The 71,785-nt window shown below is 39.1% G+C and overlaps 4 protein-coding genes and 1 pseudogene across 5 annotated transcripts; 3 read left to right on the top strand and 2 right to left on the bottom strand.

The window, feature by feature from the left end:
- Window positions 1–11,611: 11,611 nt before the first annotated feature.
- Window positions 11,612–16,997, top strand: LOC143852980 (large ribosomal subunit protein uL6-like). The gene is made up of 3 exons (XM_077362671.1): window positions 11,612–12,040; window positions 16,510–16,632; window positions 16,719–16,997. The coding sequence occupies exons 1-3, from the start codon at window positions 11,678–11,680 to the stop codon at window positions 16,803–16,805; spliced, it is 573 nt and encodes a 190-aa protein (XP_077218786.1). The 5' UTR covers window positions 11,612–11,677; the 3' UTR covers window positions 16,806–16,997.
- A 4,056-nt stretch (window positions 16,998–21,053) lies between these two features.
- LOC143853399 (serine/threonine-protein kinase PBL27-like) lies at window positions 21,054–25,538 on the top strand. Of its 2 annotated transcripts, none has more exons than XM_077363156.1 (8): window positions 21,054–21,253; window positions 21,438–21,535; window positions 21,729–22,795; window positions 22,910–23,076; window positions 23,183–23,250; window positions 23,956–24,094; window positions 24,758–24,904; window positions 25,281–25,538. In XM_077363156.1, the coding sequence occupies exons 2-8, from the start codon at window positions 21,528–21,530 to the stop codon at window positions 25,353–25,355; spliced, it is 1,671 nt and encodes a 556-aa protein (XP_077219271.1). In that variant the 5' UTR covers window positions 21,054–21,253; window positions 21,438–21,527; the 3' UTR covers window positions 25,356–25,538. The 2 variants fall into 2 exon arrangements, with proteins under 2 accessions (XP_077219271.1, XP_077219270.1); XM_077363155.1 differs by having other exon boundaries at window positions 22,907–23,076.
- On the top strand, window positions 25,041–25,157 carry LOC143853560 (5S ribosomal RNA; annotated as a pseudogene).
- An 8,852-nt stretch (window positions 25,539–34,390) lies between the features above and the next one.
- On the bottom strand, window positions 34,391–52,818 carry LOC143852819 (peroxisomal adenine nucleotide carrier 1-like). Its single transcript, XM_077362432.1, has 5 exons — window positions 52,572–52,818; window positions 38,469–38,700; window positions 38,175–38,321; window positions 35,096–35,265; window positions 34,391–34,857 (listed from the first exon to the last, which is right to left on the bottom strand). Exons 1-5 carry the CDS (start codon window positions 52,712–52,714, stop codon window positions 34,581–34,583), a joined length of 969 nt encoding a protein of 322 aa, XP_077218547.1. The 5' UTR covers window positions 52,715–52,818; the 3' UTR covers window positions 34,391–34,580.
- Window positions 52,819–60,586: 7,768 nt separating this feature from the next.
- LOC143853067 (exopolygalacturonase-like) lies at window positions 60,587–64,056 on the bottom strand. Its single transcript, XM_077362788.1, has 5 exons — window positions 63,625–64,056; window positions 62,487–62,807; window positions 61,612–61,901; window positions 61,208–61,433; window positions 60,587–61,091 (listed from the first exon to the last, which is right to left on the bottom strand). Exons 1-5 carry the CDS (start codon window positions 63,940–63,942, stop codon window positions 60,867–60,869), a joined length of 1,380 nt encoding a protein of 459 aa, XP_077218903.1. The 5' UTR covers window positions 63,943–64,056; the 3' UTR covers window positions 60,587–60,866.
- Between the last annotated feature and the right edge of the window lie 7,729 nt (window positions 64,057–71,785).

Here is a 71,785-nt window from a genome sequence, read left to right as displayed (position 1 = left end):
ACCAGCAGCGAACCTGGGTGCAACCAGGGTCTAACCAGAGGCTAACCAGGGGGAAAACAGACCCTACATGCTTCCTAACATGGTTTTTCTTTTAAAGTAAAAGATATGTATGAAAACAGACCCTACATAGAATTGAAATAAATGCCTACCTCTTTGGAAACCCACTTTGTGTTTGATTTTTCTTTGATGTTAATTCTTTGAAGATGATTCCTTGCTTGATAATGACTGCTTTTGATATATATCACCCAACGTATAAAATCACCCGATCCGGCAAGGATGGCCGAACCCTTGAAGAGATGAGGGAGAGGGATGAATTTTCTAAGAGAGGGGTTCTTTTTCTTCTCCTCTTGGATGGTGGGATGAGAGGGTATTTATAGGAGAATGGGATAGGAGGTTAGGTGAGGTTAGGTGGTTTTGGATGGTTAGGATGAGAGGATGAGGTTAGGTAAGGTTAGGTGGGGTTAGGTAAGGTTAGGTGAGGTTAGGTGAGGTTAGGTGAGGTTTGGATGGTTAGGATGAGAGGAGAGGTTAGGTGAGGTTAGGTGAGGTTTGGATGGTTAGGATGAGAGGAGAGGTTAGGTGGTTTTGGATGGTTAGACCCAGGTCAAGATCTGCCATTGATCTAACGATTTACGGAAATCGGGTCTCGGAATGGAATCAGGGTCCGGGCTATGAAGTGACCCTAGCTTATTTTGTCCCGATTGATGATCCGTAAAGTCAGATCAAGATATTAATGACCTAAAACATATAAATCAATGATAGAGGGGGTTCTCACATGGATTTAACACACTAATTTATTTGTTGATTAAAACAAAACAAAATGGGGTGTCTACAGATGCCCCTCTTTGGTAGAGATGACGTAGTCATTGAATACCAAAGTTAAAAATGACAGAACCATTTTGCGTAGCTTTAATCGACAAAGGACTCTCTAGACACAACGCACCTTAACATAATGCAAAACCTTAGATGAAACCCTAGAACTTGAATAATAAAAAAAACTCGATGCGGCGCCGTTCACAAACGGGCAATTAGAGAATGAGATATCATTTTCGAATGGATTCTGAAGGGAAAGGACAAAGATCGCTCTCAAACAGTTTTTAGAAGGAGATGAGACGCCGCTCACAAGCGGGTTCAACGAGGATAAGAAGCATTCCCAAATGGACTTGGATAATGAGGCACCGTTCACAAACGGCCTCAAGGAGGATAGAAAACCATTCACAGATGGACTCGAGAAATGAGGCACCGTTCACAAACGGGCTCAAGGAGAAGACAAGACCATTCACAAATGGACTCGAGAAATGAGGCACCGTTCACAAACGGGTTCAAGGAGAAGACAAGACCATTCACAAATGGATTCGAGAAATGAGGCACCGTTCACAAACGGGCTCAAGGAGAAGACAAGACCATTCACAAATGGACTCGAGAAATGAGGCACCGTTCACAAACGGGCTCAAAGAGGACACGAGACCATTCACAAATGGACTCAGAAAATGAGGCACCGTTCACAAACGGGCTCAAGGAGAAGATGAGACCATTCACAAATGGACTCAGAGAATGAGACACCTGTTCACAAACGGGTTCGAAGAGAAGACGAGACCATTCACAAATGGACTCGAGAAATGAGGCACCGTTCACAAACGGGCTCGAAGAATTTAGGGATTTTTTTATGAACTTGAATTTGACGTAGGAATGGATTTTTATTTTTATTTTTTAATTAAGGATTTGGATTTGATAAATTTTTTTATTTTTGGAAAATGAGGTACCGTCCGCAAACGGGTTCAAGGAGAAGATGAGACCATTCACAAATGGCCTCGAGAAAAGAGGCACCGTTCACAAACGGGCTCAAAGAGGACATGAGACCATTCACAAATGGACTCAGAGAATGAGAAACCTGTTCACAAACGGGTTCAAGGAGAAGACGAGACCATCCCCAAATGGCCTCGAGAAAAGAGGCACCGTTCACAAACGGGCTCAAAGAGGGCATGAGATTTTTCATGAACTTGAATTTGACGTAAGATTGGATTTGTTTGAATCGGGGATTGGTTTTGATGAATTTTTTATTTTTGGGAAATGAGGTACCGTCCGCAAACGGGCTCAAGGAGAAGACGAGACCATTCACAAACGGCCTCGAGAAATGAGGCACCTTTCACAGAAGGGCTCAAAGAGGACATGAGATTTTTCATGAACTTGAATTTGACGTAAGATTGGATTTGTTTGAATCGGGGATTGGATTTGATGAATTTTTATTTTTGGGAAATGAGGTACCGTCCGCAAACGGGCTCAAGGAGAAGACGAGACCATTCACAAATGGGCTCGAGAAATGAGGCACCGTTCACAAACGGGCTCGACGACACAAGATAGCTTTGATTGATGAATTCAACAATGAAAAATTTAGAGATTTTTATGAATTTGAATTTGACGTAGGATTGGATTTTTTGAATTGGGGATTGGATTTGATGAATTTTTGATTTTTTGAGAAATGAGGCACCGTCCACAAACGGGCTCAAGGAGGACATGAGACCATTCATAAATGAACTCAGAAAATGAGGCACCGTTCACAAATGGGCTCAAGGAGAAGACGAAACCATTCACAAATGGACTCGAGAGATGAGGCACCGTTCACAAACGGGCTCAAGGAGAAGACGAGGCCATTTGCAAATGGGCTCGAGAAAAGAGGTACCGTTCACAAACGGACTCGAAGAATTTAGAGATTTTCCATGAACTTGAATTTGACGTAAGATTGGATTTGATGAATTTTTTATTTTTTTTTTGAACTCAATGAAATCGGGGATATTATGGATCGTGCCCGACAAAGATGTTGGAAACTAGGACTTTGACGAATGATGAAACGGCAAACCTTTGGAACGAAGAACCATTACTAGCAAGAATGGATTAGGAACATTTTTATGAAACTTCAACAAGATTTTTCTCCAAGAGACTGCTGGTCTTGTCTTCTGGGGATTTTGATAACTGAAACCTTGAACAAGACATTTGAGATTAGTAATTTAGAACAACGACTCTTTTGGATATTAACATGGAAAAGCGGGATCTGCTTCTTGACAGGTGTTTAGATAAACATTTCTTGACCAGGATAACTAACCGGAAGGGAATTATGAATTTGAATGGTTCATCTTTCTGAGGAATTGGCTCAACCACCATTGCATCTGAGGTTCTTCCAAGCTTAAGGTGCCTTCCTGGGGTATGATCTTTTTACGGAAGCTGGGCTTTCTGATGTTTCTACTTCTGAATTTTTCTGAGCTGATCTTCTTTGAAATGAAGTTGTTTGACTAAATTCTCGAGCTCTTTCAAGTATAATTGCAGGGAGCTGCCTAGGCCTGGCCTCCTTCACCAAGACAGTTACATCATTTGGACATAGGAACGACAATTGACTCTTTCTAAAGAGAAAACTTAGATGAAAGGCACTACTCAAAGGATTGAGCAGCCCTGAAGGAGTGAACTTAGAATAATAAAGATTGACTGACTATACTGACAAACATAGTGATGTTTCTGACTTAGTTAATGTTTTGTTTGGTAGGTCTATCCTTTCAAGGAATAGTTTTTCAATTGGTAAACACCGGACTTCTTCCTCGAAACAGTAATGCCTCAAGAATTTAATTACGACCCCTAAGATTGCTTAGCTTCAATGCCCCCAGTTTTGAGGATATCACTTGAATTTGCTTGAACTTCAGTTGATCTTCAGTCTTGATACCGGCTGTTGCCTTCTTATACTGATTCTCTTACCGTGACCAAGTCACCTCTTCAGGGTTTTTAACTTGGCGGACCGCGCTAGCCTTAACTTTTGCCTGAACCACCTTTCTAGGTTTTCGATCCAGCAGGCTATCCCCTTAGCTTTTGCCTAAGCCGCCCTTTCGGGTTTTCAACTTAGCAGGGGAATGATCTTAAATTTTGCCTAGACCGCCCTTTCAGGTTTTCAGTCTAGCAGATCTTCAAACTCCGTTATTTTTCTTATTCATCATCATTTCATTTTTTTATTGTATCTCAGGACCTAGCTCATTAGTTCTGAACACCAGAAGGACTTTTATAGGTAGGATAGGGCTTTTCAAAGAATGGCTTAAGGCTCAACAAAGATTTCGACCGAACCTGTGAACAGGTCGCCTACATATCCCAAGGTAGGAATCAGGTCGTGTGTAGTTCAGGGCGAATGCCCCTAGTTTGAAGATAAATTGTTTGATTTTTTTTTTCCTTTTTTCTTTTCTTTCTGGAACAATTAACTTCTCTTCTTTTGGAACTTGTCCCTCTCTTTTTTTTTTTGAAAGGATTGAATTTCTTTTCCTTTTTGAATCGACCGAACTCGGTTCAACCGAGTTGCCTACGTACCCCAGTATAGGGATCAGGTCTCGCGTAGTTCGGGGGAATGCCCCAAGTTTGATGGGTTTTCAAGAAAATTTGATTTAGGCTCGAAGGGTTTGCAAATCGGTATTCTTTTGACATTGGGTTTTGATTTTGGGATTTAATCGGCCAAAGGAGGCCTTTCGATGTTCAGATTGGGAATCGATCTAGGTTACTAGAGTCTGTCTGGTACTGATTATTTATTTCTTTTTTTTCTCTTTTTTTTTTCACGGAGTTTGACGGCATTTCCAGGTAAGATAATGGATTTTCTTCTTTCAAGATTCTAATGCGTGCTTTCGGCTTTCATAGAGCGAAACTTGTTCCTTGACATCCTCCATCTATGGATTTGTAACTCTTGATATCTGATGACCACTTTTCAATACTTGCTCTTGAACTTCTTATCTTGAATTTGTTGGCTTCATGTTATGAATTTGAGAACCAAGGTCATTGATTGGAAATATGAAAGTTATTTCCACTCTATGCCCCTTGCATAGCATATGATATTCACTTCATTCTTTCTTGAACCTTCTATCTGGGTCTTTCTCTTGACATTAATGGTAACGCTTACGGGACCATCTTTTTATCCTCAAAACGGGTTTACCAATTCTTCACACTCTTCAGAGGGTAATGTATTTTCAATCGGCATTTATTGGATCAAGGTTTCAGTGCCAGTGTTTACCACTTCAATTTCATCTTTGAAAGGCTGAGATTGGCGCTCCTCCTCTTGTTCAAGTAATCGTTGTGACTCAAGTGGAGTTTCGTCAATTTTGTTCTCATTTGAGGAGGGAGTCTTATTTTAAGATCAGAAGCACACTTAAGAACAGACACAAGTGAACTTTTTGGAACTGACCGAAATTTTATTTAAAGAAAAGCTATTACATAGACGACCTATCCTGAACATGCTCAGGATTCACAACTCTAAATAAGAAAGGGAAACAGAAGATAACTTGCCTGGACTAGGCATTGACCTTTAACTGTAAGACCGGACTCAACAATTATACTGACCATGATGACTGACTCAACATAAAATAGTAAGTGACTAAAACTTTAACTGCTGCAACTGTTTGGCGTTGAAGGCTCGACGAAGGCTTGTTCGTTCTGAACATCATCATGGCTGATACTTTCAATTTTGGACAATGATGACTGATTCGCATAGGGAAATGCCCCTAGCTCAAGGATTCTGAGAGTAAACTCTGAAGGATTTAGCAGAAATATTCTTGAAAAAGGTAGCCCCTAGAGGAGGAAGAGATCAAGGGTACAGGCAAGATTGGATCATCAAGATTGCACGATCAAATGATTGAGACACAATTTCCGCCAATGAAGACACAATCGAATCCCACAAAAGACGAATGATAGACACATGATCAAAAGATGAGATTGCATAGGATTACTTTCAACGGATAGATCATGATTGACTAATCCTATGAGATCTTTGGAAATGATGGGATTTATATCCTAACCCCAAAGGGAAAGTTTTTATTCTTCACACATTTTATCAGTGTTACCTGAAGGCATCAACCCTAATCCTAATCTAGCGGAGTGGAGATAGGATCTCAACTCATGACTTTGTTTGTGTACCTAGGACCGATCGTAGCCATTGGAAGATGGACTACGGTCTAATCTAGACACAAATGGGTAGGATATCCTAAACTAGGCTCACACATGTGATGCACATGTGTTCGTATACTACATGCATGTGTGGGTTAATCTAGGGGTAAGGCCAAGAGTTCCCTTAGCGCGAATCCATGTTCGATATACTGTACCAGTGTCCGGCGTATCAGTACGTGAACAATAGATCCGTTTACGCACCATAAAGGTACTAGGCTAAGGGTGGAATGCTTCTCTAGCACAGAGGCACCAGGTGATGAAATCCCAGTCAACCATGCTAGATAACACTCCGGGTTCCTAAAATAGGACGTGTGTGCACGTGAGAAGCAAGGGTTTAGATGCAAGTGATGTAAGTGTGTGCAATAAGTTCGCGCGATCTATGATGCCTTCAGGTTTTGTTAGATTAAGTTTGAGTAAAATGTGATGAGAAAATAAAACAAGACAAACTTATCTGACAAGTATACAAGAGATAGAGTTCTTATGAGCCAGTTAAATTAAATTCAAATGAATTATCTTTTGGAATTTTAATGAAGTTAGGTGATCCCCAGCAGAGTCGCCAGACTGTGGTACCCGATCCCCAGCAGAGTCGCCAGACTGTGGTACCCTGATCCCGCGAGAGGGGTGTGGGGCGCGAGCCGCCGCGCTCTCTCTCTTGGTCTCCCGTACCCACGCGATTGGCGTGTGCATTTAATTATTGATTTGAATTCGTCTTTCATGTGAACTTGGGATCACTAAGGCAATCCGAATTCCACACGAAAGAGACTGACAGAGTCGCCACCTAGATGTGGGATCTAGGACCCGAAATTAACCAGAAATCTAGACTCGCTACCTGGTTACGAGAATGGAAGGTATGGGGAGTTATCCGCCACATGCACCATTCCTGCCCGATAATCGGTCTTCGATTCCAAAAGCTAACTCTTTTAAATTTATTTTAAATGGCTCATTCAACTCTATGTTAATGTGCGAACTAAGTGACATGCATCCTATGATCTAATTTCAATGAGAATCCTAAATGTGTATCTTGATTTATTAATTTGTCTGGATTCAATCTAAGTGAAAGTTCTCCTAGAATTCTAATTTCATGGAAAGTCCTAAGTGATTTGATTAAGTATTTACAAGAAAATTAATATACAAAACACCACAATTTGTTGTGGTGCCGACTCGCGGGTGGTATGCCATCAGACATCCAAGCTGCCTACGTACCCAAGCCTCACTGGGATCAGAGTCGACGTAGTTCGGTGCACCTAAGCTAAGCTACTTATGCCTAACTCAACTAGGACACCGACCTAGACGGGATTGACTGTTTCAACAGTTTTAGGAGAAGTTATTTAATTCAAGTTGAAGATTTTATTATCTTAGGATTTCATCTAAGATGCTATATGATTCTCATCTAAATGCAAATGGTCCCTTAGACTAATGCAGGTTTGCCTTACATCCTAGTTTACTAGGCTTGTCCTAGGGAAAGATTGGGTGACTAGTGTAACTAGACCTATGGCACGGTTGCTATACATAGCAAGCGTCCGTGATGAGGCTGGACTCCTAACTCTAGGACTCCCTAAAACCCAAGACTCCCTAAAACTTAGGACACGACACGACACCGGTGTTCCTAAATTGGGCTCTAAGGGTCCTTACGACGGAAACCGTAATCCAACGGTTCCGAGAGACACGAGGTGAATCGATTTCAGTTCTTGAGGTTAGTGAAAAAAGGGATGGAAGAGATGATGAAATAGTGTGAGGGAATGAGAAAGATAGAGAAAGGTGCGACTGAACTTGGGAGTGCCAAATTGCCTACGTACCCCGCGATGGGGATCAAGCCACACGTAGTTCCGCTGGGGAGGTTGCTTGGATTTTGGAAAACAGGATTGGTATTTGGATCAGGAATCGGGTTTGTATTTGAGCATTGGACTTGAGATTCAGAAACATTGATTTAGCAATGGGATTTTGGAATTGGGAATTTGCATCAAAGAATTGAGCATACAGGAATCATCAAGGGTTTGAATTTTGGGAATTCAAAATGGGCGGGCTTATGAGATTCGGCCAAATGGATTCAAACATGCGACTCAGATTGTGTTGGGATATGACTTGGTTAGGCAAAAGGGAGGAAGTTCTATTAGGTGTAAAAGGGCATTAGTAGAATAGGGGAATGACTCGGTTGTGACATGGAAGGCCGCAACTTGGTCGAATGCGACTCGGTTGCATTGGGATGGGTTGATTAAGGAATTGGATTGAGTCAACTAAGGGGAGAGTCCAATTAGTTAAAGAGGTTGAGCATACTCGACTAGAGAGTTGGGTCAACTCGACTAGGGAGGTTGGCTAGAGTTGACTCAGTTGAGCTGGGTTGGGATCCCACTTGGTTGGATTGTATTGGGGCGATTTGACTTAAGCTGCAGGTGGCCTGGCTGGGTTAGATTTAATGTAACCAAATTTATGGATAAATGGTGTGCCTCAGTGAGTGGACAAAGGTATGGCTTGGGTTGATGTGTGGCTATGGTTATAGGGTTTAAGGCTTATGGGTATGGGGTTTAGTGAGTCGGGTCTAAGTTAGGAGCAAACCCGAGACTAGCCATGGTCTAACCAGGAGGAAGCAGGGTACAAACCAGGGTGCGGACCAGGGTGCACCAGGGTGCGAACCAGCAGGGAACCAGGGTGCGAACCAGCAGGGGAACCAGGGTGCAACCAGCAGGGAACCTGGGTGCAACCAGCAGCGAACCTGGGTGCAACCAGGGTCTAACCAGAGTGCGAACCAGCAGGGAACCAGGGTGCGAACCAGTATCGAACCTGGGTGCAACCAGCAACGAACCTGGGTGCAACCAGGGTCTAACCAGAGGCTAACCAGGGGGAACCAGGGTGTGAACCAGGGTACGAACCAGAGTACAACCAGGGGCTGGCCAGGGTGCGAACCAGGGTGCGAATTAGTAGGGAACCAGAGTGCGAACCAGCAGGGAACCAGGGTGCGAATCAGTAGGGAACCAGGGTGCAACCAGCATCGAACCTGGGTGCAACCAGCAGCGAACCTGGGTGCAACCAGGGTCTAACCAGAGGCTAACCAGGGGGAAAACAGACCCTACATGCTTCCTAACATGGTTTTTCTTTTAAAGTAAAAGATATGTATGAAAACAGACCCTACATAGAATTGAAATAAATGCCTACCTCTTTGGAAACCCACTTTGTGTTTGATTTTTCTTTGATGTTAATTCTTTGAAGATGATTCCTTGCTTGATAATGACTGCTTTTGATATATATCACCCAACGTATAAAATCACCCGATCCGGCAAGGATGGCCGAACCCTTGAAGAGATGAGGGAGAGGGATGAATTTTCTAAGAGAGGGGTTCTTTTTCTTCTCCTCTTGGATGGTGGGATGAGAGGGTATTTATAGGAGAATGGGATAGGAGGTTAGGTGAGGTTAGGTGGTTTTGGATGGTTAGGATGAGAGGATGAGGTTAGGTAAGGTTAGGTGGGGTTAGGTAAGGTTAGGTGAGGTTAGGTGAGGTTAGGTGAGGTTTGGATGGTTAGGATGAGAGGAGAGGTTAGGTGAGGTTAGGTGAGGTTTGGATGGTTAGGATGAGAGGAGAGGTTAGGTGGTTTTGGATGGTTAGACCCAGGTCAAGATCTGCCATTGATCTAACGATTTACGGAAATCGGGTCTCGGAATGGAATCAGGGTCCGGGCTATGAAGTGACCCTAGCTTATTTTGTCCCGATTGATGATCCGTAAAGTCAGATCAAGATATTAATGACCTAAAACATATAAATCAATGATAGAGGGGGTTCTCACATGGATTTAACACACTAATTTATTTGTTGATTAAAACAAAACAAAATGGGGTGTCTACAGAATCTAAACAATTAATTTGTTTAACCTTTCATCCAGTGGCGGAGCCAAGATTTATACATAAACGGGGCATGCTTCAAATTTTAAAGGGGACGGGGCCCAATTGAGTTGGGCCTATTAAAAAGTTTGGCCCAATTCAACAGCCCCCCTCATGCTACATGTAGCTCTCCCCCTGCTTTTATTTTAGGCCCAAATTGGATTGCATGAAAAGCATTTATGTGGTAAACATTTCTTAAAAAAGAAATTTAACCTTCTCACTTCTTAAAGGAAAATTACATGGTTATAGTTTATTTGGCAGGGTGTTATCATAAATTGCAGGCCCCTCTAAATAAAACTTGAACCAGGATGGTTAAGTTATCTTTTTTTTTTTTTTCATTTGTAACCAAAAGGTTGAAAATCAAGAAATTTTGGAAAAAGTCTTACTGCCATGAGAATAGAGTTCCTAAGGTGTTACCTCATATAGCTTATATGAGGTGGCGCTCACAAAACATAAGGGGCCCACATTTTTGGGGTGATCGAAACCACTCATTTGAAAGGCCCTTAGATGGATATGGTGCCTACAAAAAATCAGGTCCATAGGATCATCCCAACCCTTCCATTTATGGAGGTTAAAAATGGGCAGATTTATGGAGGTTTATACCCATCCATTTCAACCTCCACAAATGGAAGGGTTAGGATGATCCTATGAAGTTGATTTTTTGGGCACACCCTATCTATGTGAGGGCCTATCAAATGAATGCTTTGGATCATCCAAACAAAGTGGGCCCCTTATGTTTTTAAGCGCCACCTCATATAAGCTATATGAGGTGACACCTTAGGAACTCTATTCTCTACTGCCATACCTGTCCTAAAAAATCATTCAAACAAAAAAGGGCTTAGGATCCCTTGTTTTCAGGAAAATCCTAAAATCTCTAACAAGACCATTGATTTTTAATAAGCCTAAATTCCACTCCACCGCGGGTTGCAACCAGTCTGAGCCTTGGGCTCTGTTCGGATTGCATGAAAAACATTTCAGTTATGATTTTTTTTCCTTTCCACAACTACGAGGGTAATGATAAGATTATGGTTAATTGTGAGGGATATTATCACATATTGAAAGTCCCTCTACAAAAAGGTTTAATATTGATGGTTTAAGTTAATTTTTTTTTTGCCGTATTAAAAAAAAAGTACTAACTTTTAGAAATATTTTTCCTTTCCAAACTTTTCCAAAAAATTCCAGCAATCCAAAGAGGGCATTATGATGGCCTACATGGGCCCGATGATGGCCTACGTGATCAACAGTTCATTTAAACAGGTGCATACCATGGTAGGACCCACAAAACTAACCCCTAGCCTTAATAGTGCAACTCAGGTCAGGTTGGACCGGGTTAAGGCCAACCCTAATCCAACCCAAGATAGCATTCCTTCAACACAAACCCAACCGAACCCCAGCCTCATGTTGAGGATTGCCAACCCTAATCCAACCAGCTTCTAAATTTCTCAACTCTAACCCAACCCATCTAACTCGAAATCAGGTCAAGTTGGTTTAGTTTGACCATGGACCAAACAGAAGAATACAATAACCCAAAGGAAATCAAGATAAAATTAGATGACGGTACGGTTCGGCCGAGTCGGGTTGCCAGGTCTCAACCCTAACAACCCGAAATTATCAAGTTGGCTTTTCACAGACCCAATCCAACCCGAGAAAATGCCAATCCAACCCCACCCAAAATCGGGTTGAACCAGCCGGGTTCGGATTGAGCCCGACCCAAGTTGCACCCAGACCTCTCAACCCTAAAAATTTCTCTCACACTATATATAAACCAAAGTTTAGGGTTTCTGGGTTTCATTTTCTTCGTTTCCTCTCCCTAATTCACTCTTCCTCCGCCCTCACCCAGAGAGAAAAAATGAAGACGATCTTAGCCTCCCAGACCATGGACATAGCAGAGGGAGTAAAAGTAAAGGTGAAAGCCAAGATCATCGAGGTAGAGGGTCCAAGAGGCAAACTCACAAGAAACTTCAAGCACCTAAACCTCGATTTTCAGCTAATCGAGGGCGGGAAAAAACTCAAGGTTGATGCCTGGTTCGGCTCCAGAAAAACCATGGCTGCGATACGCACCGCCATTAGCCACATTGAGAACCTCATCACTGGTGTTACCAAGGGCTATCGCTACAAAATGCGTTTTGTTTATGCTCACTTCCCCATCAATGCAAGCATCACTAATTCCAACAAGAGCATTGAGATCCGTAATTTCCTTGGAGAGAAGAAGGTATACTTTCTAACTTTCATTTTTATTCTATGCTTTGTTTTTTATTTGTTTTTCTGTGTTTATTTTCTTCAAGTTATAACTAAATATTGAGAAATTGTATTTCTGTTAGTGTAAGTTTTGGACTGTGGATCATGTGTAATATTATAACCCAATAAGGGTGTGGGATAAACCCAAGTTTTTGTTTCCTTTTGCTTGGTTGTCTGGAGGCCTTAATCAATTTTTCAGTTTTTCTCTTATTAACGATATCAAATTGTGTGGAAAAATTGATATTCCCCATTATACAGTGTAGTACTTGGAGATTGGCTCGACCCATCTCAGTTCATTTAGGAACTGTGCTTGATTCTTCTTAGTCAACCTTTTGACTGGAAACAACCTTTAGCTGGCATATGCACATGCTATATGCACATCCATGGTCAATCAGAAATGACATACTGATTGTGGTCTTTGACGCCTAGGCTTTCTACTTATGTGTAAATTTTGAAGTAGTTCACCATTGTACTTCCTCTCTTCTTCACATTACATAGGAAGTGACAAACAAAAGCCATTTTGTGTTTCCACATTCTAGTTCTTTCCGATTTAAGGTATTCTTCAGGACATTGTGTCGACAATGGAGTAGAAGTGCAAGTGATGGAGGGCAATGAAAATAATTGTACCAGGTCTGTGGTGGTTGGAGTTAGAGTGGAAGGGCAACTGATGGGGTAGTAGCTAACGTGCTCGGATATATCAGAGCCGAACTTCCATGCTATTATTAGGGTCTTTCTGTGTGCATGGGACGAATGTGAGTCAAGGGCCAATAAAAACTTTGTAGGACCCAATAATAGAGAAGTTTGAGAGGCAGTTGTCGATATGTAAGAGAGGTAGAATTGCACTTCTTACTTTGACGATGGATGCAAAATATGTTCTTTTTTTCTGTACCCAATTAGCATAATAGATCAAATTGGACCGTCTATTCAATGATAAGGATGAATGCCTGAATAACACCTGGTACCTTGCAACTTGGTATGCAAAACAAAGGAGGAATTAAACACATAGTTCTGAGCATGTCAAAATGTATATAATATATGAAAGTACAATATATGAATTATATTATTTATATATTTTCCCTGTTCGGAGGGCGAGCCTTGGCGCAACGGTAAGGTTGCTCCGTGGTAACCTGGTGGTCACAGGTTCGAGTCACGGAAATAGCCTCTCTGCAAAGCGGGGGTAAGGCTGCGTACATCTAGCCCTCCCCAGACCCCGCAATGGAGGGAGCCTCGTGCACTGGGACGCCGTTATATGTTTTCCCTGTTCATTATTTTTGTGTAATTTTAAAAATATATTTATATTTTTGTAATTTTTAATGCAAAAAATTATTTATTTTACTTATTTTTAAATGATTTTCTAAAAAACTAAATGAAATAATTATATTCTGAATGAATTATTTCTTCTTGTTTTAATTATGCCTTGAATTCCATCTCATGTATACTCATATAACACCATACTATTACAATATGGGGCCTAAGGGCCTATGTAAGGGCTGCGGGGTGGAAGGGCTGCCATTTTCTCAGGCTGTGCTTGCAGTCGCCCTCGCCCCTGCCTATGGGTTGGGGATCGGGGGCATCACCCTTGAAGCACATTATAGGGGTATTTTTACAATGCGAAAGCTTAATATTTTTCGTGTTTGATGGAAACTTGTGCATTGGGATTAGGCGTGGGGATAATATAAGCTCTTAGTTTTAGACCTTGGGTGAAACTTTGTAATCGCTGTTTAGTGTGGCATTATATAAGGTCTTGTTTGTAGTGTTAATAGTAGAAAGAATATAAAATAAAATGAAAAAAATCCATACCTGAACTTAAAATGTGAAAACCAAGTTTCTGAGTGTCTAGTCAAAATTTTGAAATATTGAGAGAAATATTGTAATACTTATATTGCGGTATAATGATTTGGTTGACAAGATAGAAATGATACTGACATGGAATCAATATGGCCAAAATTTTGATCGAAATATTGTTGACACTACTTCATGTGTATTTCATATCAGCTTCCAGCAAAAGTGACATATTTCTACTGAAATTTAATTCCATGGTTGGAATTAGCTTCTTAATGAGTACGAGCTAGGTGCCTCTATGGAATTGTTTGTGGAGGTTGGAGAGTTGGTTGACTATTTTTGGAGGGGAGTAATAGCAAGAAAATATGCCGAGGAATAGCATGATTCAAACACAAGGAGAATGACTAGGTATAACGGATCAGGGGTGTGGACTCGTGGAGGATTATCGATAATTTGTAGAGAAATTTGACAAAGGAATGTGATTGAGTAGGAAAGAAAGATAAAATTAGACTTTAGATAGAGCCTTGGTGTACTATTTCAAAAAAAAGATAGAGCCTTGGTGTAGTGAGATGTGATTAAAGGTGACATAACCCTCAAAATTTTGAGTTGCAGCATACAAGGGGCATGTTTATTGGGTTGCTTTGTTAAGGATGTTGCTGATCTGTGATGGGAACTAGTTTGAGAGGGGAATTGGTTCACCTGTGTTTTGATGACTTTCCTATTTTTTATAATGAATATTTGTCATTTGATGCTTGAAACTTTGAGATGAACTTGTCTTTTATTAGTTCTAAGATTATTATCCAATAGCACGAGAGCTACTTTCATCGGGTTGATCCCAACAAGCAAAAGCTGCAAAAGCTGCATATAAGTATCAGACCGTAGACCGATCAGTCTGGTATGGTGCTTTTATAAGGTCTCGGCGAAGGTACTGACGGATAGAATGAAGAAGCTAATGCATAGATTCATATCCAATAACCAATCAGCATTTGTTCAAGGGTGTTAGATTTCGGATAGTGCTTTGATATCCAACGAGGTTGTGGATTTCTACTTCATGTTCAGAAAAAGGCGTGGTGTGCGAACTTAACATGGAAAAGGTGTATGATCGAGTGGAATGTAAGTTCTTGGACTATTATTTGGGACAGATGGGTTTTACAGATAGATGGAGAGCATGGATGATGAGGTGCACCTCTTTAATATGGTTTTCCGTCCCGGTGAATGCCTCCCCCAAAGGATTTTTCAAATTAACTCGTGGATTGAGGGAGGGTGACCCTCTATCCCCGTTTTTGTTTCTGACTGTTGCAGAGACTCCTAGTTGGATGTTGGAAAGAGCAAGGCCGTCTGCAGTGGATTAGATCAATTGGAAGATTGAATTCTGGAGGAACTTATTTGAAAGGGAGATAGAGAGAGTCACCCAGTTTTTAGAGATTTTGGAGTCTTTGTACATCGGAAAGGGTGGCAGCGACAAAAGGGTTTGAATCTGGAACACATCTGGGATTTGCCGAATACATTTTCTAGGAATACACACAGACATATATACATTTTAAATTTTGTTTTTTATTTTATATGATAAAAATTACTGAATCCACGAATCCTACTTTTTGGGGTTTGCCGAATCTGACACCTCGAATCTGTGTCAGATCCCAACACGCGAATCCAAATCCATGCTGTCACGCCTCTGATCCTACTGTAAATATTGTCCGGTTCTGGGCCTTCCACGCTCCCTGGTTTTGTTTTCCAGCAGCACTAACCGTGATCGACCCACTCTGCAGGGGCCCGTCCTTTGGGATGCTGAAAACACGTCTACACAGGGAGAAGGAGAATCCACATATATAGCCCAGGAACTTTCTCTCCCCTTCACATGCAACATAACTTTTCATAGAATATTTGCCATATTTAATATGGGGAAATTATTTCAGCGCCCCAATTTTTTTTAAAAACGTGCGCTCCAGCAACTTTCTCTCCCCTCAAAAAGCTCTTAAATCACTTTAAACACTACACGGCAAACATAAGAGCGCATGTTTATCGAAACATTGGAGCTCTAAAATCATTTCCCTTTCATCCTCGTTTGTCTTTCAAAAAGGAAAAAAAAAATTCTAGTGATCTTATACTCTTATTTTTAAAAAGTACCTAATTTGGCATAATATTGTGGAAGGATTACCAACTGGCCTTTTGTTAAAAATTAAATTCCTTACCAACCAAATTAAAAAAAACACCAATTAGATGGTTGATTTCCGTTGAATATCGCACTAATTGGTGATGAGGCTCTGTGTGATGGCTACTGTCCGGTATTTTTCCGAAGTATGATCTGGGTAGCCACGGTTTCTCTTTATTTTCTGCTTTTGTTCAGCACCGTAGTTTCTGAAGGAAAATCTATATACGATTACTGATGTTCTTGATCGAGTCCGCTTCTTGGCATGCCATTTGATTTAAATTTCTGTCATATGTATCTAAATACATATTATTGTGCCAGTATCAACTGGCCTTTTGGTAGAAGCCAAATACCAACACCTGCCCCTCGGATGGCAGATTTTCATTGATTATCACACTAATTGGTGACGAGGCCCTTCATTATGGTACTGTACAGTTCCATGTGGGGACCCTGTTTTGTTATTTATTTATTCACTTGCTGAAGGTGGGATTTCCATGAAAATTTTGTGTCAGGTCCGCAAGGTGGATATGCTTGATGGAGTTACAATTCTTCGGTCGGAGAAGGTCAAGGATGAGCTGGTATTGGATGGAAATGATGTTGAACTAGTTTCTCGATCTGCTGCGCTGATTAACCAGGTACCGTTTTGTCTCTCTTATTTCATCTTCTACTTTGTCTTAAGTGCTTGCACATATTGAGGTTGGTGCTTGTTTTGTTGATACAGAAATGCCATGTAAAGAAGAAGGACATAAGGAAGTTCCTTGATGGTATATATGTGAGCGAGAGGAAAACAATGGCTGATGATGAGTGAAGAAGGTAAAGAGGCGCCTTTTTTTAGGCTCTACCCGCTGGTTATTGAGATTTTTACAGTGGATAGAAAATGTTATGAATTGAGTTTTAGACTATCAGTTTCTTGTTTATTTCTTACTTTCTATGTTGCTGAGTTGAACTGGTTTTTTATGTTATTGCATAACGAGAAGGGCTAGCATGGGGTTGACCTCAAGGTTTTGTTCTACAAATAGAAAATGCTACCAATAGGTCTGCTTGCTAATGGATGAACTGGTTATGCCATTAATCTTTTTACTGTAGTATGTGATGGAGAAATGCTCATTCCCCCACACTATTTTAAATGTCACAAAAGCATTTCTATACTAGTATAAGTGAATACATGGGTTGCGAGCAGCTAAAACAAGGGGTCTCAATGGACCAGGACATGGTCCGATGTATGCAAAGGATCCTTATGTTAATGAAGCTGGATCTGACCGTGTCTATTGGATCTATATCCCATAGCATAAAATTGGCAATATTGAGCTCAGAATTCCTATGTAAAAAAAAGGGCGGCCCAATACACGAGCCTGGGGAGGGCTAGATGTACGCAGCCTTACCCTTGCTTTGGAGAGAAGCTGTTTCAGTGACTCGAACCCGTGACCGCTAGGTCACAATGGAGCAACCTTACCATTGTACCAAGGCTTGCCCTCTTGAGAGTTCCTATATAAAGGGAAAAAAAGAGAGCAAAAATCATTCTGTCACGACCCGGTCACATCGTGAAGATATTGTACTGTTCTATGTTGCAACCCTCCCCGGTTTTAGAACTAGTTTACAGATGGAAAGAGGGGTCGACACATATAGTCTTGGAACTCGCTCAGCTTCCAATGTGGGATCTGACAATCCACCCCGGGCCCGGCATCCTTTCTAGCACACCGGACTAGAGGAGGCTCTGATACCATTGAATCGACAACGAGTGGAGTGGAATCTATTTTACTTCAGCCGAATCCTCTGTAACACTTTGTAAATAATGCCTTCAATTGATCCTATAGAATTTTCCTGCAAAACTTACCAATTAGAATGGAAGTGAGAAGGATAGATTTGAAGAATGCCTTGGGCGCTGTTTCTTCTGAAAACATTTTGTTCTCTCGGGAGAGTGCGGAATCTATTTTACTTCAGCCAAATCCTCCGTAACACTTTGTAAATAATGCCTTCAATTGATCCTATAGAATTTTCCTGCAAAACTTACCAATTAGAATGGAAGTGAGAAGGATAGATTTGAAGAATGCCTTGGGCACTTTTTCTTCTGAAAACATTCTGTTCTCTCAGGAGGGTGCAGATTAGGCATTCTTCTAATCTATCTTTCTCACATCCATTCTAATTGGTTTTGAGCACCCAAGTTTTGCATGAAAACTGTTTGTTTTTCCCAGAAAAACAAATCAAGCTAAATCATTTAAAAAATGGGTTGAGCGGCTAAAAAATCTGATTGAGGACGAATGGCCATTCAACCTTGACTTTTAACGACTCATTTGATTTTTTGGTGGTGACTAGCTATTTTTTTTCTGGTTTGAACCTGATTTTTAATCACCGATTTTGAACGCTGTCAGCAATGACAACTACTTCTGGAACTTGGTGGGTCGTTGTAGGCTGAGAGAAGAACATTTGAAAAGATGAAAACACATGTTTGGATCGAACAACACTGGGCTGAATATTTTTAAAATTGTCTTCCTACTGTCTTTTTTCAACTGCTTCATGTAATTAATGAGACGGGATTTTTTTTCTTTTTTTTTCTTTTAAAACTTACCAACACTAATCCGTGGTAAATATTTTTTAACCTAATACATCCACATTTCGCAGGTGGGAAATGATATTGACAATCCCCCGTTTTTGTAATAACACTCCACACTTCATCAGTTTGGTTGTGTGTAGTTGTATTGTAAAGTAGTGGTACAATAGCAAGTAGTTTCCTTGTGCGCAGAGTGTCTTTACTAAAATAAGGGGTATTAGGTCTGTCAATACCAATATAGAGAGAAGAGTGCTAAATCCCACTCTACTAGCAACAAAGCCGTTTTTTTTTTCAAGTTGTTTGGTGGGGGGTAAAAATCCAAACCGTTTGACACAGCTAGTAGTCACCTAGTAGTTTGAATCAAAACGTGCAGCCAAACACAACCCGCAGACTACACGGGTCCAAATCCAACTAAAACACTACCAAACCCCAAAACCTGTGCAACCAAGCAGGCCTCAAGTAGAGATTGCCTTTATTGCAACAAAGGAAGGAATGAGGATATCAATTTTCTTTACTTGCATGTTCAAGGATATCCCAAGTAAGAAACCCAAACAAACGGACAGTTTTTATTTATTTTCTAACTTCGTTGCACTAGAGGTCCATTTACATCTAGAAGCTAAATTACAATAAACCATCTCGTTCTTGTCAATAAAACCCTTTATCTATTTACATAGACAATGCAGACTCGCATTGAGAAGTATGATGAAATTAACCTCCGCCAAATAGAAGGGGCAACTCGGCAGAAATGATACTTGTGGTGGTCAACCCAATGTGGAATTTTGGCTTATATGATCTCAATATACATAAAATTATAGCAGAAAATTAACAAACAACAGAACAAAGGCTACTCTTTCTAAGATTAGTTAGAAATATCAACCCCCCAATAGGAAGAGAAGAAGAAAGGAAGAAAAGCAAAGCAATGAGAAAGAGAGAGAGGAGAGAGAGAAGAGAGAGTGTAATTGTTGCGTTGGATGGGCACAAGACCTTCAAAGAAGGGAGGGGTGTTGCTTCTCTTTCGTGGGTTCTTACTAATGTTGGTCTTAGGACGAACGACGAACTCCTGGTTCTTAACATCCTAAATTTTAAAATTTCGGATTTGGGTTATTGTTGTTTTAGTGATCAATCAAGTTGTAAGCTCCAAAGAAGTGAGTACTTCAAGTTTCTCCACGAACAGATAGAGCAGAGAAAGGAGAATTATAGGAAGATCTTCAGACCATTCTACAGCAGATGCAAAAGTGACGGGGTAAGTTTATAGGGAATAAGTTATATACGCGAGTTTACGGGTAGTCCGTAGTTGTTATGTAGTTATTATGTAGTTGTGGGTATTTTTGCTTTAGGAGTTTTTATATGGTGCCCGAGCGTGAAGTCCAGTGCAGGTGGTACGTTAAAAGTACCACCCTTGATATTTGATCCAACAGCAAGTATCATGTATCACACCTTTGTCTTTGTAATTAAGAAATTATATATTAAGCAGAGAATTTGCAACCAAAACATAAACTTATGTCTTAGGAGAGTCATGGTTTCTCTCGAATTGAATCACAGGAGGTCTCGTTGCCTCGAATCAGCCCTTTCCCTCAATTTTCTTCGTTTATTTGTATTACGGCTAATTAGGCACATAACAATAAGACTCTATTAATACCCAAGTCTGTTTCTGTAATTTTATTCATGTGATTCACAGAGAGTCTTAGCGTAGATTTCTGGCTTTTGTATATCCTCAGGTAACAAGTTTTTCAAATACAGATAAACAAATTAACAGACAACGAAATAAATTTTGAATAATATGTATTCAGATGCAATGGAACTATAAATCAGTGAATTAGTTAAGTACAATGGTACTACTTCAGGAGAAATTATATGGTGTAAGCCCTTATAGTCCTGTATTTTTTCGTACTGTATGGCCTGTACCATAGGATGATCAAACCATTTTACAGGCCACAATGTAAATGGGTTGTGCCCAAAAAAATATTTCCGAAGGATGATCATAGCTCTTCGATCTATAGAGGAAATAATTATGAAAACCTCTATAGATGGGAGGGTTGAGGGTTGAAATCATCGTATGTAAATAATTTTTTGGACACAACCTATTTAAATTGTGGCCCATCAAATGGACGGTTTGGATCATCCTATGGTGTAGGCCAGTACTTTTTAAAAAATACGGGACTATAAGGGCTTACACCATATAAAATTACTTAAAGATTACAAAAATGTGGAGAAAACCCAATACTATCTTGGGTGCCCTTTGCATATCTAATATCTATACAGGCTTTCACAACTGGTTTATATGAAAAACATAAGTAACATGTGCATAATTACTATAACTCACCATGTTTGAAATTAAGAATATACAGCTATAAATAACTCAAAACTAATTGCTAATCTACCTCTCTAATGATCCAATGGTCTAGATATGATCTAATATATTCTAACAGTTTCTGTTCTTCTTGCCATTCAAAAAAAAAATGTTACTGTGCTCCTTTCTCATCCATTGATCTGTAGTCCCATTCTCAATGGGGGCTTTTCTTTTTTGATTTGCTTGATGACTCTTATTTATGTCTCTTTCTTTAATCTTCCTTTTTTCTCCGTCCCCTTTCTAATGGGGTTTCTCCCATGAGAGGGCTTGTTGTATCTTCTAGAGCTGGCAATAGGCCAGACAGATTTGTTCAGGGCATGGACATCAAATCCAGTCAGATGAATCCGGATCCAATTAGGTAATTAAGCCAGACCCAGATCCATGGCACAGGGTCCTATATTCATATATATAGTATAAGTAGGCAAGATTAGACCAATGAGATAAGACATCAAGGAATAATCTTTGGATAATAGAACAGTTACCAATTTCTGGAATACCCATTTAAAATTTATGGTTAATTTCAAATATTTTATTTTTGTTAGGTGAAGTTCGAAGTAAAAATATCAGCCGGGTTCAAACCAGAGACGATTGTGATTTCAGAGGCAAATAATGCTGAAGCAACTTGGATTGTCATGAATAGGTTCTTTTTCTTTCTTGATTCTTGCTTCCTTTTTCTTCTAATTCTTCTTCTTCTTCTTGTGCTAGTATATCAACAACATATATGTGGTTGAGCCTTGTCCTATCTAACTGCTAGGCTGCAACACATTGAGGTCATTTCAATTCCAGTTATTCATCCAAAAATATAGAAGAAAATCATTATCTTTGAATTGCAGGTCCTTGGTGAACGTTGAGAGTATCCGACTGGACGGCGATAATTGTAGAGTGGCTTTGTTGAACGAAAATGAAAACCCTGAAGTTCTTACTCTAAACTACAGATCTAATAACCTTATTACAGAAGAGAACCTTATTACAGAAGAGGATAACAATGAACATAGATACTTTTTAAAGGAAATGGTATTGAAGGAGGAGCCACACATTCGTGATTCCATGCCTATCTCCGGATCATTGCTTTTGCAAAATATACAAGTAGATAATCTGACAGAGGCTGAAACAAAGACCAAACCAAGTATAAAAGAAACTACATTTAGTGATTTGGAACCTATGCCATTGCTCAAATCATCAACTACTAAATATGAAAATCCAACAAAGATCGAAATAGATACAGAAGAAATTGCACAGAAGGGTAGGTTGGCCAATGGAAGTGATTTGGAACCTATGCCATTGTTCAAATCGCCAACCATTCAAGACGAGAATCGAACAAAGGCCGAAAAAGCTAGAGAAAAATTTACCAAGCAAGACAGGTTGGAAATTGAAAGTGATTTGGAAAATATGCCATTGCTTAGTCTAGATGAGAATCTGAAGAAGATCGAAAAAGGTACAGAAGAAATTAAGAAGGATGAATGTCTGGCGAATGGGAGCAATTTAGAATCTATGCCTTTGGTCAAACAACTGTTTGCCTGGGACAGAAATGTGACAAAGAGTGAAACTAACAATTTGTCAAAGAGAAGAGATTTGGAACCTATTCCTTTCCTCAAAGTACCAATTGAGCTTGGCCAGGAAGATATTGTAGCAATAACTGACAAGGTCCGAATAGGGGGCTTCTTCCAAGAACATAAATACTTTGATATGTACACTGGATTTCTCCATCCTGAAGGATTCCCCATTCTGGTTAAGCAATTCTCCGTTGATTTGATCAGTGTCATAGAAGCTGAGAAAAGAGTATCAAAATTCATGTCTCATCGGAATATTTTACCTCTGATTGGTTACCACGAGAGTTCAAATACCTCTGCTTTGGTCTTTCATTATACAGGAAAAGGGTCGCTCGACCATTATGTATCTCGTGAGTACATCATCACTCTCTCTCTCTGTGTATATTTATGTATGTATGTATGTATGCATGCATGTATTTATATATCTCCCTCTATCTCTCTTATGTCATTGGAATTTATAGCAGGCCTGAAAGGGAAACCAACAGGGCTGACGTGTCCAGAGAGGATGAAGATAGCAATTGAAGTTGCTCGTGGAGTTCGATTCATGCATGAAGAATGTCCTGGAGGGCCAGTTGTTCATGGCAATTTACGGCCATGCAATGTCTTTTTGGGACAGGGTTTCCAGCCGCAGGTAAACAACTGAGAAACTTTTGAAATTCTAGGTGTCATTTCTTCTTACTTCTCCTTATTATTCATCACCATCATCATCATCTTCTTCTTGCTCTTTGGGTGTATAGATCTCGGGCTTTGGGCAAGCGAGATGGCTGCAACTGGAGGAAATGATGCTAGAGTCATGCTATAGCAGGTTTGCAAAACTAGGACTTAATTTAATCTAATGCAACTGATTATTTTGTTTTGACAGACCATATTTAGGCCACAAATCAGATTATTAAAATGCTTGATTGGTGCAATTTTTGGCCTATCATCCACTCTCACAGGACCCAAATGGTTAAAATCACCTTACACATGTTTTACATATTCAGTACATATGGGCCAGCAAAATTATATAATTATTTGTACTCTAATATTATAGGAATATGGGATTTAAGAAGCTAATGGATTGTTAAATTAGTTGCAGTCAAAAAGTTCATGACCTCCTTACTAGGATGTTGAGAATATACACTATTCACATGAGAATGTTTAAATTTCATTATAATCTGTCCTACAGTAGGCTAAGTTGCATTCATACTTGAGGGGTTTCGTATGCACCGTTTAGGGACTTCTGAGACAAAATTAAGGCTTATGTAAGTCAATCAAGTTGTACTCATGCTGCTTGGAACTCTACACCTCGAACCAAGGTTTTTCTTTCCAATTAACACGTTGTGGTGAAACCAAACAGAGAGAGGTTTTTCTTTCCAATTAACTCATTGGGGTGAAACCAATCATGTGTACTTCTCTACATCTATTTTCCTTCATCAATGTGCAATCTCATTGTTGGAGAACAAGCGTATGTTCAAATCCAGGAGATTTAGACTAATTATTTGCCTGACCAAGTTGGTATTGTTTTCAGAAGTTTCCGGGGTCAGAACCTTTCAGAGCAAGACTCCATGACCCTCCTAAAGTCAGATGTCCTATCCTTCGGAGTGTTGCTTCTGAGACTATTTTGCCGGAGACCCTTACCAGACGATGACATGCAGTTGGTTGAATGGGTTAGTACATCACTCCTTGGGACTTTTGGGAGGATTGATTCTAATATTTTGATAGGAAAACTACTAGATAATATAGTCACAGGAAAGTTTCTGAGATTTGCTACAGATGCCTTGTTATTAGCCACTGACAGTGCTCATCCACAGTACCCATCAGTCGATTATTTTATTATTATTTTTGGGTAGACATCATTGTACTTTGCAAATCACAGGAAGTCTACAAGGCATATTAAAATGTGGCATCTGACTATCATTCCCCTAAGTATGTGCGCGCGCGCTGTGATGATTACCCTTGTTTTGCTTTGGTTTCACAAAGACTCATTGAAGGCATTTTTTGCCCTTTTGCTTTGAAAAACCCTTTTTTTCACACCTAACGATTACTCAACACTTCTTTTAACCCAGAATTTATCTAGTAATCCGGGGTGATACTTGATAGAAAAAAAAGAAGTACAAGAGGACATGTCACCTAGCCTCTGAAACCCAATCAAAATACTAAAGAAATCTACAATAGAACAACACTACAATATAAATAATTATCTAATCGACACCTAAAAGTAATGAAAAACATCTTAGATCTACAGAAGACTTAGACGCGAGAGTTTTCAAGAAAAAGTGACAGCACATGAATTTCTTGACCACATTACCTTGTGTTTGATGATTTTGTAGGCTCGACCGTTGTTGCTGGAAGGTGCTTTCCATGAATTGCTAGACCAGGATATGGAGGATCTAGACATGTACGATATATATAGGGTGATGTCCGCGGCAACACACTGCACAAAAACTAACCCACTCTCCCGGCTCAGTATGACCCAAGTAAGCTTCCTTGCCTCACATCCTCACATCTGGACCATCATTGGGTTAGCTTATGTTAATATAAGGCCTATTTTGATCTGTTAATTGAACTTGGTTAATGTGAAAAGAATGAACTTTCTATATTTCTACTGCAATTGGGTGCGATCATACCAACACACGCACTGGATCCCATCGGAACTCTCAAGATAAGTGTGCTTGAGCAAGAGTAGTACTAGAATGGGTGGCCTCTTGGGAAGTCCTCGTGTTTCACCCGTCTCTCCTTTTCTTTCAAAAAAATAAAATAAAATCTACCGCAATCCCTCAAGCTGGCAGTTTCTTTTGACACAAGCAATCATCAATAAGAATTCCTAAAGGCATGCATTTGATTTTTTTTCAGGTGGTTTCCATTCTTAGAGGAGAAAATTCATGCATTCTACAATCTCCATCATCTGATTCTACTCTCGGCAGATAAACGAGCAGATTTTACTGAAAAAAGAGTGAGAGAACTGAGGTTGAATTTCTCATTGTACTATGTAATTATTTGGAAGAAAAGAAAAGACAGTATCTCTAACTGCATGTATTCTAAAGAAAAAAAAATGTTGAGATTAATTGTTAACTCTAAAGTTTTTCTCTGAGTTGTGATAGGGAAATTTTACAGGCGAATCCCAATGTAAGATTCATATGAGGGTAGCTTTTCATTGAAGACTAATCTACTGAGGTGTGACAGCATCCTTGTAGGTATGGCAACAATAATCTAATGAGGACCATCCATATTGCATATAGGCGGGGGTGGAAATGCAATAATTTTGGGAAAAGACAAACAAAATAGGGTGAAAATGATGGGAAAGTGGGTGCACAGAAAACTTAGTATCCTGATCTGAGGTGATTGTTTTAGTGCTCATTTGTTTCCATAACGTCTTCCAAAATTTTTAATGTCTTTTTGGAACACCATATAACTTTACCACTACTTTCATGTATAAGATGGACGCATGTGATTCATCAAAGTTATTTCAGTAAGGAATGAACTATACCATTTTACAAACCCGACCGTTCACCACATGTATGGAGTCAACTCCCCTTTGATTGCGTTGAAGACGCAAAATGAGTCCATAGCCATAGTTATGTTCTTATAGCCATGCATTCTGCTTTTGTATTTTGGAGGTTTGGAAATTTTGGCATTTTTCAATAAACCTCCCAATGCCGCAATGCATTTTGGGCCCGAAAAACTTTTCTTTAATTATAGGCATTCTCTTGCCTTGCCCAAAATGTCCTGCTAGATTGCAACAATGCATATCAATAATGATTTTCTCATGCAAAGAACCCTCTGACACACATTTCGCAGCGATTCGAACTTGCTCACTTGTTTTCTTGGGCATGTGTCACAACATAGAGTTTCATCTTTATTTTCCAAACGAAATCCCATTTTGCAAGCAACTTTTTTATTGTTTGACAAAAGAAAAAAAAAAAAAACCTAAGGTAATTTACGAAAAAATTCCGTTTCATTATTGATATGACAGTAGATTGGCGACTTATTTTGAATTCACATTTGAGTTGAGCCGTACAAGAAAAAAGATGAAATTGCTCTTCAAGGCAGTTTCGTCCATCTTATTCTTCTTTAAGTTTGTTCTGTTTTTACATCTCCACCACTGCCGCCGACCACCGTTGGAACTCAGAAGAGGAGGAAGAACGGAAAAGAAGAGGAAGAGAAACGGAGGATGAAGGAATTTACCGAGTCGACACCCCATTTTACCGAGTTAACCATCAAATCTCATTGTTTCGACCCCAAATCATACCAAATTAGTCAATCCCAACTGCCCCTGCTTCTTCTTCCTCTCCCCCCCCCCTCCTCCCCATTTTCCAGCGTCGATTATTTTTTCCTTCTTATTCTTATTTTTCTGGCGTATTCAAATTTTTCCGGCATCGATTCTTCTTTTTCTTTCTTCCTCTTCTCTGCTCATTCCTCTTATTTTCTTCTTCTTCCTCCTCTTCCGAGTTGCAGCGGTGGTCGCCGACGGTGATGGAGATGAAAAAATAGAAAAAAACCTAAAGAAGAAGAGGGAAGGCAATTTCGTCTTTCTGTTTTTTATATGGCTTAATTCCAACGCGAATTCAAACTAAGCCGCCAAGTCTACTGTCATATTAGAAATAAATCACACTCTCTAGATCATTTACCCAAAAAACTAACATGTTTGGTAGTTTCATAAACTTCATTTAAGGGGTAAAATTTCCTTAATTTTATATGAAAAAGGGGTATAATATATGATAATAATTCAACTAGCTGGTAAAGGTACATGGCCCATACAGATGTGCTGACTCTACAATCAGAATTCAGGGAGTCGTTAGTCGCGGAAGTTTTCTACTCATGGTTTGTAGCATCGAGAATTTACAAGAAGTGAATATATAGTCGTAAATGGCAGGCCCCAAAAAATTACATTGGCCTAGAGAGAGAGAGAGAGAGAGAGAGAGAGAGAGAGACGCATCATTTTTATTCAAGTATTACACACACATTCAAGTTGATTGGTAGAATTAAATGAAACCCATCTCTTCTTTCAACATCTCAATTTTCTGGACAACATGATTAGCTGAATGCAATTTAGTCCCTCTGTGATTAAGAAATAAAAATAACCCAAAAAGAGAAAAAAAAAAAAAAAACAGCATAATATGCTCGAGAAAGCCAAAATTCTCCCAAGCCTTATTTCTTCTTCAACATCAGTAGTTCTCTAGCTCATAAGAAACCTCACTTAATTGAAATGATCACAACTATTACATAGTAGAGTACAGAAATAGAAGACAGAAGATTAATATGAAAAGAACTCTATAGCATTAGAACTCACCAGTTCAATTTGGAACTCTGTTAATATGATTATTTCTCAGCCCAACTCATGGAAATTGCTACTAATGGTATTGAACACCTCTTTGCTCTTCCATTCAATCTCACTACTCAAATTCACTGCATCTTCAAAGCTCTTAATCTACCTGTTATGTAATGGATCAGGGCATGTTGGTACTTCTCTTTTGGTAGTGGAATATAAGTCCCCACTTCCTTGATTGGATGTTGTCCTCCAAACTTGGCTCTCTTTTGTCTGTACCACCTTTTCTTGTAAGTGTCTCATGCCCAAAACCTTTGTCTCTGAAAGTGAGGCACTCAAGATAATCACTAGAAAAAACCCAACTTGCCACTTTGAGATTATCATCTCTCTCTCTCTCTCTCTCTCTCTCTCTCAGGCAAAAAGAAAGAGGAGTTGGAGTGCCAATGACAAACCAAGGGCCTGTATTTATGTGTGTTGATTTATATATAGAGTGGGAAGTGGAAAGATCTAAATGGGGGCACCAAAAGGGAGTCAAGTTCCAAAGCAAAAACAACGTGGAGGGAGACAAATGTGTAATGGTTGCAGCGAGGGGTGTTGTGGGGATGGGCTTCATTAAAAGCTCGAGTTTTTCGGTTGAATTAAATATACTCCCACCTCGTGCTATGTACTCCTTTCTATCGGCTCATGCTTAAAATATAGCTGTGTTAGTATCCTTCGTCAATGTCCTTTTTATGGCATCCTTAGTCCCTACCCCAAACTTCTGAGTTTAAATATTTATGAAGTGGCTTCCGAAATCATTGTCTAATTTTCTATCTAACTAGTTAAGAGATAAAAATAGTCTGCATTGATCTTTTAGACCACATGAGGCCAATGGCATGGTCTTGGTCCCATGCTTAATGGATATCCCATCTATAGTTACCACTACAAAAAATACACTCATTTGCGGCCTCTCTGACCAACAAACAAATTCCTAAGCATGTCGTTCATTTTAGAAAACATGTAACCCATAAAGAGTTTTCCCTCGGGTTATGGGGCTTTGACAACTGATAACATAGGCCTTAATCGCCCCACCTTATGGGCTTTGTTAACTGAGAACATAGGCCTCAATAGCCTCACCGATTGAGAGTAAAGGCCTCGCCCAATAAAGAGGATATTGTATCTGTCACTAAATATATAAATAAGAAGAGAAAATGACTAAAAAAAGGGGCTTTGTACTGATTATGATGTGGCCGGGGGTGGGGGGGGTGTGTGTTTTCTAAATTACGAATTTGAAGTGATGTTGACAGGTTTAGGTGGGTTTCGGACAAAAATGCCCTCATTTGAAAACTCAAACGTTTTTACACCTTTTTTTTTTTTAAGGTTTTTACGTTCTCTCTCTCGTTGCAAATACCCCCTGCCGACGGAAAATTTCCGGCAAGTCTCTCCGTCTCACTCTCTCTCTCGGCAAATCTCACCAGCCTTCCTCTTACATGTTGGTAACCCATATCTCTCACTGTCACTCTCTCCCTCTCACTCTTTATGTCGTTTTCTAAGTTACGGTTTTGAGAAATCAGTGGTTTAAACCAATCTCAGTGATTTAAGCCACTAATTTGTCAGAAATCAGTTGTTTAATTGACAAATGAGGGGTTTTAACTAACTATTGATGGTTTTAAACACCCAATTTGTGAGAAAGCAGTGGTTTAAAAACCTAATTTGTGAGAAATCAGTATTTTAAACCCCTAATTTGTGAAAAATCAATGGTTTAAACACCTAATTTATGAGAAATCACTTGTTTAAACACCTAATTTGTGAGAAATTAGTCGTTTAATTGATAATTAGGTGTTTTAACTAACTACTGAGGTTTAAAAACCTAATTTTGGAGAAATCACTGGTTTAAACCCCTAATTTGTGAGAAATCAGTGGTTTAAACCCATAATTTGTGAGAAATCAGTGGTTTAACTGATAAATTATGGGTTATTTTCCATAGTGATTTTCTCAACACCCTAATAGGCTTGTAATAAAAAGAATGGACATGTCATTGTCCTATAGGGGCTGAATTTGTTAGAAATCGGTGGTTTAAACCATATACCAAGATGGGAAAGGAATTCGGGAAACGAAACGTGAAACGGAAACGGGAAACGAGTGAAAAAAAATGCAGGGGAAACGAGATACGAGAAACAATAGAAAATTGTACGAGAAACGTCTTAGGAAATGATGTGTTTTTTCCAAAATATTTTTCGTAAGTTCCACACATGTTTCCTACATGTTTCATACGCGTTTTCTACGAGTGTTGCATATATTTATCATGCGTTTACACATTATTTGCATAAGTTTTCCATATGTTTCCCATGTGTTTCAGAAGCATTTCTCCAATTTTATATCATATTTTGGAAACGTTTCTGAAATGTGTTTCCCTCGTTTTAGGGGAAACGAGTTTCCCACCCGTGAGAAACGTGTTTTAGGGGAAACGGGTTTCCCACCTGCCCAAGGAGTTTCCGGCAACTATGGTTTAAACCCCTAATTTTCCAGTTAACAGTGGTTTAATTGATAAATTAGGGGTTTATTCTCCCTAGTGATTTGCTCAGCACCATAATAGTCTTTTAAGAAATAGAATGGACATTTCACTGGTATATTGGGGTTGAGTTTGCGAGCAATGAGGATTTTAAACCCCTAATTTTTCATGTTAACAGTGGTTTAATAGATAAATGAGGGGGTTAATTCTCCTTAGAGATTTGCTCAACACGCTAATAGGCTTGTAAGAAATAGAATGGACATGTTAATGGTCTATAGGTGATGAATTTGTGAGCAATCAGTGGTTTAAACCGCTAATTGTCCATGTTAATAGTGGTGTAATTGGACAATTAGGGGTTTATTCTCCATAATGAATTGCTCAACCCCCTAATAGGCTTGTAAGAAATTAAATGAACATGTCAGTGGTCTATAGACCATTATCGACGATTATAAACCACTACTGAGGATTCTTAACTACTACTCAGGACTATAAACCACTACTCATTTAGTGGTTTATAATCGTCAGTAATGGTTTAGGTTGTGTAAACCACAGAAGCTATATAAACCATTTTTAAACACTCATTTAGTGGCCGTTCAATAGTGGTTTATCGTAGTGAAATAGTGGTTTATCTTACAAAAATAGTGGTTTATAGTAAAATAACAATGATTAGAAAGTGTTTAAAGCAATTTAAATATGATTAAATTGTGATTGAAGGCTTTGTACAATGGAAGACAATGGTTTAACGTGGAGAACCTTCATTCAAGTTTGTAAACATGCCTTATAATAGAAAGAGAATGGAGAGGGTAAGAAATACACACATTTCCATGTAATGGAGGCTTTGTACAATGGAATGGTGGTTTGTAGTGAAGCTTTTTGTAATTTCGGATTCCAATAACGTTTTTGTGCAATAGTTGTTGTAAAAAGAGGCGTTGTGCAATGCAAGGAAGGCTTTGGCATCTAAAAAGGAGGTTCTGTGCAATGGAATGGAGCTTTTGGCATCTAAAAATGGTGGATTTCGGTTTCAACAATAGAGGTTTTAAGGTTTTTGAAATGTAGGTGGGAGGAAGAAGAGGGAAAAATGTGGGTTTGGGGATTTGTAGTGTAAAGGTAATGATTGCAAGAAAGGGAGGGAGAGAGAGAGAGAGAGAGAGAGAGAGAGAGAGAGAGAGAGAGAATCAAGGGCATTTACGTCATATGCACTCTTGAATGGTAATTTAGAAAACACCCATGCCACGTCATAGTCAGTACAAAGCCCTTTTTTTTAGTCATTTTATTATTTTATTATTTGAAATATATATAATGACAGAATAGGTAAAACCGTGGCTAAAGGGATACAGATATGAGTAGAGAAACTATACGTGGAGGTCTTAATGGACCCAGACGGTTCCATGGATCCAAAGGATCCGAACATTAATGCACATATTTGGGCACAACTAGATTTGAATATTTAATTAACTGGATTCATATTATAAGGTCCGAATTTAATTGGGATCAGGATCCAATGGCCATAAAATCCAACAGAGCATCATAGATCCGAGGATCTGAATGGGGTGCATCAATGTATGAAAATACCCTTCATATTTTCGTTAATTTATGTCGATTCATGATGAGTGTTCTCGTAATATTTATAAACTACTCAAAATGACAAACAGCGTTTTATTTTCGCACTTTTCTTCTCTAATTTCTTCATTCTTCTCTCCCTTTTACAACATAAGTAGGACTTAAGACACTCTGATGGATTGTGTCTCCTTCAAAATGGGCAGTGACCCAGACCCATAAATTACGATCCCAATACACTCTGAAAAGTATCTGACCGATAAGGGATCGAATCATATAGTGGGTGAGACATAGGTGGATCCAATCTGAAATAGATCCTTAGACACCCCTAACTATACCAACAAACTGGGTACCTGATCCCAGGGGTTTATTCAATATAAAATTATCAAATCAGGATAGCACATCCAAGGAAAGCTTATCATAGAATGTGTATCTCAGACTCTAGAACAGCCACTGAATGGATATTTTGGTCCTCAGAGAGAATTGTCTGATAAATTTTATGATGATCTTTAACGTCATCCAAGGCTAGTCCAATCACATCTTCATTAAATTAACTAGATTTCATAGGAAAATGAAACACCCAAAGCCTCAAATTCAGGATCAGAACAGTCGACTCTTGCTACAGTAGTTGCTCTTTTATAATCATTCATGTCTCTACACAATAAAAGCCAGTGTATTTTCTAACCCCACAACTCATTTTTAATTGCCTAATCTCCAAACAGCTTCCTACTCCTCCTTCCCTTTTCTCATTTGTTTATAATCTTGTCTCAGAAACTAGAGTTCTGCCTTGTTTTTCTTCCACTTGGTGGGTCGGGTTTTGATCATCTTTTGCCTGTCTCTCATATAAGGGGACATTATTTTTTAATGGTATTTGGACTTAGATCCTTTTCTTTGTTGCATTGTGGACTAGGGTTTGGACTTAGATCCTTGTTTTGGGTAATAAATTATGGGCTGTGTCTCAAAAACTAGTGACACTTGTTAATTATTTAGTAGTCAGGATTCACTTGCTCTTTCACGGTCTTTGAATTAGGGTGAGAATTTCCTCGTACTGTCTTGTCATGACAACCTTTTCTTCTCCTTTTTGTTCATATGATATGAAATTTAATAGTACATTTAGGCATAGGCAATGGAGGGATCTTCCTACTAAAGCTAGATGTGCTTTAAGATGCGATACCTTGGGTCTTCCAAGTATTTGATGTATGTAATTCCAGTAGTCATAGGTTTCAAGGTAAGGTGAGAAGTCCCCCTCTTGTATTTTTTTTACCTATTCAATAAAATTTAAGGCGCTCCCTAGTAATTAGGGTTGCGGTTTGGGTTAGTCCAGGTTGAGCTTTTGCTAAAAAAATGAATTAGAATAAACATAATGGAAGTGATATATCCGCCCCTTTTGATTACTTGGGACACCCAGGCCAGTGTATGTGGCAATCGGCCCCATAGAATCCTTCTGACGTGAAGTACATCATTCCTTCTGCAGTCATTGATACATTGCTGCTGGGTATCCCAAGTAATCAAAAGGGGAGATTTATCACATCCCTAAACATAAATGTGACCCGGTTTTATGGTAAAAGCCCAACTAAAATTCCCAAATATCAACCCGAGTTGCACAAGTAATCAAAATTGTCAACTTTATAGGATTTGCTTTAGATATCTTATGTTAACATGGACGATGAAAAACTCCGTATAGACAATGCTGTCACATTAAGCCACAAAAAACATTGAATGTTAGGAATGCATAGTTTGAACGATTTTTGGTCCATGATAGATCCAAAGCAAGGATTATGAAATGGATGGTTCAAATCAATCAAATTTGGGACCCGCTATGTCGTGGAGGGCACCCCATTGTATTACAATGACGTTCCGCCCTACGGAACCATTCCTCTAAGATTAAATCTCTTTTTACAATTTACAACACCATCAATGAGGATAAAAGTAAGAAATTCTGAATACAAAGGTAGTTCTTCATATTTTGATGAAGATTACTTAAGGGCTTAAGGCCATGTTTGGATTGTAGGAATTTTCTGAAAAAGTTGTAAAGGAAAAATATTTCTAAAGCTTCATACGTTTTTTATTTTACAAATTAAAAAGATCCTGAACCAACCCCATTCAATTTTTATGTAGGGCCTTCAATTTATGATAATATCCCTATAAATTAACCATATTTGTATCATTTCCCTCTAAATTGTAGAGAGAAAAAAAAATTTCCCAAGAAAATGTTTCTGCCAGAAATGTTTTTCTTGCAATCCAAACAGGGCCTGTCCGTCCGTTTGGCTGTCTTGGCAAAAACACGGCCTTGCTAATTTATAATCTTAGTGGTCTATGTTACAAATGCGGCGTAGGTTATGGTGTTTCTTGTATTTTATATTTGCATCTTCGGAAATAATCCACTTTGTAAATTTTTACATTTACCAATAAAATCCATTTTTTGGACTTTATTGGTAAAAAGGAAGAATGGAAGAAAATCCCACGTAAAAGAACCCAACTAGAGCCAGGATTAGAGCCGGATAGATTCCTTTCACCTTCTTCATGAATTTTTTCTAAATGATTCATTTAGCCGACCCCAACTAGTCTGGGACAAATGCTTTGTTGAGTTGAGAATAAAATCCATTTTATTGTTCTAATAAATAAAATAAAATAAAAAATCAAAGGATCTATACACAAGCAAAAATCCGTTTAGTTAAAACATGAAATGAGTTACATAATTATTGCAACAATTCATCATGTAATAATCCTGACAGGTGCTTATTTTCTCGTCTACAAAAATTCTCCCCATGGTCATTCAAAATAGAATGACCGTGTTATTCTCTAAATGGAAATTAGGTAAATAGTGCCTATCTAGGTACTAAGCACCCTTTAGTCTGCCTCTAGGGGTTAAGACATACCTCTGGAGGGCAAGCATCAACACCCATGTGCTCCTTGTGATTTTCTCCTTGATCATCAATAGCAAGGCAGAGCTCAGAACAGTTTTAAGAATCTGGGCGTGCAACCCTTTGAAGAAACCCAGAAGACCTTCACTTTTCCAGATAGTATATATTGTATTCATCACAGTTTTTGGTGGCTTAGATTGGACTCCCATGGGTTCATCTTTTGAATCAGCAGCCTGGATCATGACTTTACACCTGTCCACAGATCATACATGGAGAGTTCAATAATATCCAAGGATTTAAATTTCGGTTTCGGTTTGGGATATAGCCGAACCCCAAATTTCAGAAAAGCACTTAAAAAATCACATTTTGATTTTGGTGATTTCGGTTTCGGTCCCAACCGATATGCGAAATTTCGTTATTTCGGCCGAAATTTAAAACCATGATAATATCTAATATAAGTGTCGGAGAGAAACATGAGTTATCTGACAACCTGATTGCCGGATATGTAATGAAGGTAGCGATGCTTTTAGAAATGGCACCCAATAGAAAAGCTGAGAAGGCAGAGAGAGCAATGGGGGATGACTGTGCGGTTGTAATCCCTGTTTTATTGTTAGATTGACTCTTCAGGTGCCTTTGCTTCAGCTGATCGAAGACTGTGTACTGCGTACAATGCCAAGTAATGAGAATCGAAAGTCAGAACTCAAGTTCCAGATTAATTCCTTTATTAACCAATGAACAATATGTAGAAACTCCTGGATATCATTCTTAAACAGAAAGTAAGGTCGTGTTCTTCAACCATGCTACTTAATAAATTATTCAAAATCCAAATATTACTAACTACGCATATCATTGACCAGAATTTCAACATGAATGCTGCTAGATTTATCTTATTCTCAAGGTTTTTTAATATATAGACTGGCAGGGTATAAGATGAAAAAACTCATGATTTGCCATAATAAGAAGACCGAGCTGCATTAGAAGCATGTTTCGCACCATAGTTGCCACGGTGGGAAGCAAGTGCAAGAAGCGGAAGAGGGAGGGAGGGGTTCAGAAGAGTAAAAAAGCGGGAAGCGAGAAGTTTTAAAGAAAAATAAAGAGAAAATGTTTAAAAAGTATCATTGAAAGTCAACATGAAGCATATAAAAAGCCTCATTGGAAGCAAAAAATATACATAGAAAGAGTAGGATTGTAGTAGGCTAGGAAGGAAAGGTTAATATAGGTAGAGATTATAAGCTGAAAATAAAACTTCGTGACCAATTAGAATTACTAGTTTTAGAAATTTACAGTTTCACATGTTTTATTCATATTTATCAAATATTAAGATTTTGGGAAAAGTTCCACATAAATTTCATTTGAAACTTAAGACGAGTTTTCAAGTTTTAAATGCACTTTAAAAAAAAAAAAGATCTTTCAGCGTCATCAAGAAGAGAAAATATTCTTTTAGGAAGAAATAATCACCAAAATATGAAGTACTAAAAGAAATAATCACCTACATAGGAGCATAATCTTTAATTAGGAGGAAACACGTAGGTAGTGTTTTGGAAGTGCGCTTCCTTTAAATTTGGGAAGCGAGAAGAACTTAGCTTCTGAAGTGAGTTTTGGTTAAGCGAGCTTCCCATCTAACTAGGAAGTTTCCGGTAACTATGTTTCACTCTACATTAGTTAATCATCAGGGCCTATATGATAAGTTAGGATAGAAATATAAGTAGCATCTAGAAACATGGCTTTCTTCAAACAGAGCAACATGTAGAAAGAGATGATCAAAAGCAATGTGCTGCTGACATCAATTGACAAAGGCATGACATAGAGGCATGGGCCATGGTGATCCAACAAGTGCTGAAGTGCGACCCAAGATGAAAGGATTTGGATGATTGCAGTTTCCTTCCTTGCATATTGGTGCTTTGACCTTGATTGTCTTGTGCCTTTACATTTCCAGTCGCTGTTTCCGGTGGCTGAAAATGTAAATGCCCCTAGTGTATTTGTCTCGATAGACAAGAGAAAAGTTGATAGAAATGGGAGGCAAACTGATTTCATTTGATGGCACAGGAGTACATATTCAGAGAGCTTTTTGGCCACTATTTACAATCTATCGGTACGACCTTCTGAGCGTCGGATGATGCAACACACTTGATTTTTTCTTTGCTTTGAGCGGAGCTTTGTCTTGCTTCCCTTTGAGACATGATCACCTAAGCTATTGGTACTGGACAATGCTAGGTGTTCTCTGCGGGGAGTTGGGGAGAGTCCCGACTTCTTTTTTAAATAAATGTTTTTTATTTATTTTAAGTCTGGCCTCTTTTTAGATGAGTTATGAAATGATTAAACATGGGCAGTGTTCCCTGCCCCTGGTGTTTCAATCATGGTCCTTAGACTCCTTACACCCTTTACATTGTTTGGTTTTGACAACTTTGGTTTGAATCCAGGAGTGCTTCGAATGGTCCCTTATGAGGGAATGCCTTGCCAACGGTCGAGTCGTCTTTTGCATATTTTTGACTTGATGGACCGTTTTGGCCCTAACTCGCCTTTTCGGGTTTTCATTCCTGCTAGCGAATGATCCTGAATTTTGCATAAGTTACCTTTTCAGGTTTTCGATTTAGTGGATCTTCAGATCTCCTCGTTTTCATTTTTCTTTTCTCTTGTCCTACTTCCTCGGTCTTGAATATCAGAAGGACTTGCAGGTTTAAGGTTTAGAAAGAGGGGAATTGGTTTGTTTTGTGAAATACAACCGAACTTGGGATATCCAGGATGCCTACGTACCCCAATGAAGTTGGGATCAGGTTCGATGTAGTTCGAGGGACTTGCCCCTGGTTTAAGGGTATTTTGTGAATGAGTTTTGTTTTTATGAGCTCAAAGTGTTTTCAAAAGAGGATTTGATGATTGGGGTTATCTGTTTGGGATCTGGTCGGTCAAAGATGGCCTTCCGACATTCAACAATAGTATCTTTTGAGTTGATCGAGATTAGTAGGTTCTGATTTTTTTTCACCATTTTAATCGAGGAGTCGACAGCTTTTCTGGGCATAACTCCATCAACGATGTAGGGGTGGTGACCAGTTAGTTCGGAACTTTCCCCTAGGATTGAAGACTGGAGCCCGGCGTTCCTTTAGCATCATATCCCCTTCTCTGAGGTCTCTGATTCGATCCTTGTTGTCGAAAGCTGCTACTTGCTATGCCATATAGAATTCCTCATACTTTACATGAAAATGTTCTATGTTTTTCCCTTTTAATGGTATATTTGTTTATGAAAATTACTAGGAGACTAAAGACAATAAACAAGAAACCCATTTCATAACAGAGGCATCAGTGTAAAGTGTAAAGGATATGTGAGAGAAAAAAAATCACAAGATATAAAAACCACAAAAACTATTTAACATACAACCCACTGTAGACTAAAGACAATAAACAAGAAACCCATTTCATAACAGAGGCATCCGTGTAAAGTGTAAAGGATATGTAAGAGAAAAAAATTCACAAGACATAAAACCGAAAAAAAATTATTTAAAATACAACCCACTGCAGTCTCTAATATCTCACACATGGTTAGCATTAGGACTATGAGGCATATAGCCAAATACCTGAATAGCAGGGTTTGAGGTCAGAAGAAGTGATATGCCAAGACCATCAAATGCCTCACTCCACGAACCCTCTGAAAGTGTTTCCCAAAGTCCTTTGGATTTCCCAAAAGCACTTGTTTGCATCCTGGATGATGCTGTATCCAGTGGCTATAGAATAGAATTGGTTAGACATTTTTCTGAAGTTATGGATCATCAACATAAATCACAAAAGACTTGCCCCTAAATTTGAATGTGAAAATAAAATGGAAACTTGATAAAAAAATTGTTAACATGGAGCAAAAAAAGAAGTGTTACCTGTGTAACTATGGCCGTGCAAGCCCCAGCAGCGGCAGCAATAACCAAGTTTGCTTTTGTTCCTATGGATTTGCTTCCACTCTTCTCCAAGTATAGCCTTTTGAAATAGCTATAACCATAGAAGTAGACAAATTGTGCTATGAATGATTGCAAATTCTTAGTCTCAAGCCCTTGGTATAATGAAAGAACTTGGCGGGTAGAAACCGCTTCCCACAAAACATCTGAAAGGTTCCTACATAAGCCGAAGCAAAAGAAATTAAATAAAACATCTGCAATAGATGATTGTTATCTTAATCCATGATGCAGAAGGTCCCATAGCGACAAAGTATTCTGCTCCAAATAAATTCTATTCATTGTGAAAAATTTTAGAGGCCAACTTCAATATTTGTGTAAATTTTTGATCTAAACTTCCCCAAGGAGGTTTTCATAAATACAAAATGGGGAGTGATAAATCGACCCACATATATCTTTAATCAACCCCCTATGTGCCTTTCTCTCTCCTCTTTCTCTCTCTAATCCAGAGAAGAGAGAGAGAGAGACACATAGGGGGTCAATTTAAGATATTTGGGGGTCGATTTATCACTGCCAATACAAAATTTAGACCTTAATATTGTGATACAACCATTTGGAAATTACATTTCCTCAATAAAATATCAAGAACAATTTTCAACTCTAAATGGAAACACTTGAAATTAGAAAAATAAAGTTTGGAAACTTATGAAAATGATGAAATTTGAGATGAAACTTTAGAAATGTTAGAAAATTATTTATTTCATTTAAAATTAGAAAAAATAATTAATTTCATGCATTGAAAATATTAAAATTAACAAATAATAATTAAAAATAGAAAAAAAAAAGAATGCACAAAGAAACTCTATATATAACACAATGCACACTTTCTAGTATCATATACTATATCTTACAATATTATAATTAATTTTCTGTATTCTTATTGAAAAAAGTTAAAATCATTTCAACTTTACGAAAAACTAAGGGAATGTTTGGCAACGTTTTTCATTCTCTCAGAGCAGATGAAACGGGCAGCAACGGGAGAATGAGAATCGCCCAAAGCAAATCCACAAGGCTTAAAAAGGGGCAAAAAATCATTCTCCTGCGCCGTTATGCAGGGATCTAGAGAAACAGGAGGAAACAGGCCTTGTTTGCCAAACAAGATCTTCCCAATTTTTTAGTTTTTCTCATTCTCTAATAGGCAAAAATTGGAGAAGCCCTGGGGAGAATGATTGCCGAACATGCCCTAATAAAATCAAGGAACTTGTAGATTTAGCTATGCCCTGTTATATATGCTGAACACACCCTGACAAAATCAAGGCATGTGCAGCTTTAGCCATGCCCTGTTATACATAAAATTTATGTTGTGTTTTCTCATTATTTTGTATTTTTGCATGTACCAATCTAGTAAAGGGATGGCATCTTTTGCAGCTTTATATGGGAGGAAGTGTAGATCCACAATTTATTAGGGTGAAGTGAAGGAAAGAAAATTGTTTGGGCTAGAGATAATTCAAGAGACTATTGAAGAGATTAAGGTTATTCACGATAAGACTCCATACACATGTTGCTCAAATCCAACAAAAATGCTATGTTATTAACCGCAGGTGAAACTTAGATGTTCATATAGGTGACCTAGTATCTTTAAAAGTTTCGCATTCTAAGGGCATTTTGCGATTCAAGATGAAAGAAAAGTTGAATTCGTAGAAAAATTCTGCTAAGAATTGGAGAGGGAGCTTACATAGTAGCTTTGCCTCCTAAATTATTGGCCATCCATAAATTATTACATTTATCGATGTTGAGAAAATATTAACCTGATCCGTCGCAGATTCTAAACTATGAACCAGTTCATAACAGGGATGATTCAAAAAATTCAAGGAACAACCTATCTGAATCCTAGATCACAAGGAAAATGTTTTGTGATGCAAAGTGATTCCGATGGTAAGAGGGTTGTGGCAACATCGCTTCTTAGAAAAAGCCACCTGGGAGAGTGAAGAAGAAAAAAAGAGAGGGGGTGGGGAGGATTTAAGAACCTCATATGCAAAATTTATTTTGAAAGTATTTACAATAAAATCATTATGGTAGATAAACTAATTCCTTACTTATGACTTGAGGACTTAACTGAATACCCTCATAATATAAGTACTTCAAATTAAATGTATGACTTTAGACATAATGAAGTGAGTTACACAGATTAAAAGTTGGGAAATGATATTTACGCCCCTTTTATCACCAGGGACACCCATTTGCCAGTGTACTTTGCAATCAAAGCCACTGGATTTTTCTGACATAAAGTACATCAGCAACCCTTTTTGCCATTGATACACTGACGTTGGGTGTCACTGGTGGGCGTAAATATCACTGATTCACTTCCCTTAAAAGTTTTGCTAAAATATAAGGGATTTTAGTAATGTTTGGACATAACAGAAATTATAAGCCTTTAAGAATGGTGAAAGTGAAATACCCCATATTGAAAATTTGAAATTTTGATCCAACACCTAGAAATCGGATTTAGTTCATGAATTGGAAAGTTGACTTTTTAACCATTTGGAATTTCAATATGAGATAATTTTGATTGAAGTCAAATGGGGATATTCACTTATTTACATGCAAACTATTAAATAAATGGGTAATAAAAGAATGAAGAATAAAAACATTTACATTATTGATTTTCATATAAATAAGTTCTGCTGCAGGGGTGAATGGGTAAACCAGTTCAACTTAAACTGACCTACCTCTGGTTGGGTACGTGGGGGGGAGTCGTAAGGGTAATAAAGAAAGTTTCAATAAAATGTAAAAACCATAACCCTATCCTGACTCCTCTATATCTCTGACGCACACAGTTCTCTCTCTCTCTCTCTCTCCCCACCCATTTGAACCCTATACATCTCTACCTCAATCGCACCCCACATTTGGAATCTCTCTATCTACATCTCGATCTCTCCGTTGTGAGGGCTTGATCTCGATCTCTACAGTTAAGATGTGAAACGAGAGGAGAAATCCTTGGGAACAACTGAAAATTAATCATAGTTACTAAGTTATGGATGTAAATAGTTTTTTTCTTTTTCTTTTTTACTCTTGCAAATGGCGATTGTTAAGTTTTGTCCGAATTTTATTAGGAATTTGATTTCATGGTGTACGCATACATGGACCTTTAGTTGGTTCATGAAATGACTTCTGATTTATAAAATGGCCTTTTCAAGAGGTGAAAAAGATGATATAAGTTTTTTTTGGTTTTCTATTCATTGTCACAGCAGTCCACACTTACTGTTTACCTACCTGTAATACCTGCATAGCCATTCCGTATTCCTTACCCTAGTCAACCAAACCCTGAACCCAATTCCAATTATTACCCTTCCTGTGACTAATATTGATCAACACAAATCCCTTTCTCTAGGCCGTCCAACATCAATAGGTTTCAGAGCTAGATCTATTTTGTCTTTCATTATCCATCCTGCATCATTTTTTTTATCAAAGCTACATCTATATTGTCTTCTCTTATCCATCATGCATCATTTGGTATAGGAGCATATAGCACATTGAAATAGCGGGATTATGATGGGAAGAGCCAAGCACGTGGATTGTAATCGATACACCATTCATGCATCATTTGGTATAAGAGCATAGGTTAGAATAGCAACTTGAAATAGCAGGATTATGATGGGAAGACCCAAGCACAACAGGGATTGGTGGACGACACTGGAGCAGCAACGAAGTCTAACGGGAAACCCACCCATCATTCGTTGGATCGACGACCAGTATTTGGAAAGGTTTATGTCAAAGGCGATATAGAGAAACCAAAAGCTTCGATCTAGAAGGATTCAAGAGAAGAAAGCCAAGAAATCAAAGGATCAGGCAATTAAGTTGCTAGCATGTTTGAGGATCCAGAAAACTTGCCGAATGTACTGAGCCAAGAAAGCACATAAAAGATAAGTCACTTTACCCATCCAGATTCAGGCTTGCATGCGATGATTGGTAGCACGAAGAGTGCCGACTTCAAGCGACGGACAAAATTCACACTTCTCATTTAGTCAATTCCGATAGTACATGGGTCGCTCACGTTACTTATGGATACAGAAAGCGGCAATCACCCTTTAGAGTTGGTTTCATCAGAAGTAAGCTTGTGCACATCAGATGGGTATCAAGAGGGCATCAATCATCATCCAAACTGCTTGGAAGAGGCAAATTGTTTGACATACTCAACAGGAGCGTAAGATAATGCCTAGGGATGTTTTTGCCAACGCTAGATTGGAGAATCGAGTCAAAGAGTTTATACGAAAAATACAGCAAGAAAGGCAAATGAGGATTGATATGGAGGAAAGAGTTAACAGAAGAAAATGCAATTTTGCAACTTGCACTGCAAGAACTGCAATGTCAATTTAAAGAAATGAATATGCTCCTGATAAAGAAAAAGAATTTGGGGCAAGAAAAGATTAGCAGATCCAAGAGGATACTTTTGTCAATATGTGCTCCGGAGTCACCAATCATAACATTGGACCCCTCCCAAATTTTTACTATTTAATCGCCAGTGCACGAGCAGATGCCTACATACCTAATGAAGTGGAAGACCTAAGTTTCTTTTTGCCTAAGCTGACACATGACAAGGAATACAGCGAAGGAGTACCTGGTGATCACACTACTTCAAACTCCCGACATGACTGCCTACTTGCAAATTGGAATTACTTGATCCTTTAAAAAGGACAATCGTATGTGATGCAATCGAAGATTCCAGTTGAAGAACTCAACCCGGGTTAGGAAAACCCAACCCGAACCCGAACCAGACCCGAAAGAAACTCAACCCAACACGACTTCTTTTTTTGGTTTGAACCCGACCCGAGTTGCACCCCTACTCGTGAGCCTGTTAAAGAATCCCAATCTCCTACCTGATTACCCAACTGTAACCTTACCTAGTATGTAACATTACCTGTTTGATCTCCTACCTGAATACCCAACTGTAACCTTACCTAGTCTGTAACATTACCTGTAGCCAAACAGTTCATTCTTTATGACTGTGACAGACCACTAGAAGACTGTTAGGTACAGTCCATTGCAACAAGTATAAAGCCCATCATGTCATCAAACTCTTACCCACAACCTTAATGGCACATCATATTAACTATCTTGACTGCCGTAGAAGCCTGTTACCCTAAACCCTGTAACTGTTACTTTCAGCCCTGCAACAGTACCCTAAAAATCAGCCTATGACCTGCTCTTAGTGCACCCTACCATCAGTCCTTAAACCTGAAACTTTAATCCCCATGCTTCAGCCTAGATCACGACCAAGATCCTTAACCTTAATCATATACCTTCAGATCTATCAAAAAATATCAGAATTTTAACCTATTTTCATATCTGTCCAGATCTGTAAATTCTTTAATCCTGTCACAACAGTCCATTCTCACCTATTGTTTGCCTAACCTTACCTGCATAGTCATTCCTTATTCCTTACCATAGTCAACCAAACCCTGAGCCCAATTCCAATTATTACCCTAGCTGAGACAAATATTGACCAACATACATCCCTTTCTATTGACTGTCCTACATCAATACTTTTAAATGGCGGCTGTCCTACACCAATTGGTTTCAGAGCTACATCTATATTGTCTACCCTTGTCCACATGCATCACTAACATCACATAAAATCCAAATTCTGCATAGGTGGAGAAAAAGGGGTAAGGCTAAAAGAGCGGAGAAATGCTCATAACGTGTAATCGTAAATCAGAAAAAAAGGTGCAACTCCTAAGAGGGTTGGGTTCTAGCTGAGTCGATTCATTTTTGTCCGCCAATCTAAAATATTTTTGACTCACCCAAGTGAGTATAAAACACAGCACATCAATCACAAACTCTCTCTCGAGTCAAATCAACTTTAGCCATGTCACACTAAAGAAAATGAAGAGCCACTAGAAGCATAAGTAGACAATAAAATAACTTTCATGCACAAAAATGCAGGCCATGCTCTGATACCATAGGAGATGGAACGAGAAAAATTCATTTCGACTTTGTTTAAGATGATTTAACGCCTTCCTTGTTTATTTCCTACTCTCATAGTCACTAGATAAAACAAGGTAATATCAAGGGTGTTGCACATGGACATTGATTCTTTACCACTCTGCCACCCAGCAGCACCCCACAGTACTTGCAAAGTTGCAAGAGAAGTTCTTTGAGAACCAGACACTGCAAATAAATGAGTTTGATCTGATTTATCATTTTACAGATGATAAATCAGACCAAAGAAATCAAAGACCTGAATCAACCTGAACCCAAAGATTATTTGAAAAACAAAATATAAGTTATAACGCCAAAGATATGGGTGAAGGCCTAGCATAATTCTGAACTGAACAACCAAACTAGAATCCATGGGTTATATAGATTCTAGATTTTTTTTTTCTTTTCCTTTGAACTATTATCTCAAACTAAATTAAAGCATGGAACAAAGAATCAAATTCTGTAATTTTTTTTTCTTCAAATTCTGCAATATTGATGACCTAATAACAAGGATATGTAAAAATGATTTGGAATCCAAGAATAATAATACACCAAACTCTTCTATACTAACATAGAACACATGTAGGTGCTTTCGACATGCGAAAGGATAAATAAATTCTAAAAATGAATATTATGTATATACAGAAAACTGCTCAAGGCAATTAATCTGCCTAATCATGAATACTAAACACAACATTGAACATATTAAAAGTTCATAAATAAATATTAAAAATTAAAATTATGTATATACAGAAAACTGCTGAAGGTAATCAACCTGCCTAATCATGAATACTAAATACAGCATTGAGCATATTAAAAGTTCATAAATAAATAAATAAATAAAAGAGGAACAAAACAAATCTAGTATAAAGATCAGTGTTTCAAAACATGGATGCAGGTCAAAATGAGGCAGAAGAAAATCCTAGTCGACTCGGCACAACGCAGTTGAGCACTCAATTGACGTAACTGAGTACTTGGTTGACGCTCTCATAACTCCGGAGAGTTAAAGGAGTTTTTATTGGCTTTCTAGGACAAAACGTGGAATGCGGCCAAGGTAAAAGCAAGGTTATAAATTTCAGATTTCGGTGAGGACTGAAACCGAAACATACCGAAACCGAAATTGCTCAAAATTTCGGCGAAATTCATGATAAAATATTATTTTTTTATTCCTTTACAAAATTTCAGCCGAAATTTGGGTAATTTCGGCCCAAGAAAATGACATTTCGAGCGCATATACCAAATTTCGGCTAAAATTTCGGTTTCGGTGAGGAGCGAAATTACCCCCGAAACCGAAATTTAAAACATTGGGTAAAAGGGAATCGACTCAGGGGAGTCCACGATGATGCGGAGGAGTTTTAAAACTACATCATATAGGACAAAAAAGTATTCTCTCTCAAAAAAAAGAAGTAATATTAAGAATAGAACCAACACTAATAAGATTTAAAGTGCCAAAAACAAAGTCAGAAAAGGTGGAAAAAAGGCTGGCCACTTGGAAGCGGGGTCTGGTATTGTTGCGTGGTACACCCATCAAAGTGGTCCTTGCAAACGTTCCTGTTTACTTTCTATCTATCTTCAGATGCCCAATATCGATGATTAACCCGTATTGAGCAGATTCAGATGAATTTCTTTTTTCTTATTGGTAAGCTGGGATCGAACCTGAATTTAGATGAATTTCTTATGGGATGGATTTGATGAAAAAAGTAAGATACACCTAGTCAACTGGGAGGAAGTTTGCAAGCCGATTAAGGCTGGAGGATTGGGCATCAAAAGATTGAAAAGTGTGAATAATGCCCCTTTTAGGGAAATGAGAATTGGAGATTGGGCATCAGAAGATTGAGAAGGGTGAGCAATGCCCTTTTAGGAAAATGGATATGGAGATATGGATAATTGTGGAAAAGAGTTATCGAGGGTATGATTCCTTCTTCATGGTAGGTGATGCTCGGATCACAGGTTTAGGAGTAATGAGTAGACAATGTGGGAGGATATTTTGAAGCTTAATCATATGTTTGACGAGGGTATCAAGCACAGGGTATATAAAGGGGACAAGATAAAATTCTAGCACGACAAATGGTGTGAGAGGTTAGTGTTGGCTTCGGCTTTCCTGACTTATTTGTAGTGGCTCTAGACAAGGAGGCCTATGCTATGGAGTGCTTCCATAGAAGAACGGCCGAGTCTCATGGAAAATCATGTTTAGAAGAAATTTCTTTGATCAAGAAACAGAGCATAGCTCATTTGCTGAATTTTTTGGAAGCTTGCTAAGTAAAGAAGTCAGAAGTATGGAGATGATAAGAGGGGTATTCTCCACTAAGTCCTACAACCAGTTTGTCGCTAATCTTCGACGTTCGCATCTGGCTAGAGTGTGGAGTATTTCAGCCCCACCAAGAGTCTTGTGCGTTCACGTGGACCACTTCTCAGAATAAGATTCAGACGATAGATCACTTGCAATTTTGCCAAATGCATATTATTGATCACTGTCGCTTATGATTCGAGGCGGGAGAGATAGTGGATCATATCTTTTTAGAGTGCAGGTTTGACAGAGAGAACTGGTATCGTATCCTTGGTAGATTTGGGCTATTGTGGGTCTTTCCAAAGCAGTTGGGTGATCTCCTTAACTCCTGGTTTCAAGACCCATAGAGAACCAAGGAGGAGATTCTACGGAGAGTAGCATTGATGGCTACGATTTGGGCTAGTTGGAAGGAAAGAAATGATAAGACTTTTCAGAGGTCTGGTCAAGAGCTCCTATTACGTGTACATAAAAATCACATCACTTACAATTGCTTGGGTGAAAATTCTCCTTTCTTTCAGGTTCATTTTGAGTTCAGATTCATGGAGGTGTTGGAGTAAAGACTAGTGCTTTACTTACGGACCTCTTCTATTGGTTAAGACTTCTGGGACGAGCCTTTCTTTGAATACAAGTTTGACTCATGGACCGACCTCTTGGTTAAGGAAGGTGACGGAGAGGGAAGAGGGGTGGTTGACTTACGAATTCCGCCTATCCCCCGTTCAGGCTCTCACGAGGAAGAAAGAACCAAGATGACTTGAATCATTCTTTCTTGAGCCGTATGAGGATAAAACTCCCTAGACACGGTGGGGAGTTTTGCCCATCCCAATGAGCAGCTACCTATCGAATCCTAGCAATTTATGTTACATCTCGAAGAAAAGAGCTCTTCCTTAGAGAATTAGAACAGGACCAAATCAATTCAAACAAAGTTGGGTCGAGTGAATAAATGGAGAGAGAGAGAGAGAGAGAGAGAGAGAGAGATATGGCTCCAATTCTAGGGAAATCAAAGTCATGAGCTCCTTGATTCGAATGACAGACAATTAGATGTTCAAAGTCTTAGTCCCTCCTTCCCTGCCTGATGCACGAAAGAAAGGAAGAAAATGCATATTCAAAGGTAAGATCAGAAGAGCAATTGGGTTGATAAAATAAAGGATTTCTCAAACACTATCTCTTGTAACTATAACGAATACGAACAACGAGTTGGATGGAAAAATAGAGGTTGATTGGCCTCCGTGTCTCCGGGGTCATCGGGACCTGCCGCCCAGACAATTTCCAAACCACCAATATACGTTCTTAGCCAAACAGCTTCTTGCTGCTTTCCCTGCCCGGATGTATTGTACCCGAATATGCTATGCTATGTACGTCGTTAATACACAACCCCTCGCAAGTTGCCGCAGCTTGGCCTAAGACTCGAATGCAAAGTGGATGGCGCGATGATCCTTTGATTGTTGAACCTTGGTGGTCCCCTCCTGACCAAGGGTCTATGAAGTTAAACTTTGACGGCTCTAGTTTGGGTAACCCGGGGCAAGCCGACATGGGAGGTCTACTCAAAGATGACCAGGGGAAGGCTAGGTGGGCTTTCTCTAGTACCATTGGGATCACGGATTCAAGTAAAGCGGAGTTAAGGCCTCTCTTGCAAGGTATTAGAATAACCGATGAAAGGGATTTAAGTAGGCTGATTGTAGAGGGAGACTCGCTCAATGTCATAAGATGGATGGATTGTAGTCAAACCCACCCATGGAGATTTGAAGACATATTAAATGAGATCAGGAGCGACTAGAAGATTTTCATGTGCGCTTCTAGCATTTGAAGATATCGGCGAATAGTGAAGTAGATAGGCTTGCTCGGGATGGTGTTATTAGAGAGGCACCTGAGACCAAGGTTTTAAATTTCATTTCGGTGGTAATTTCGGGGTTAACCGAAACCGAAATTTTAGCCGAAATCCCAAAATTTCGGCCGAAATTCGGTAAAGGCTCACGAAATGTCGGTTTTAGGCCGAAATTACATTACGGCTGAAATTTGGTAAAGGAATAAAAAAATTAATATTTTAGCAAAAAATTCGCCGAAATCGAAATTTCGGTCCTCACCGAAATCTGAAATTTCAGATTTTGGCCAAAATTTAAAACCTTGCCTAAGACCTTTGACTATCTTCCCCATTTAGGGCCTTTATTCTTTTATCTTTCCCCTTTTTTTTCTATTTTTCCTGTTTTTCGTCGTGACCCGACCTCCTCGGTCGTCTATCCTTGTTCTTCCTTTCTTTTAATGAAAATCTCTTCACCATTCAAAAAAATAAGAAAAGAGAACAACATCAGAGGAAACCCAAATCAAAGGAAAAAAAACCAAATGACTGGTCCACCTAAAACAAAAGTCAACAAAACCCAGACCAGGAAACTCCATACTCAATAGAAATATTAACGAAAACAAAAGACTAGAAAAAAAGCCTAAATAATCAAAACGATCAAATCATAAATACCAAAACATAAGTCAAGTCCATCAACATATTGTAGGACTAAAACAAAGTCCTACAAACAGACCCCCCCCCCCCCCCCCCCCAACAAAAATAATGAAAAATCAAGAGCAAGCAAGCATTAACAAAGAAACCCATCAAGGAGATGAAAAGAAAAATATAGGGAGAAAGTGCCCACTTGTACTATTAAGAATGAAACCAACACCAATGAGATTTACAGTACAAATGAACAAAATCAGAGAGAATCCACGTCAAATGACCTAATCATGAATACCAAAACATAACTCTAGCTCATCAAGAAATATACATGAATACTAAACACAACGCAGCATATTAAAAGTTCATAAATAAATAAATAAAAGAGGAACAAAACCAATCTAGTAAAAAGGGTGTTTCAAAACGTGGATGCACGTCAAAATGTGGCTGAAGAAAAACCCGGTCGACCCGGCATGGTGCGGTCGAATACTCAGTTGACGCGGTCATAACTAGGGAGAGTCAAAGGAGTTTTCATTGGCTTTGTAGGACAAAACGCGGAACGCAACAACAAAATGCGGAACACAACCAAGGTAAAAGGGAGTCGACTAGGGGGAGACCACGATGACGTGGGAGAGTTTCAAAACTATATCATCAAGGACAAAAATTAATTCCTTTGAAAAAATATGTAGTATTAAGAATAAAACCAACACCAATAAGATTTAAAGTGCCAAAGAACAAAATCAAATAAGGTGGAAAAAAGGCTAGACACTTGGAATGGGGTCTGGTGTCATTGGATGATAGAATTACGTCCTTGCAAACATTCCTATTTACTTTCTATCTACCTTCAGGTACCCAATATCGGTGATTAACTGTATTGATCAGGTTCAAATGAATTTCTTATCGGGTGGATCTGATGAAAAAAAGAAGATACACCTATTCAACTGGGAGGAGGTTTGCAAGACAATTAAGGTTGGAGGATTAGCCATCAAAAGATTGAGAAGTGTGAACAATGCCCTTTTAGGGAGATGGCTATGGAGATTTGGAGATTGGGCATCAGAAGATTGAGACGTGTGAACAATGCCCTTTTAGGAAAATGGTTATGGAGATTGGATAACCGTGGAAAAAAGTTATCGAGAGTAAGTATGGTTCCCTTCATGGTAGGTGGTGCTCATAGGACCGGTTTAGGAGTAATGGGTTGACAGTGTGGAGGGATATTTTGAAGATTAAGCATATGTTTGACGAGGGTATCAAGTACATGGTATATAAAGGGGACAAGATAAAATTCTGACACCACAAATGGTGTGAGGGGTTAGTATTGGCTTTGGATTTCCCTGACTTATTTGTAGTGACTCTACACAAGGAGGCCTATGTTATGGAGTGCTTCCATTGGAAAGACGGGTGAGTCTCATGAAAAATCAAGTTTAGAAGGAATTTCTTTGATCAAGAAATGGAAAGCATAGCTCGTTTGCAGAATTTGTTGGACACTTGCTATATAAAGAAGTCTGGAGATGATAAGAGGGTTTGGATCTGGAATTCCTCTTGGGTATTCTCTGTTAAGTCTTTCTACAACTAACTTGTCGCTAATCTTCTAGAGTGTGGAGTATTTCAACCCCACCAAGAGTCTGTGTGTTCAGATGGACATCCTTTCAGGATGATATTCAAGCGATAGATCACCTACAATTTTGCCAAATGCTTATTATTGATCATTGTACCTTATGTGTTGAGGTGGGAGAGATAGTGGATCATAACATTTTATAGTGCAGGTTTGACAGAGAGATCTGGTATCATATCCTTGGCAGATTTGGGCTATCATGGGTCTTCCTAGAGCGGTTGGCTGATCTCCTTAACTCTAAATTTCTAGATCCATGGAGAATCAGGGGGAAGAGAGTGGTGTTGAAGACTAGGATTTGGGCCATTTGGAAGGGAAAAAAAGATAGACTTTTTAGATTCCTAGTCAAGTGCTCCTATTAATTGTACATGAAAATCATCACTTAGAATTGTTTTGGTGAAAATTCTTCTTTCAGGTCCATTTCGATTTCAGATTTATGGAGGTGTTAAGAGGGATATCTGTGACTCTTGAGAGAATAAGGAAGTTTTTGAATCTTAGTGGTCCCCTCCTGATCGAGGGTCTATGAAGTTAAACTTTGACAGCTCTAGTTTGAGCAAAACCCGGGGCATGCCTGCTTAGGAGGCCTACTCAGAGATGACTAGAGGCAGAGTAGGTGGGATTTCTCTAGCCCCGTTGGGATCAAGGATTCCAGTGAAGCAGAGTCAATAGCTCTCTTGCAAGGTATTAGAATCACTGATGAAAGAGACTTAAGTACACTCTGATTGTAGAGGGAGGCTCTCTCAATGTCATATGGATGGATGGTAGTCGAACCCACCATGGATATTTGCAGACATATTATATAATAGTCCCACATCGGAAGCGGAGAGAGAAAGTTCCTGGGTTATATGTGCAGACCCTCATTCCCTGTGTAGAAGCGTTTTTTGCAGGAAAAAAAAACCGGGGAGGGCTGCAGCCTAGAACCAGACAATATCTACATGGATGGTCGGGGCGTTACAAATATGGTATCAGAGCCATACCTCCTCTAGTACGATGTGCCAGCGAGGACGCTGGGTTCTTTAAAGGGGGTGGATTATAATACTCTCATATCAGAAGCGGAGAGAGAAAGTTCTTGGGTTATATGTGTAGACCCCATTCCCTGTGTAGACATGTTTTATGCGGGGAGAAAAAAAAACCAGGGAGGGCTGCGGCCTAGAACCGGACAATATCTACATGGATGGCCGGGGCGTTACATATTAAATGAGACCAGAGCGATCCGAAGATTTTCATGTGCACTTCCAGCATGTGAAGAGATCGGCGAATAGTGAAGCAGACAGGCTTGCACCTGATCATGTTATTAGAGAGACACTGGAGACCTTTGATTATCTTCCCCCTTGAGTGCCTTGATTCTTTTATCTTTCCCTTTAATTTTTTTTTATTTTCTCTGTTTTCCTCCTTGACCTGACCTCTTGGGTCGTGTGTCCTTGTTCTTCCTTTCTTTTGAAACCATTAAAAATAAAAGAAAAAAAATCAGAGAAAACCCATGTCAAAGAGAAGACAGGCCCACCTAAAACAAGAGGAAACAAAACCCAGAGCAGGAAACTCCAAACTCAATAGAAATGCCAACTAAAACAATAGACTAAAAGAAGCCTAAATAATCACACGTTCTAATCATGAATACCAAAACATAACTCAAGTCCATAAACATATGTACACTAAAACAAAGTCCTACAAACAGACCCACCAAGAAAAATAATGAAAAAATCAAGAGCGAACAATCAAGCATTAAAAAAGAAACCCATCAAGGAGATTAAAAGAAAAATGTAGGAAGAAAGTGCTCACTTGTACTTTTGATGACCTTGTGCTTGAACTTCTGCCTGATACTTAGTCTTACAAGTGTCAAGGGGATACAGAATTGTTGTGCTTAGAAGAGATCCAATCGCACCTGAAGTGGCCTCTGAGAGAGATTCAAGATCCACAACCATGATTAATAGAAAAAAGGAAATGAAGAATTTCCAAAATTTTGATCTAAAAGACCCTACAAAAAGAAAGTCAGAGAGAGAGAGAGAGAGAGAGAGAGAGAGAGAGAGAGAGAGGGAGGACGAGAAGACAAAGGAGAGGAGAAGACAAAGGAGGTAGGCACAAAAAGAGAGCAAGAGAAACTGAAAGTGACGGGGTGTGGAACACGAGCAGGTTTTAATTGGGAATTGGAAAACGTAACGACTCTGAAGGTCTAACGGCGACCGTCTCTCCTCCTATGTCCGGTTTCATCTTTAGGGTAAAATACACTTACACCCCTTGTGGTTGCTGACAAATTCAACTTAACCCCAAATGTTTAAAAAGTTACAAGTAGACCCCTGTGGTTTCAATTTGTATAAGGTAGGACCCCCTCTTTTGAAACACTATCAATGCTAATGAAGACCCCATACAGCCCTCCAAACCCCATACCCAATTCCAAACACTACCAAAAACACAGTGGGCCCACATTGTTTGGATGATCCAAAGCATTCATTTGATGGGCCCTGACATAGATAGGGTGTGCCAAAAAAATCAGCTCCATAGGATCATCCTAACCCTTCAATCTATGGACGAACCGTCAACTGAGATGGTCTACCTTACACCAATTGAAACCTCAGGGGGTCTACTTGTAACTTTTTAAACATTAGGGGTTAAGTTGAATGTGTCAGAAACCACAGGGGGTCTAAGTGTTTTTTTCCCAAAATATAAATAGCAAGGGAAAAAGATGCTTATACATGCCAACTCTATATGGAAAGAGTTTTAACGGGGGTGCAACTCGGGTCGGGTTCAACCCAAACCAGACAGGTTAGGTTGGGTTGGGGTTGGAGTTGGGTCGGGTCGGGTCGGGTTGAGTTCGAGTTGAGTTTTCCCTATCCGTGTTGAGTTCGGGTTGGGTTGGGTTCAGGAGAGAGTTTGGGCAACCGGACCCGAGTGAAACCCAACATTTTTTATGATTTTTTTTTGTAAGCTTAAAAACTCAGGTTGGGGTCGAGTTCAGGTCAGGTCGGGTTCGGGTTGGAAAAAAGGGTTCCTTGGGTCGGGTCAGCCTCAACCCGACCCGAGTTGCACCCCTATTAATACGTGAGAGATTATATGATGTGTGGCAGTATAAACACGTATTTTTCAAAATGTACAGGCCCACACACATTTTGGAAAATACGATTTTTACGGCCGTGTAAACAACGTAAATAGGTTGTGCCGTAAAAATCGTTTCCGTAGGTTGATCCTAACCCTTTGATCATCTAGAGAGGGACTGGACATTAGGATCATCCTATGGGAGTGATTTTTGGGGCACAACCTATTTACATTCTGGCCCATCAAATGGACGGTTTGGACCATACAATAGTGTGGACATACCGTACTTTTTGAAAAATATAGATTTATACGGCCATACATCATTGCAATTTCTCTTTATATGGTGTAAGCCCATATAGTCTAGTATTTTGAGTTTTTATTTCTTTTGAATTTTTATATAATGTAAGCTCGTATAGTCCAGTATTTTTCAAAAAGTATTGTATTGCTTGCTGTGGATCCCGGATAGCGGAGGGAGCGCATCGTCCCTGTTTGGGAGCCCGCCCCGTCTCTCCGTATCTCCCCACACTTGAGGGGTGCTTTGTTCCGTTTATTGTTCTCTCCAAAGGCGGAGCCATGAATTTTCACTTGGGGAGGCCGCGCTAATTTACACTTGCCTGCATTGGTCATTTGGGGGGGTTGTTTGTAAATGTCTGCCTGTGAACTTGGGACAAAGATCCGAATTTCACAGAAAAGAGATTCTCTGAGTCTCCAGCTAGGTTAGGGCCTGAGACCCGTGTCTGCGTTTCTGATGAACTAGGGATAAAGATCTGAACTTCATAAGAAAAGTAGTGACCAAAGCTATCCTCTAGATCAGAGCCTAGAACCCATAATTAACTATGTTTTTAGGCATGGTCTCCACAAAAAAATTGGGTAAGAGATATGGTTATATTTGGGGAAGGTATTAGGCACTCCTCATGCCTGGGTAAACTCGGTCCCTTGACTTGACTTGGCGGTTTTGGGAAAACTTGGCAAAAATTAGTTTGAAACCTTTATTGTGATTAAGCTTATTCTCCGATTGGATTTCAAACAAAAAAAAAGGATAAAAATGGTAAAGAAAGTAGGTATTTTGCTTATTTATTGAATATGGAAAAAGGTAAAGGACTTTTTTTAATTCAATCTTCGACGAACGGTAATGCTCACAAGATTGAGATTGCCCCCTAAATCTACTTGTTAGATGTAAGCTCTCTTGAACGAGTCAAATGAGCACCTAGAAGCGGAGACGATCTCAAGCTTGTTGATTACCGATAGCTAAGAGTGAGAATTTGAGAAAATCTTTACAAAGAATGAAAATGGTTTAATGAAGGGAATTTCTTTAATCTAGTGTGTTTATAAACAACCATACTAAATGATTGGGATATACGTTATTTCAAAATTTGGATATCGGGGGGGAAGCCCATATTTCCCCGTATCGCTGACGAATACTGAGAGGAACAGTCTATGGTTAATCAGATTGTTTTGTTGCGTATAAATAACCGGAATTAATGAAACAATCTTCATTTAGAAAAATAGGAAGAAGGAGGGGATTTATGCCAAGGTTTTGGGGCCAAAGGATTCCCGAACCCTATAACCACCCACTTTCGAGTTTTGTAAATAAAATACAGAAAGCTGGTAAATATACCTAGTAAGTGAATAGTGTTGCTTTCGGAATTTCGGCGGAGTGCCGGCATCCTAGAGTTAGCAGTAGTGTGGTGTCGCTTTGAGTTCTTAGAATTTTGGCTGAGTGCTAACGCCCGGAGTTTGTAAGGAATTTCAGAAGAAATTGGACAATCACATATGACTATATATCAATTTCTAGGGAAATCCCAAAAACTTATGTAGCAATTCTCTCTCTTTTCAAAAGGATAATAGGAATTTTGAAAGAAACTAATTTATAGGAAAAGCTGAGGATGGAAATCAAAATCTTAAGGATCTTGATTTTTACTTATATATATATATATATATATAGGTAAAAATCCAAAAATCGCAGGTTGTGATTTGAAATCGCAACTTGCGATTTGCTCTGATACTGGTGTCAGGTTAGCAGCCAAATCACAACCTGCGATTTAAAATTGCATGCTGAGATTTCAAAATCGCAGGGGTAATTTTTACTTCAAAAAGCATTTTTTGATTACTGGAACTGATTCTTGGTTTCCGAAAGTGATTCTCGATTCTTGAGAAGCAGTCTTTTTGCTCCGAAAGTTAGTTTTTGGTTCAGTGCCGTGTAGAAACAAGTTTTTTGGTGGTGCCGTAAAAGGCGGGTGTTATGAGGTGTCTACACTTACACAAAAGGATGATCCATACAGACCACAACATATATGTTGCGCCTAAAATTCATTTTCATAGGATGATCCCAGCCCTTAGACCTGTACCTCAATGGGTTGTAGGGCTAAAATCATCCTATGAAAATGATCTGAAAAATACTGGACGGTTTGGGTCATCCTATGGTATAAGCCGTACGGTACTTTTTGAAAAATACTAGACTATTTGGGCCTACGCCGTATAACTATTTCTTTTGAGGGATGCTAAACTCAAGAACACCCTTGCAAAAAAGGGATGAAAGGGCACGTCCATTGGTTGTTGTAAGCAGTGTATTTATAATCTATAAAAGTCAAATCACATTAATTGCACTTTGGTAATGTGGAACTAATGGGGGCGTCCTTTTATCCCTTTTTTGCATGGCCACCCCTCAGTTTATCATTCCTCATTTCCTTTTGAACCTATTCAGTTGTCGAGCAACTTTTGCAAACCTACTAACCTTCTGTTTAGATTCCAAGAAAACATTCCAACCGAATTTTTTTGCTGTGAATTTTTTTTCTTGGAATGATTTGGAGAGAAATGTTATGATTATGGTGATATTAGGGGGATCTTTTTCCTTAGATTGCAAGAAAAACATTTCTTACGGGATTTTCTCTTGCAAATTTTTTCCTGGAATTATTTAGAGAGAATGTTATTATTATGGTTTAATTAGTGGGATATAATCATAAATTGAAGGCCCCACTAAATAAAAAATTAAATATTGTTTGTTAAAGTTATCTCTCCTTTTTTTGTGTAAAAAAGTAGGAAATTTTAGAGACATTTTTCTTTTCCAAACTTTTCATAAAATTCATACAATCCAAACAAAGCCTCATCAGAATTTATGTTGCATTGGAGGTAGTTGAAAAAGAAAAAAACAATAGACCAAACTGCCAATATAAGGTAAATTGATAAGCATTAAAAAAAAATAGGAAAAACTACCTGCCAAGAAACTTTGCCCAAACTATGAAATTAAATCATTTTAAAATAAACTAACAAGTCTTTGAAGATAAAAAAGACTAAAATGCCATTTCTTTTTATTCTTCTTATTCTTATATTTCTTTTCTATGATTTTTAGGAAAAAACACAATATAAGTTGATGTAGGACAACAAAGTGCTATGGTCCTATATATGAACTGATCCAAGGACTGTCGAGCAACAACACAAGATGAAGATTGTCAGGGTCAAAATTCGCCCACCATTGGGTGGTGCCGACCAAATATGAAAGTGCCCAAAATGGGACTTCGAGCCCTACACGGCAACCTCCCTAAAAGGGTGATCAGACTTAGAAATTGAGTTCCATGAGGAAACTCGAGTGTCATCTAGATAAACATGGAAACTGATTCCATGGGCAAGTCATCCAATAAGGAAAGACTCCAAGAAAGACAAGCATCCCAATCTGCAAAGGACTCCAAGTCTATAAAAAGGGACCAAAACTAAAAGTTACGCATCTTCTTCTTCTACCCCATAACCATGCTCAACCTCTCGTTATCCATAAATTCATGGTGCTCAGATATTGTTTGGTGCTATTATCTGACTTGAGCGTCGAAGGGTCTCCTGAATTCTAAATTACATGGCCCTCTAACATTGTATTCTTTGAGCGCAGGGCATCCCAAGCAGTCGAGTTGGCCTACAATGCTCGCCTGAGGCTCAAGACTAGATATTGGCATCAACAGATTGGCTCCATCCATGGGACACAAAAAGAAAAAAAGCATATATGAGCATGACACTAGTTCCGAAGAAGACCACACTCGGGGGCAAGAAGAGAACTCCGATCTAAAATTTGGGTACCACCCCGGAGAAGGCAGCAAGATCTGGCTGAGCAAAAAAGCTCTTCCAAGGCCGAGCTAAAAAGTTCTCCCAAGGCTAAGCAAAAAAGCTCCGCTGAGCAAAAAAGCTCTGCTGACAATATCCGACAGAGCAAAAAAGCTGTACCGATAAGATCCGGTTGAGCAAAGAAGCTGATGCAGGTGCATCCCAACTGTTCGAAGGCCAGAAGACTCGAATCCACGATCAGATTGATTGAATCACGTAGATCAATAGTCAAAAGCTTCAAAGACATGATTGGATCAATTCCGACCCTTAGATCAACCACCAAGCCATCAAATCAGGCATCAGATGACATGGAATGTCGATCCAACCTCGAGATATTGCCCAATCATTATATTCACAGGGGCAGAAGTGCGGAAGCTTTGATATCTAATAGGTGGATAGGGTAACGGAAGCAAAGTAAATGAAGGTAAGGAAAAAGAAGATAAATTTAGGGAAAATGGAAGGGAAACTATGGGAAATGAGGTGGTTTGAAAGAAATCAAAAGTTCATTTTGCCGCAAATTTATCTCCAAAGGTACAACCACGAAGACGCTCTTCCATAGTGGAAACTTCCCTCTCATGTTCACTAGAAAACACATCTTCTTTCCCATATTGATCAGCCATCTTAAACCTTCACTAAATCCTCCCTTTCAGCCACGGATAACAGCAAACCAACATCTCTCTCCATCAGCCCAAACCCCATGTTCAACCACCACTTTAAACCCCATCTCAGCCTTGTTTTTTCCATGTAAAACCCAGTTACAAAAACCCCGCTAAACAACCTCTCGGGTCCCATTAACCGCCAGCCTTGTGAGCCCACCTTAGCCCTCCTGTTCTTGTTTTCACTCCCTAAATAATAGCCACTTCTTACCTTTGTTTCAGCCACCCAAAATATCCATAAATTTCAAAACCGAAACCCTACACCTTCCCAAGTAATTTGTTCTCAACGATTTACCCCATCCCCTTCTAAGCCAGCCCTCTGTTACGTCAGAACCCAATAATTTTTAATTTTAGTTAGCACTTCTGGTTTGGAAACCCATTCCTTCTTGATTCTTTAATCAAGCAAGATGCTTAATTGTTACTCAATTAACTACCCTTTCTTAACCTCCACCCATGGTTCTTGATTTCATTAGCAATCTCTCGATCTTCTTGTCTTCTTTAATTCAGGATAGCGGATAGCGTTAGGGGCGGATAGCGGAAGCTTTGATTTTGAATAATGAATGGGGTAGCTGATGCTTAAGATTAAGGGGTGGTCTTAAATAAGTGGAAAAGCATATTTGAAAGGATTAGAAAGGGTATCTAAAACTACTAAAAATCTTTCCAGTATAGGTTAAAGTAAGGTGGAAGGGTGTTGGAAGTTCTTGGGTTCTTGGTTGACTAAAGGGAAGGCTTTCTTGGGGTTGGTTAAAAGGACTCAAGAAGGTTTCTTGGTGGTAGTTACGGTTAGGCTGAAGGGGTTAAGGAATGGATCAAGAAGTGGGTTATCTTTGGGTTAATCGGTTAACAAAAACTTGAAAGGGTGGTTGGTTAAAATAAGGGCTAAGGTTGAATCTTGGATAAAGAAAGGTGGTCATATAACAAGGCATAAGATGGAAGGCATGGGGTGGTGATCGATTAACATGGGAAGGTGGGCTCATAGTTAGCAAAACATGATTCGCCAAAAAAAAATGGGACGGCAAAAATTCGAGTCTAATACCGGTACTGGTTCAAAAAAACGTAGTAAAAAAATTGGAAACACAAGATAATGAGTTTAGAATTTTGTCATTTAAAAAATATGGTGGGGTAAAATTGGAAGTTGGCCCAAAAAACATGTTTAAAGCGTTTAAAACGCATGTTAAACTTGTTTAAAACGTTTGCCTAAAAAAAAGGGAGTTTTACTCGTTGTGAAAGTTTTGAACGGAGTTTTAAACGGCACACCAATAAAATGTGTTTTTTTGGAGTTTAAAACGGAGTTTTGCTAACTATGGGTGGACTAATGCCTTGTGGAAAACATGGCTGTTAGAAAGAGGTCTGGATGTTGGGTATATTGTGAGTTAAAGGGGGTGAAAGAAAGGATGTCAACCGATTGGAGGGGCTGGTCTCTTGGCTGGTTCGGGTGAAAGTTTAGAGGAGTTTGATAGACTATTTTGTATGGACATTGGAACGGTTAAAGAGGAGGTTTTAGGTTTGGGTTGAGGCTGCAGTTGGGGCTGGCTATGAGTTGGAGTTGCTGAAACAGAATAAAAAATTGATCCATGGGAAGATCACTTGATAAGGATTGATAGCTTGCATTCAACAAGAAATATAGGGAAGAGGACCAACCGGAGAATTCATGAAGAATTTTGTTTCAGTTTCTTCATTTCACACCAAAAGATAACCATAAAAAAAGAGACCAATAGTTTTATTGTCCAAAAGGCTTCCTCCATCCTTTATTTTTCAGTTTTACCAAAAAAGGGAGTTGCCATTTTTGGGTTCTGTCTAAGTTAGTAATTTCCATTTTTGTAGTTCAATTTAAGATTGAATGGGATCTTGGAGTGGCTAATTCATTAAAAAATTCAATAGAGATTATGCTCCAAGAATTAGTTAGTGTGGTGGGTATGGTACCAATATTTGGCAAGTGCTTTGCATGATCGATTTCTCACATCCCATGTTTAGAAATCATTGAGATCCCATTACCATTCAAACAACAAAGATTCAAACATATACACTTCAAACACGAAACTGGAAGCACTTTCACTATTTCTTTTCAATTATCAATGATTCGGATTGCAATTATAAATTCAATCGCAACATTGTACAAATAAAAACAATGTTATTAATGAAGTCTCACCGCCTTCATTGAAAGCAAGACATGTAATACGAATCATTTTTGGATAAGCTTTCATGGTTCCACACCCACCCAAGACATGGAGTGGTGGGGGATACAGAAGTAAGGAGAGGGAGTTCTTAAACCTAGTTCTATGAAGGTGGTGGTACAAAGAAGTTAAGCACATGCAGGTGGATTCTGCACGCCGGTTACGGTGGGCTTAACGTTTTGGCACATAGAGGCGACCTTTTGGCCTGCGTCCTGGTACGTTAAATCAATGTTATTTAGTTGAACACGTTGGCATGGAACTCCTGAGCTGCAAATCAAATTCACTGCAAGCTTAGTGAAAGAAGTGCCTTTGATGTTTTGGTAAATGATGTCACTGATCTGCACTGCTGAAGGCTGCAACAGAAAGAGAAGCAAAAATTTAGAAAATCCACAACACCTTCTACTCTCCTTCATTTCATTTCGAATCTTAATTTTGATTTCATCTATGTATACCAACATGTTCTAGTTACCTTATTCCCGCAGTTATGACCTGGGCAGTAGTTTTGATCGATTATGATAGGGAAAGAGACTTTGTTCATTGTGATATCTTCGAAGGTAAAATTAGAAGCTTTAAGCGTAGGTGATCCATTCCATGTTTTGATCCTAACACCATTGGTGGTTCCGGTAAGGGTGCAGTTCTTTACGTGTACACCTGTCACACCCGTCTCCCTCGCATACTTGCCGAGGCTGCCCACACTGCGAAAGATTGCAGAAATTTATCATCAAATTCTATTCAATGTCATAATATTTGTTAAACCAATCAGTTGAATATAATTGAGGTAAAGTTAAAGTTGTTTCATTATCATTTTATTAACAAATTCACTTTCTTTTACTATTTCAAATAGTTCAACTAGTTTGTTAGGATTGACATTACCTGATGCCGTGGCCTGGTCCGCAGGTGACACCCTCGATGGAGATATCAGTGTTGCCATCTCCGATGGAGACACAATCGTCACCCACACCAATTTTACAATTTGTAACATGGACGTGGGTGGAGCCACTGATATGGATGCCATCAGTGTTGGGGCTATCCTCAGGAGCTGTGGCATGGACACCAGAGACATCCACTCCTACGCAGTTGTTGATAACCAAATGGAAGGCCTTGCCGTTTTGGAAATTTATGTTCTGGATCTTCCCGTTGTTGTTCCCAATGAATCTCATAGACTGCACCCACACATAAAACACAAATCATTCCTTTCATTCTCTTTTAATTTAGTAATCGAATTTGACTTCAAAACCATTTGCATATATGATTACTAGCAATAGCATTCCTGACCCATGCTATGCTAAGGTGTAAAATAGTGGGCCCCATACCATTAAAACAAGAGTTGTAAAATGATGGGACCCACCCACACCACATCATTAATGACATTAGGAGTAAAATGGTGGGCCCCCACCCTATGCATAGGCTTGTTTAGATATGGTGGGCCCCATCCCATCAATAACATGAAGTGCAAAATGGTGCGCCCCCACCCATGCTAGACATGGTCATAAAATGTCAGGCCCCACCCTATCATACCATGAGGTGTAAGATAGTGGGCCCCACCATATTCATGGGTTTGGATAGATTTGGTTGGCCCACCGGATAAGTGTAAAATGGTGGGCCCTACCCATGCTATGCTTGGGTATAAATGTTTGGAAAGAAAACCACTGACGATGGAAAGAAAAATGGTTAGTTTATACGATGAAAAGATGCATGTATCCAAAATTTGTTGGGAGGCATGTAAAAGGGGCTTTGTATATACTTACAACAGGCATAAACTTGCATTTCCCCCCACTTTGGCATGTGGTTTTTTGCCAGGCTTCTGCTGCTCCCTGACCGTCTAACATTCCACCACCACTAATTGTGAGACCGTCCAAGTTTCGGAACAAGACCCAGGCATCAGAAGTGAAAGATGAGAGGCTCCCCGGAGCTCTTAGGGTTCCCCTTATCTCGGCCGCTGGGGATTGGGCTTTATTAGCGCATGGGCCATTGAACTTGAGCTCACCTACGAGGAATGTGCCTGTGGGGACGAGCCAAGTTGCAGTCCCAGGGAAGGAACATGCAGCAGTCCAAGCATCTGTGAAAGCCTGCAAATATATGGAAATGGCATTCTTCCTATGTCAAATATTACCCTACATATATTTCACAATTTGATATTCATAATAGCAACAAGGAATAACAGAAAATTGTTGCCTACATTGTATTATAATCCATTTTTTTTATCCACAATGAGTGATGCTTGCACATTAATCTAGTGGGAAATGTTATATTCGCCTCGTTTTCCTCCTTGAGCCACCCCCTTGTAGTGTAAAAAGGGTGGTCAAAACACACTAGAGGGGAGTGGCCCATGAGAGAAAATGGGGGCAAATACATCACTTTGTCCGAATTGTGGGTCCAACGCTAGATGGATTAATGGTGTAGATCATTTGATCAGACCGCCCAACTTATAAGGTGGAAGGCAGATTAGAATTGGAAGTCAATTTCTACGACATGATTTTGTGGGCCAAAGGGATTAAAGATGGACTTGGAGACTGGCAAACTCATGGATGAGATTAAAGACGGTCGTTTGTATGGTGTTTGCTCTTATTGGGAGAGAAACCAAAAAGTTGAATGGTAGTCTTGTCAAATGAGGAGCTTATAGTGGATCCTTATACATGGGACAATCTTTACCCCTGAAGTACACATGTATTCCGTTACCATGGATCAAAATACGTATTTTGATTGGATGGTTAGGATCTGTGGATCAACATGGTATATAATAAGGATCATGAAAGAACCAAGATAGGGTCTAGATGGTGTATGATTTGGATTGATCAATGGTGGGCCAAGCAATTGATCTAAGGGCACAACCTCCATGTTCCATGTATCAAAATATCACATAGTTAGAATACTTAAAAACCCCACCTTGGTGCTGTCCTTACTGCAACCGGGGTCAGCTCCATACTTGGTCACGTCGAAAATTCCGTTGCCGGATTTCGGTGACGCCGGCACAGGAGTCCCCGGAGCCGGGTTCTTGCTTCCTGTGCCACCATCGGAGCCAACAGAGGCTTTCTCCTGACCATCTTGGCCTTTATCATTGCCACCATCATTGCTAGAACCCGGTTTCTGTGAACCACCAGTACTGGATTTTTTTGCCTTTTTGCCTTTATCAGCTGCTTCTGCTACAGCACAAATAAGTAGAAAGATTAAGCAAATAGCTTTCAATTCCTTACTCAAACCCATCTTTTTTTTTTAATCTTTTGTAATATGATTTTTTTCTGAGCCGGGACCGAACTCGTACGTGGGACTTCAGCCCTGTAACCCCTTAAATTTAAATTTACGGGACTCAAGATCGACCCCAACTCGAATGAGAAAAACCAAAGGCATCTATGCTATTTATATTATCTTCTCCTTACGTCCTTACCACTAAATTTATGCAACATGCAACTATTTTTCAACCTAAAGCTAGCCTTTTTCATAGGGGAACGTTTGGTTTTGCTGTCTTAAGGCAATTCTCGGTTGTTTTCCCTTTTTTTAATCGGTGCAACGACAGACTCTCTCTCCCTCTTACAAAACACAACTAATCTTCTCTATTTTTGTCCTATTTGCCACAATTAGGGTTGTTGGGTTTTCTCTATTTTAGTCCTAAGTCGTACTCATTGCATGCCCCCCTATCATAGATCATTAGTGCATGTCATGGAATTTCAAAACTCTAGTTTTTTTTTCTTTTTCTTTCAAAACTCTAGTTTTATGCCGTACAGTCTAGTATTTTTCAAAACTAATGTACGGTTCACTTCATAGGTTGATCCATACCCTTCATTTGTTGGGTCAGAATGTAAATAGGTTGTGTGCCAAAAAATCATTTTCATAGGATGATCCTAACTGTCCAATATAAAGAAGTTTTCATAATGGGAGTTCCTCTTTAGATTGGAGGGTTACGATCTTCCTATGGAAATGATTTTTAGGGGCACAACGTATTTATGTTGTGGCTTGACAAATAAACGATTTGGATTATTCTACAAAGTGGGCCGTACACTACATTCTAAAAAATATTGAATTATATGTACACCTGGCAAACGGGCGTGTTGGGTTGGGTTACCCGCGGGTCATGCCGGTGCGGGTAAAAAATGACCCGCATCCCTACGGGTCATCACTTAGGTGACCCACACCCGTTGCGGATGGGTTGGGTCAGCCTGCGGGAAACCTGCAATTTTGGGCGGTGATAAATTCACCCCCTTCTATGTATGAATTCACCCTCTAATTTTCAAAATAGACTGTACAACCTGCACCATAGGATGATCCAAACCGTCCATTTGATGGGTCACAACGTAAATAGGTACTGTGCCCCAAAAATCATTTCCATAGGATGATCCCAACCGTCCAATCTATAGGAGTTTCCATAATGTGAGTCTCTCTTTAGATTAGAGGGTTAGAATCATCCTATGGGAATGATTTTTTGGGCACAACCTATTTACGTTGTGGCCCATCAAATGGACGGTTTTGATCATCCTATGGTGTGGGCTGTACCTTCCATTTTGAAAAATAGTTCATTCAATTTAATTCCACTATTCCAGCCAGTCAAAAAAGAAAAAAGAAAAAACGAATTGCGGGACCCGTGGGTTCATCCGACCCAACCTTTGTTTTGGCGGGTTGGGTGACTTGCGGGTCAATTTTGACGGGTCACTCAAATTTCAACCCTTACCCTCAAATTTGTGGGTGGGTTGGGTCGACCCACGGGGACGGGTCGGTTTTGCCAGGTCTAATTATAGGGCGATGATATTTTCACCCCCTTCGCATTCGCCCCCTTATAACGTACAAGTAAATGATCTCTTTTAGTTTGGGAAATGATATCAGCACAGCCATTTTTGCGACTGTACTAAGTCATCTTGTCTTTTATCATTTAAAGAGCTCTTCAAGGAAAATAAAGACCGGAGTGAAATGGCCGACGATTTGGCCCTTTCAAGATATTTTTTGCATTTTATGGGGATTTGAGTTGTCTTTCTTATCCTTTTGTGGATGTGTCACCCATGGTGGATCCTCTTCTTCTTTTTTTTCCAGAAGGGATTCCCGTTTTGCTAGCAGTGTTCATCATTTAAATAGTTTTCAAAGGTTATTACAGTTCCCAAAAGCTCTCACAAGCCAATTAAAAAAAGAAAAGACGGACATAGTTTGTGCAACTATTATAATATGGTTGTGCTGATATCATTTCCTTACGTTTTATGGTGTGTGGCCCAGTAATCCACCGTTTTTTTTTACAAATAGTATTATGAAGCCCACTTCATAGGATGATCAAAACCGTTCATTTGCTGGGCTTAACATAACTAGGTTGCGCCCCAAAAAATCATTCCATAGAATGATCCTGACCCTCCTATTTTTATAGGTTTCCATATGTGGAGTCCCTCTATAGATAGGAGGCTTGCGATCATCTCTGGCAAATAAATGGTTTGGATCATCCTATGAAGTGGGCCATACAGTATTGTGGGACCTATGATTGACACTTGGGACATCCATCGGATGGTTCCCCATGGCTATTAGGCAACAACACCGGCCCAACACATTTTACACAGTTTCTTTTCCTATTGGCTGAATGTTTAATAGGCAGGAATGACAACCCAACACATTTTACACACTGTTTCTTATAAAGTTGTAAATATTCAGTTTCCTTTTTCATTTTTTAGGAACGTCAAAAATAGAAAAGAGGCAATTGCAAAAGAAGTCTTCTTTGCAATACGAGGATGATAGATGCAAGTGTTAACTTACCAACTTCTTCAAAAGCTTAAGCTGTTTGAGAAAGGTATTATTTATCTTTTATACTTTAACACTCCCCTGCATGTGCCGACCATCGCATGTGGATTTTTGCTATCCGGGAGGTTTGAACTCGAGAACTTTGGCTCTGATACCCTGTTAACTTACCAACTTCTCCAAAAGCTTAAGCTGCTGTAGAAATGTGTTATTTATCTTTTATACTTTAACAGCAAGGGCCCTCTTTATGCAAGGGCCGGAGAAGGGTCCTGGAATACATCCACGTCATTTTTAAATTCAGTTGAGAATTTATGGAAGGGCCGGAGAATGACGTGGATGTATTCCAGGGCCCTTCTCCGGTTGCACTTTATTCGGTTGCACTTGCATCTATCATTGGTCTTGCAGTAATCGTCTTCTAATTTGAAAATTTACAAAAAAGGCTCGTCTTATTTGAGTGAATTTTGCAAATTAGGTTTTGCCATCAAATTGCGACTAAAATACCCATGGTACTTCATGTGGGAAGGATTCAGCGAGTGCGATTGCCACATACACTTGTGCTGGCTGTCCCATGTAAAGAAAATGGGCGAATTTATGATTTCCTTTTTTTAATATATTCATAAAAAGAGCAATGATAGAATGAAGGGCGCCCTTGCAAAAAGGCAGATTCAAGGGCTCCTGCATTGGTCAATTTCAGCAAAAGTCAAAGCCATTCCACTTTTTGTTTCGATGGGGTGGGGTCCATCATTTTACACCTCATGTTTCGATGGGGTAGGCCCATTATTTTTACAACTATGCATAGCACGGGGCCAAGAATGCTAGCATATATAGAAATGATATTCCCACACCTTTGATTCATATATCACTATCATGTGTATTTTGGTCTTTTAGAAGGTAAAATTCACTCAACTGTGAAATTTGCAAAATTCATTCATATAATGACATTTTGGTGATTTTATGAGTAAAAGAAATCTAGCATGTGTATTTTGGCCAAAAATTGATGGCATGACCCGATTTGCAAAATTCACTAATACCGTGTGGGTCTCCTCATGATTTTCACTAGTACCGTGTGGCTTGATCCATGAAGCCTCGATCAAGCCTTGTTTTGGGTTCCAACTAGTAAAGATAAACCATTTATTTTAGGAATCATTATTTTGTATATTGTATGTTTGTCTTAGATAGGACCAGTACCGTGTGGGTCTCCTCATGATTTTCTACTAGATCAATTGTCTTGATCTCACATACATGTCTAGTATGCCCCTTGTAGGACCAAAGGATGCCTTCTACTATTGATCGTGAAAGTGATTTTCTGCTTAATTGTTGTCTTATTACTAAGTTATATTTCTGTTGGGACATGGGTAGAAGTCATGCTTAAAAGCTAGCCATTAAGTGGAGGGTGCTTAGGCACTTATAAGCCTATCCACAGCTCCTAAGTTTTCCAATGTGGGAACTACGTGATCTTCCTTGAGGAAATTTCACCATCCTAGAACATACACCGGGTTACTGAGATCTTCCCCAAGGGATTTTCTCCATCCTCTAGAATACACTAGGTCTACCACACCCTGGCTCTGATACCATTTGTTGGGACAGGGGTAGAACTCTCCCTTAAAAGCTAGCGTTTAGGCTGAGGGTGCTCAAGTCGTTATAAGCCCAGCCACATCTCCTATGTTTTCTGATGTGGGATCTTTTGCTTTTTTGCGTGGAACCCACAACAATTTCTTTTTTACAAACATAGAACTCTTTTTACCTTTTTGAAATTTCATCCTTTAAATAAGTAATGGTATACTGTAGCCTACATTTAATAAAATTCAATCTCAAATAAATTTGTTCTTTCCTTCGCTTTTGGGACCTCTTTAACCCACTTCATTATGTTATTATGGGTGGTTCTAATTAATTTCTTCAATCAAATGGAGTGTCCAATTGTTAGTTTAAAGGAATAATTTTTAAGAATATAGATAAAATATGGCCAAGATGGACCAAAATAAAGCTCGTAGCGAGAGTAGATTTAGCAATGCTAGAAATAGAGTTTAGACGTCTACAACCTGAACTCTCCATAAGTTGTGAAACATCGACCTAGAGTTCATTGGATGTTTTAGTGTAGCCCTAAATTTAACTACATTAAGATTAATAGTTAATTAAACTTATCTAAATTAGATCAATTAAACTCCAATAGTGTATCTCTAAATTTAACTATATCAAGATTAATAGTTAATTAAATTTATCTAGATTAGATCAATTAAACTGATTAGAGTTCTGTTATATGTATAATACTAATAGTCGATTTTCTATAAATAAGGGGATTGCATAAAAGATCTATCCCATTAGATCTGCCCTAAATTTTGGACATGGACCAGTGAGTTAGCTCAGCAAGTCTATCAATCAGAACAAAGTTCTATTGAACAAGGTGATGTTTCATTAATTCAGCTGAAACTTTTCAACTTTTTTATCGACTTGCTGGAGACAAAACTGGGTGTGGATCGAATCCGCCAAGTTTTTAAACATTGCAATAACTGTGACTGCATAATGAAATATCACCCTGTCTTGATCCAATTTCCTTTGGGAAATGTTATCAGTACTACTGTATTTTGATGAGGGCACTCCTCACTTTATTAAAAGTACGGTATGGCCCGCACCATAGGATGATCCAAACCGTCCATTAGATGGCCACGGCCTAAATAGGTTGTGCCCCAAAAATTATTTCCATAGGTTGATCCTAACCCTCCGATCTATAGAGGGTTAGGATCAACTCTCTAACATTCATTAGGCTACTTGGGGTGTGTTGAAGTATAAATGATTAAATAACGCCAAGCTTAATCTGTATTTGCATCAAACAAAGGGTTATTACTATGATAAGTATTACAAGCCAAAGAAGGCTACCTTTTACTTGCCCTCATACATATAACACTGTACAAGTGTAGATCTACTTTCCATGAAGAAAAACTTCATACTTCATACAAATTTGGAAAATAGAAAACCTCGCGTCATAGCTCGGTCAGGCGGATGCTCGTAAACTGCGCTCTTGGGGGTAGAAATCGTGTAACTGATTTTCGCAGCCACATGATTTCCATCACCAGGTTGGGGAGATTGCGCCACTGCTTCGCCATGGACTACAACTGAAGGCCTTCCTTTTCGAGAGGAGATGTAATCCTCAAGTCGATCGAACGCGTCTCTCTTCACCTTGCCATATTCTGCCATGGGCTCTATCCAAAAAAGAAATAGAAGTTTTTGATCAAATACTAATACAAATCAAAGAGAAAGAGGCTTTTGGTGCACAAGAGAGTAATGACTCACAAACTCTAATGCCTTTGTTTTGTGAAACTACAATGTGGCTCGAGCCCCCTTTATAAGAATGGATAACGTGCCTCCCTCAAAACTTTCCAAGGTTCTCGTCTTTCTTTCCGAAGGAAAATGTTCTAGTCTTGTGGATATTGTTATGGATATATCTAAAGCTTTTGGGTATATCTCATGAAGGGGAATATATTTCTTTTTATCCATGGTGATAATTCGGGCAAAAGTGTGTTTTTAGGGTGTGTCATAATCAAAAGATGGGTTCTCATCTTGTGTCTGTATCGAAAATATAATGTGGCTCGAGCCCCTTTATAAAAATTGATAAAGACCCCCTTTCAAAACTTTCAAAGATTCCGATCTTTCTTTCCAAAGGGAAAAGTTCCAGTGTGGATATTATTTTGGGGGATTCGCTAGCGTCCATAGCATAGCATCCATCGCAGATTGTCTGTTGCATCTTAGTTGAGCCACCTCATGAATGAAGACAAAAGCTAGTGTAAAGTGAGCCTATGTGGCTGGTCTGACATGCAACAGACCATCTATGATGGACGCTATGTAAATACCCAAATTATCCCCTTTCAAAAATTCGTTCCCCTCTAAAATGAAGGGCAATTTTGTCCATAAGAATTAGACTAAAATTAAAGCTTCTTTAAGAAAGCCTATAAATACACATCTTAGGAGAATTCTACAGCCATTAAGAAACCCTAAACCGTTTTCTACAGCCCTATGAGAGGATTCTGTTGAGAAAGAAAGAGGAGATCGAGTTTTGGAATCGGAAATCGAAGATCAAGATAAGAACCATGTCCTTTATTGATTTATGTTATTAAAAACCCTAAACTAAGAATTCTGTGATCTTAAAAAAAGAAGATGAAAGCGAAGGTTGATTTTGTTTAAGATGTTCCTTAGGACTGATCTCGGGTTCCTTAGGATTCGCTTTGTTATGGAATCCCTAACGAGCCCAAGATCGGATTGTTTTAGTTTTTAGAAAAGTTTGTCTTGAAGGGTCGAACCAAAAAATTTAGATTATTTCTACAATAATTATATGTGTTGATTCTAGCATGAAATTTGATTACTTGGATTCCTCTCGTTGATACGAATCTAACGGATCCGACCACGCGCGAATCGGAGCTAAAACGAAAAAGTTTAGTCCATAGAAGTTTTGGTGAATTTGGAATTATCGCAAAGAAATTGTGAAACTTCGAAAATTCGTAACTTCTTCGTTTCTTGTCCGTTTTCGAAGCTCTTGTACTTTACGGACATGCAGGAAACGAGTACTTTCTGTTAAAAATAGTTTCAAAAATTTTGGTGACTCTATAATGATGATAATTCCAAAATACTAGAAAGAACCCTAGGACGGTTTACCGATTCTTTTCCGAAGAGGCACCAAAGGGTGTCTTGTGTCAGTAGGATGATATATATTCCTGATAAAATTAAAATTAATGATGTTTCTCATGGAGAATATTCGTTCTCTTGATTGTAGGTGATTATGAAAAGGAAAGTAGTTCAATATTAAAGTACATAATTTCGTACTACATTAGTGATACGATTCGTCGTTCGATAATATGCCTTTTGATTTGCAACTTTATAGTATCTTTGAATATGCGAAACCTCTGAAAACTTTAGCCTTTGATTTGGGTTTTGCATGCTTATCCTTCATTGAAATACGATTCATTGAATTTTGTACTCACTGGCAACCTATGAATTTTGTATTGAATATGTGACAATTTCTGACATAAGAACCTTTTTATCATTGTACACACAAATATTTTTGAAAAACCTTGTGGAACCAACTTGAATAACAATCTTTAGAACTTTGTATGAACCTTTGAACCTTTTTGAATATGTGAACACCTTTTGTGGAGGCTTAGGTTATATGTGAACTATAAGGGCCCGCACCAATGGGGGTAATACGTTGGTTTTTGGGTCCCGTCAGTGGGTACTATTCGCTGACCCTGTCGACAAGTATATTAACTTAGGAACTAGTTTCGAACTGCGGGCAGTTGGGTAAAATAACATGCTTTTTGGGCTAAGCCGATGACCTTTGGGTGATTTCGTACTTTTG

Source organism: Tasmannia lanceolata, unplaced genomic scaffold, assembly GCF_043159265.1.
Source record: "Tasmannia lanceolata isolate RefF3 unplaced genomic scaffold, GAP_Taslan_0.1 ptg000019l, whole genome shotgun sequence".
Classification (NCBI taxonomy): Eukaryota; Viridiplantae; Streptophyta; class Magnoliopsida; order Canellales; family Winteraceae; genus Tasmannia; species Tasmannia lanceolata.
This window is presented reverse-complemented; position numbering and strand designations above follow the sequence as displayed.

Coding starts and splice junctions, on each gene's coding strand:
- LOC143852980 (XM_077362671.1), top strand. CDS start 11,678: ATGAAGACGATCTTAGCCTCCCAGACCATGGACATAGCAGAGGGAGTA. Junction 12,041..16,509: donor ATTTCCTTGGAGAGAAGAAG/GTATACTTTCTA, acceptor ATTTTGTGTCAG/GTCCGCAAGGTGGATATGCT. Junction 16,633..16,718: donor CTGCTGCGCTGATTAACCAG/GTACCGTTTTGT, acceptor TTGTTGATACAG/AAATGCCATGTAAAGAAGAA.
- LOC143853399 (XM_077363155.1), top strand. Junction 23,251..23,955: donor CTAGAGTCATGCTATAGCAG/GTTTGCAAAACT, acceptor TATTGTTTTCAG/AAGTTTCCGGGGTCAGAACC. Junction 24,905..25,280: donor CCCGGCTCAGTATGACCCAA/GTAAGCTTCCTT, acceptor ATTTTTTTTCAG/GTGGTTTCCATTCTTAGAGG.
- LOC143852819 (XM_077362432.1), bottom strand. CDS start 52,714: ATGGTTGTGGATCTTGAATCTCTCTCAGAGGCCACTTCAGGTGCGATT. Junction 38,701..52,571: donor CAAGGTCATCAAAAGTACAA/GTGAGCACTTTC, acceptor CGGCTTATGTAG/GAACCTTTCAGATGTTTTGT. Junction 35,266..38,174: donor CCTCAAACCCTGCTATTCAG/GTATTTGGCTAT, acceptor CATTGTACGCAG/TACACAGTCTTCGATCAGCT.
- LOC143853067 (XM_077362788.1), bottom strand. CDS start 63,942: ATGGGTTTGAGTAAGGAATTGAAAGCTATTTGCTTAATCTTTCTACTT. Junction 61,434..61,611: donor GGACCAGGCCACGGCATCAG/GTAATGTCAATC, acceptor AATCTTTCGCAG/TGTGGGCAGCCTCGGCAAGT. Junction 61,092..61,207: donor GTCATAACTGCGGGAATAAG/GTAACTAGAACA, acceptor TTTCTGTTGCAG/CCTTCAGCAGTGCAGATCAG.